The 72,089-nt window shown below is 37.0% G+C and overlaps 2 protein-coding genes across 7 annotated transcripts; one reads left to right on the top strand and one right to left on the bottom strand.

Annotated features, from left to right (window-relative positions):
* Window positions 1–31,011: 31,011 nt before the first annotated feature.
* LOC113287880 (homeobox-leucine zipper protein ROC2-like) lies at window positions 31,012–36,940 on the bottom strand. 6 transcript variants are annotated; one of them, XM_026536749.1, is made up of 12 exons: window positions 36,547–36,940; window positions 34,907–35,139; window positions 34,691–34,808; window positions 34,383–34,571; window positions 33,833–34,276; window positions 33,619–33,720; window positions 33,275–33,481; window positions 32,994–33,165; window positions 32,624–32,895; window positions 32,373–32,477; window positions 31,883–32,268; window positions 31,012–31,443 (listed from the first exon to the last, which is right to left on the bottom strand). In XM_026536749.1, the coding sequence occupies exons 2-11, from the start codon at window positions 35,137–35,139 to the stop codon at window positions 31,903–31,905; spliced, it is 2,208 nt and encodes a 735-aa protein (XP_026392534.1). In that variant the 5' UTR covers window positions 36,547–36,940; the 3' UTR covers window positions 31,012–31,443; window positions 31,883–31,902. The 6 variants fall into 6 exon arrangements, with proteins under 6 accessions (XP_026392534.1, XP_026392536.1, XP_026392537.1 ...); XM_026536751.1 differs by having other exon boundaries at window positions 34,907–35,124; XM_026536752.1 differs by having other exon boundaries at window positions 34,907–35,124; window positions 36,552–36,940.
* Window positions 36,941–67,449: 30,509 nt separating this feature from the next.
* Window positions 67,450–71,061, top strand: LOC113290893. Its single transcript, XM_026540481.1, has 2 exons — window positions 67,450–67,503; window positions 70,345–71,061. Exons 1-2 carry the CDS (start codon window positions 67,450–67,452, stop codon window positions 71,059–71,061), a joined length of 771 nt encoding a protein of 256 aa, XP_026396266.1.
* Window positions 71,062–72,089: the final 1,028 nt, after the last annotated feature.

Genomic DNA, 72,089 nt, shown 5'->3' with positions numbered 1-72,089 from the left:
CACAAGACAGTTTAAAGATCTTCTTTTGAAGAGAAGTAAACATATCATCGGAGATAAACCCAGGTCATCAGCCAAACCTCATGACTATGCCCCTCCGAAAAACAAGGACATTGTCGATACCGATGATGAGGATATGCCACAGTGCTTCAAGTGTAAAGGTTTTGGTCATTTTGCTAATGAGTGTCCAAATTGTAGAAAATACACTGGGAACAAAGGTCTTGCTGCAACTCTTGATGAAATGTCTGATCACTATGATTCAAACGATGATGAAAAGTAAAGTATTGCAATCCTTGGTGAAAATATTGATTTTGATAATTGTATCAATACGTACATCAATCCTGATATTCTTCCTGGAGAAACTTCGTCAACCACTATGGAGGATAAAATGGATTTTTCTCTGTCTATTGAAAATTTTATTTCACATGTTTCAGGTACCTCAATTTGTTTAGCAGCATTCTCAGCTGTGGTGTCTGAACCGTCCTCCACATTGACATGTTCTTATTGTACTTTTAAGGGTCGTGAACTCTCTAAATGTTACAAGTACAAGCATAAAATATAATATGTCAATAAAATTCAATGGAGAGCAAATCGATTAGCAAACAAGCTCAAACCTGTTCATAAGTATAATTCATTTGAGGTATGTAAACTCAATACTTCTCTGAAAAAGTTAATTTCTAAAGAAAAAATTAAACCCCTACTGAAAAGAACAAGGTCTAAAAATTCTGTGAAAAAAGGTATTAATAATTTTATACAAGAAGTGTATGGTGGAAAAATTATTGCTCACTCCAGCACAACTTAGTTGTGTTAAAGGTGCATCTTGTCTCATGTACCTGATTTAAAAAGAGACAAGAGATGAGCACAGATCAGGTTTTAGGAAAAGAACATTTTTTTTGTTTTCCGGAATTCTGTTGATCTTTTCATATCATTGAAAAGGTTTTCCCTTTTTTGTCATTGAAAGAGGGTTAAAATCGAAAATTCTACCTTCTTTAGGGTTATGGATTGGTCGTATGTGAATCATATTCTGTATATAGGTTTCGTAACCCTACATTCCTTTTTCCTTCCCTGAAAACTCTTTTTATCACAAGATTGCTTGTAGAGCTTTAATTGTGTATCTCTTTCACAATTCCATATTTGAATGGAGACTCCAAGCATCATATCTTCTAATGGAAAAGATGTTAATATGATTGTTAAGCCGTCAATCATGAAGGAAAAAGATAAATCTCATTCCTCTACAACTTTAAAGAGAAAAATGAAGAATATGAAGAAACCAAGGGTTATCCCCTCTAATCTTCAAAAGTTTTCTGGTGTTCTTGAAGAGTTGAAGGAAACAAGGAAGGAGATTCAGAAAATAAAATCTATTGTTTTAAGAACTAAATTCAGAAGGCCCCGGTTCGGCATCAGTCAAGAAGGTTTGTTGGAATTGACCCTTCATGAACCTTATGTTCCAATGGCTGTTGACAACAAGGAGTTCGAGGAAGATAAAGAATTTTTCAGAGGTCTTAATTTCTAGGAAACTTCTTATGAGAATTTATTCTTGTGTTTTAAGAAGGATGACTAGGGTTTGGAATATCCTATATTGTGATTACACATATCTATTTCCAACGATTTTCATCTTGCAATGTTTTTAGATTTATTTATTTAAATTCCATGTTATTTGGAAGATGATTTTGTAGTATTAATATTTATTGGTTTTATATATTGCAAATAATGTTATGGGATATGTGTGTTTACGTCCGTGAACTATGATTGTCCCATATATGTCAAAAGTTAAGTCTATTGTGTCATTATGCAAATATCGATGGAAAATAGAATGAACTTTTGAATTATATGTCAAAAATTAAGTCTATGATATCATTATGCAAATATTAATGAAAAATAAAATGAATATTTGAACATTCTACAGTATTGATCTTTCCCTGATCCACTTCTATGTGAAAGTGTTGTACGGCTCCGTAGGTTTTCTTATGTTGAGCATTTCCGATTAAATTAATCATTAAGGTACCTTTGTGGTTAATTTAATTGAGTTTACTGGATAAAATTCATGTTTCATGTGATTTGTTAATGTCCAAAGAAATCCTTCTTTTCTTGTTAAAGTAAGGTCGCTCTTGTTGTTCTTTCGGGAATGACATTTTATGCGGGAGAATTCTTAATTGAACTTGTGCTTAATTGCCAATCTTTGTGGGGAGTGTGGCTGTGGAATATTGTTGGAGTTATCTTGTATCTTTATAAACTCCTTGATGAATACACCAAGTTTCGACTATGTGAAATCATTGAAACAAAGTTGATATGTTCTCTTTTAGTCATGAAGAATCTCTTTGAGAATTTCATTACGATCCCACTAGTTTTCGTACATTTACCAATTTATATTGGCAAAAAGGGGGAGAATTATTTTGTAGTTCACAATACATATACATATGGTTTACGGATCATTATGTAAGGGGGAGTGGTTTTCATTGTGAGATGAAGTATTGACTAAGGGGGAGTAATACATATCACCGTAGTATTATTGTCAAAGTTGTGATATAATTGAACTTTGATGATGTGTAATAATACTATGACACAGTATAACAATATGAAAAAAATTTTGTTGATTATTGTTATGGATACAAATCTTTAACAACTATGATGCTGAGTTGAACACGTTCGGAATCACTTGAGTACTTGGAGTGAAGAAGAATTCAAGGAATGTTGAAGAACCAGGGAAATCAAGCATTTGGATGAGAAGCTACAAAGTTTATTTATTTTGTAATCTATATGCATTTATATTTTTGTCACTAAAATTGATAAAGGGGGAGATTCTTATAACACTGCTCGGTCGAACTCGCAAGTGTTGTTATCTCGGGCTTGTTTGTCAAGTTTAGTTGTCAAAACTATAAGTCTTGATTTCTAGTCTACTTATAGCTATGTCTCGGATTATGATAGAATGTGTAGTTGAGCTTTAGACTTCACAGCGTTCATCAATTGAAGGCGAAGAACTACTAAGGGGATCTTGTGGAACTTCATCAACAAAAGGTATGTGGAGACTTGAATTCATTTATCACTCAGTAGTCTATTCTTGAAGAAAGTCAAAAGATGATCATGTGAAAATCACCTGGTAACATCTTACATGATTTGTGTGAGACAGTCATTTGATATAGGCTCGGAATGTTTCGTATTCATCATTCGATCACTTGAAAATTGCTTATAAGCTAATAGTGAGACAGCTATTGTCGACTTCTAAGAATGTTTCAATGATTGAAATAGGAGTTAAGAGATAAAACCCATGTCTGGATAAATTACGGTTTGTGTACTTAGTGGACGAACTGTTTTGACGGAATTCAGGACCGGAAGTTTGCATACCCGTTCGCAAACTTATTCAACTGTTTAAGTCAGGGTACTTAAGTTTGCATACTCGTTGGCAAACTGATTTAACTGTTGAAGTCCGGGAACCAAGTTTGCATACCCGTTTGCAAACGGTTTCAACTGAGTTCGGTCTGGAGCTAAAGTTTGTGTACCCGTTTGCAAACTGTCGGCTTGTGACCAATGTCTGGAACTTAAGTTCGCGTACCCATTTGCAAACTTAAGCGGTTCAAGTTCTTAAATAGATTAAATATGATTTCATATTCATGAAAAAATACATTTATAAATTAAGGAATGCAATCTTTGAAATCGTGGCTAAAATGTTCATAAACTGATTCTTTTGAATCAATCCGATTTTGCTTCAACTGTGTCTTGTATACTTTTATGAGAGTATAAACAGTTGAACAAACTCTATGAATAACACAATTAGATGCATTTGATTATCAATTGATCTAGAAGTGTTAACATGAACAAGGTTAAGAGAAAAGTGTTCATATGGCTAACTTCGGTTAACTGTTACTGAGCCAACTCAATATACACGTTTAGGTACGGTTACTCATATCTAAATGAAGGTGTATTTCATTTGTGTGTAACAATATAAAGACCATGTAATGGTGGAAATATATTAGCTTGAATATTGAATCAGGTTTCATCTAACAGTGAATATTGATTGATTTGTTCAAAAGTTATCAAACCCTGATTTGAAGACTATTTAAGGGAGAACTCTAACAACTGGGAAACCTAATCCCTTCACCTCCTATATGATACTAGTTGAGACTAGAGTATATTTTCCTTTAACCTAGGTTTTTCCTAAAACCATTACAAGTTAACGACTTAAAGACTTCATTGGGATTCTGAAGCCAGACCCAACTATTTTCTCTATAATTGTGTGTTCTGATCTTATTTTGTTCTATCATATTGAGTACTATCTTGTCTAAGATTTGTTCGAGAATTATCTTCGATAGGTAAGATATAAAAAGTAATCACAAAGATCTTCATCTCATTTTTTGTGATTCCACAATAACTTGTTCTACTACCGTATAGTTAAGTTATTGTGAGGTGATTGATATTTCTAGGCTGTTCTTCGGGAATACAAGACCGGATTATCAATTTGTTCATGTTCACCTTGATTTGCCAAAAGAAGGAACAAAACTTCGTAGGTATTTCTGTGGGAGACAGATTTATCTATTCAAATAGACGATTTGTTTATCAAGTCTTCGACTTTGGGTCGTGGAAACTCTTAGTTGTGGGTGAGATTAGCTAAGGTAATCAAGTGCGTAGAGTCCTACTGGGATTCAGAGGCGTAAGGAACGCGACTGTACCTTAATCAATGTGAGATTAGTTAGGGCCAAACTATATTACAGTCCGAAGTTAACTTGATGTAGGCTAGAGTCTGTAGCGGCTTAATACAGTGTGGTATTCAAATCTGGATTACGTCCCGGGGTTTTTCTGCATTTGCGATTTCCTCGTTAACAAAACTTCTGGTGTCTGTGTTATTTCTTTTACGCATTATATTTTCTATATAATTGAAATATCACAGGTTGTGCATAGTTAAATCAATTGGTAAATCAAACCTTTGGTTGTTGATTGAAATTGATTGACACTTGAACACTGGTCTTTGGTAACGTTCAAGTTGTTTCTCATAATAATCAGGCTCGTGGACTTCTATCTGTTTGATTTGAGGATTAAATAGAGAAACAAAGATATAACTCTTGGATATATTTTCCTTTATTGAGTCTGACTATCTAGTTGACTCTCTTGGAATTATATTGGAGTTAGTCCATACAGATTGCTTAAACGAGATATTTGATGTGGTTGTTAGACCCCCGCTTTTTCAATTTGTATCAGAGCAGGAAAACACATTTAAGAACTCATAGGTCTGTGTTTATAGAAATTTGACTCTATGGACAGAAATGTTATCTCTATAAACGTACCACCAGTCTTCGATGGCTCGAATTACTTATGGTGGAAAATTTCTATGCGTGCCTTTATCCCAGCACGTAATTTTAAATCATGAATTCGTTTAGTTAATGGCTATGATCCTCCGGTTGTTACAGAAGGCGTTGTAACTGTTCCAAAGGATATTGGTTCATATGATCCTCCAATTGTGATCAGTCACACCAATTACCATGACTGGTTACCAATTACAAGGATCGATTAAAAAATACTCAGTGATCGGTCACACCAATTACTAGGATCAGTCACACCAATTACAGATATCGTTCATACCATCTCATGGTGATTACTTAGTATCGGTTACACCAATTAATGAAAACCAGTCATACCAAATAAGTCAGGCATTGTGATTAGTTATACCAAGATACACAATCAAGGTTAAGATAGGTTCTACCATCCCTCAAATATTGGTCATCCAAAGATTTGCAATGAATAGCCGAACCAATAAGCCAAATGATTTCCCTTTCGATTCACGAAACAAGTTCATGAATGTACTTACTTTAAACGAATGTAAAACATTATTTCCTAGGATGAAATCTTCACCATAAACCATTCACATAATCATAACAATATATATAAGATTATGTTGATGTCATATCTACGAAGTTCAAAATTAGATAAGAGTTATACTTCATAGTCTAATTCCCTAATACTATGATCATACAGTTATGACCATGTCACATTACTAGAGTATTATACAACAGGTACAGTGTATACTGCTTCGCAGTTATGCTTTCAGTATAGAACGACTTGAAAGATACATTGGGAATGAAACAGTTCAAGTCAATATTACGAACCTCAAGTGAAAGGATGATGTCGTCGTTGTAGTTCGCTACTTCTTCACATTCTTCAGGTCTTCGGAGTATTAATACTTATATGTCAATTCCAAGAATTTCTAGTCTAACATAAACGAAGTTGACTCTAGTATATAATCAAGAGACTTTATATGGGTTTTAACACACTAAAATATGACAACCAAACTTGACATACCAACGCTTAGTGAGTTCAACCGAGATATGCTCTAACAAATACAGAATAAGAATTTACAGGGTAAAGATGTCAATATACTTTGAAAACGCGCAGTAACTCTTATCATTTATTGTTCAAAGATATTCCTTGGTACTTAAGGTGATCATGTCCCGAAATAAATTAAGAATCTTTTAATTAAGGTTTTTGGTTCTATATGGTTTAATTACTAGCAATTAATGCATAGATCTAGAGAATTAAAATTAGTAATGTGCATTTACTAATTGGAGATTTTCTATGACATATTTCAGAAATATTGGACCAACATTTATTGGAATTAGGAAAACCGAATTTGGGCATTCATTGCATATCTTGAGAATATTTTCGGTTTTGGAAATTCCTTGATGTCCAAACATCCTTGGTCTATAAATACCTAAGTTTGCATTTCTAGTAAATTATCCTAAGTGCCAGGCAAACTTCATTTCTTGTTGTTTCTGGTGGAGCCGTCTATTCGAAGAGGAATGTATCCTAATTAGGTGAAATATCTTACGAACGCTCGTTTAAACACTTCCGTGAGATCAAGAAGTTCTACGAGTACCGTTGGTAGGAAACTAGATAATTGCAGTGTTAGTATTTTTCGATTTGATTTGATTGACTAACGGTTGTTGAAATTTTGATTGCACCGCTAGTTTGTTTATTCCTGAGAATCTTATTTTCTGATATAAGATCCACTCAGACTAGATCAAAATATTGACGGGATCTTTAAAACTGTTGTTAGGTCTAAAGACATCTTGTGATAATCCATTATTAACAGACTCCATTCTGTGTGCGATTGATCACATGAGGATTTAAGTGTTGTTGTGCAGGTATTTGAAGGAAATATAAGATTTAAAGACGAAGAAGAATTCTTATTAGTTTTCGTATCATGTGGATTCAGTTCACAAACCTTGATCGACTGGGATCCAACTAGAATCGGTTTATCTTTCATAGATGTGATTGATTAGTTGTGTGAGATCGACATTCTCTATAGTTTCTCTTTGAGATCTATAACAATTGAGTGTGAATCTAAACTTGACTATTTCGGTAGTTATTGAATAGATTGATCTAACTAGACAAAGGAGTTTATTAGATTAAACAGAAGAGCCTTTGTTAACGACTCATCTTATCTTTAGAAAGATTGATTAGAGTGGTTACCAAACATATTATTCCTTTTGCGCTGTTTGGAATAGGATCCAAAGAACTTGCTATTCACATGCGTGACTCTAGAATTCGAAGGCGTAGGGATACTGAGGGAACTAAGTATCTAGGGGTAGTCTTCTTGGCCTCAAATATACGAAGTTGGTATTTTATTTTGTATAGCGGGAGAGTATTCAAAATTGGACTAGTTCCCGGGGTTTTTCTGCATTTACGGTTTCCTCGTTAACAAAATCTTGCTGTGTCTTTTCCTTTGTTTTCCGCATTATAATTGTTATTATAATTAAGTAAAATACACAATTACGTTAACTCTGTAATACTTGATATTAATCCTATATAGTTTCGACTATTTATGAACCTATTATCAAGTACACACTTTGTTGTCGTATCGTCTCGATCTTGTATCCATAGTCAATCACACAAGTGATCTTGTTGTTGTATTGTCTCGATCTCGTATCCATAGACAATCACACAAAGTGTGAGACTAATTATCTTATTGTATAGACTCTGTCCATAGACGATCACATTCGGTAGAGGACTTACAGGTTGAAATAAAAAGATTGTGCTGTATTTGGGTACCCTCATCTTTTCATTCAAGATCAGTGGGTGCGAACCCGGCTTATTATCCAATATTATTAGTCATTGTTGTGACTATATTGATCTTAGTTTGAATAAAGAAATTGTCCATATTTTTTTTATAGAAAACATGATTTCTTTTGGACATTTATTTGCGTATTTTCTATGTTTTTGACTATTACCATCAAAATCCATGATGGATGTCTAATAAGTTTTGTATAATCAATATATGTGGTAAATAAAACCCAGAAATTATTATGAGTATATGTCTTCCAATTAATCGGATAATACTTTATGAAATTTGTTTTCTTTTATATGAAATGAAAATATTTTCTCCATAATCAGGGGGAGAGTATACATTATACCAACAAAATTTTGTGTTAATTAACTTCAATTTTATATCAGATTCTCTCCCATCATAATCAAATCGAAAAAGGTTGATATTGACTATGCGTGAACTGTCTCATTTGCTTTTATATAAGCATTTGCCTTTGTAAGAGGAAAATTCAGTCACATCTAGCAAAATAAGTAGCGTCCAAAATAGGATACTAGTAGTGCTCCAACTGAGTATACCAAAAACACGATTCACATTCTCAAAGTTATTATCTCCTCATTTGAAGAGGAGGAAATTATAATGCCGGTGGGTGCTGGTACAAGCAGTTATGTGATTTTTTCAAGATATGCATGCGCTTGAGAATTGTTTGGGATCGCGATAAGAAAATATGATTGTTCGAATATTCATTTATAGTAGCTACAGAAATAATAAATTATGATGGTTGTGAACCCCTTTGCAGGAAAATATCGACAAATGTGATTGGTTGGCATACAATCCAAATTAGGTTGGATTAATTTCTCGATTGACGCAATTTTGGATCCAAGACTTAACACCTTAAATTTTCCAAGCCTATATATTACATGTTGGTGTAGTTATTATAATGCGTTGTATGAGGAAAAAAATAATCGTTGGAGAAACGATTTAAGGGTTTTATTTTTGCTCAGACCCTAGGATTGGTTCAATAAATTTTGTTCTCCTTATTTGATGCATTTGGCGTGGTAGTCCTCTAAGGAATCATATTTCATTCACATGAGAAATGTGGCCGGAGAACATATTCGAATTTGTAATCCTTGGAGGATTCAAATTATAATCATAAAGCCACGTGACTCGAATACGTCATGTTTAACCATCCTTTATATGTTTTTTTTTTTTTTAAATTTGGTACAAAACCAAGAATCCGGATTAATTAGTTAATGATATCATCTTTATAGGTCTTTTGAGGTGTCCTTAGAAACACCAAAATCCACGCTTTAACAACATAGATTTTGTATTTTTTTTCTTTCTTAAATCTGCAGTTAGAATTATGCTAGCTTAAACTCGTCTTTGAGATAGAATGCCTAGAGTTTAATTTAACTCTTGTCTTATATAAAACTTATATAATTGGGTAAGCATCCATATTAACGTCAAAAGTTGTACTCCTTTTCCTTCGTTTCAGGTTTTGTCCCATGTGGTTTTCCTGACAAAGTTTAACGAGGCAACATTGATCTCACTGACGTTGAAAAAAAAATTCTTCAAAATGTTGATATTTGTGCACTTTTTCCTTCGTCCAAATTTTTCCCATCGGGTTTTATTGGAAAGGAGCCCCCTGCAGAGTGCGAGACAGCGTTTCGCTGGAAATTTTCCGTTCTAGGGTTTCTATTATCAGTTAGAAAAACTGAACAAAAATCTCGTTTCACCAATGGACGCATTGAAGGAAGAGACGCGCCTGTTCACTCTGAAAAGATGCCTGTAGAGATGAAGAGTCATCTCCAAAGGGTGTGATTTCCTCTTTAAATAGGAGACTTGTTTTCCATTCAAAAGAACATCTCAATTCTCTCTGTTTTCTTTCTTACAAGCATCATCAGAAACAAAATCAGTCTGTTCTTGGTTGGATCAAGGTCGTACAAGCTTTGGATCCAACACTGTTGTGGGGCTTCAAGTATCCTGACGGCGATATTCATTGACCTGTTTGTACTCGCCAATTCAATTGGAAAAGGATCGAATAATTGTCGAAAAGAATCTTTCTTTAGAGCCTTGAACCCTAATAGAACATTCTTTTCTTCACCTTGTTTTAGTGTAAATTTTCCAACACTAAAACCCAAAACCATCCGTGCATTCTTCTCCCATTATCCATGGCTATTCCCACCATGTTTGTTTTCCTAATTATCTGTTCATTTCTATCTTATCAATTTGATCTCACCATCGCCAAACACATTTCAGGTTTCAGCTTAAAACTCATCCACAAAGACTCACCAGCGTCTCCTTTGTACCCCGGTGAACTCAATGTGGTGGAACAAATCCATCGTCTCGTTGACTCCTCAGAATCTCGAGCCCAATATTTGGAACTTATGGCCATTGGCTACAAACTCTTTATCAATATCCAGAACTCTCGGTATTTATCCGTCCCTTGGTTACTAGGTATGGTTTCCAATATTTAGTCCCAGTAAAAATTGGAAGCCCTAGTACTAGAGAGCAATTTTTATGGCTTGACACGCGTAGCAATCTCATTTGGATCCAATGCCTACCTTGTGCACCGTGTTTTCAACAAATAAAACCAACTTTCGATCCATCTAAATCGTCTTTATACAAACCTTTTTCTTTTGATGACCCATATTGTAAGAAAATCAAAGGCAAATGTCAAGATAACAAATGCAAGTACGAAGTAAAATATGGTGGTCACAGTATACTTCGTGGTATATTTTCAAACGAAACGTTCACACTTCCAGATGGTGCATCTACGCAAACCCTAAACAATGTAATGATGGGTTGCTCCACTGAAAATCTCAACATCAGTGCATCTTATAAAGGTGAAACAGATGGCATTCTAGGCATGGATGCTTCACCGTTTTCTTTAGTATCTCAAACCTATAGTGCATCTAAGGGAAGATTCTCATATTGTTTAGTTAAAGACGGATTAACCCCACCGGTCCTGTCAAGTTATTTAAGGTTCGGAGATGATATCGTTCTGCGACCACCACCTTGGATCAAAGTTGAAACCTCTAATAAATTATGGGTATCGAGGGTTCATAGATCGGAAAACAGAAATCAAAGAAGAGAATATTTAAAGTGGTTCGGCACTAACGCCTACGTCCACTGATAGAACCCCGAAGGGTGAATTTGATTGATCTCCAGAGTTTGATAATTCTGGAATAACTTTACATTTACATTCACCCTCTTATTTATAGTGTGATATGACTAAACGTAAGAAAATAATACGTTAACTAAAATATCTTGACTAGGTAAATATGTAGGAAAATATAAAGATTACATTTAATAATTTTGATCTTGTAATCTGTAATTATCTTCTAATATCTTCTCTTCATGGACATTGCACGGACACCTCGGTATCTTCTCTTCACGTACGGTTACCTTGATATCTTCTATATGGGGAATATATTTCAACACCCCCCCCCCTCAAGTTAAACACGGAAATGTTTTGAAGTGTTTAACTTGAACCATCTCAATAAAATGTCTTGTAGCTTGAACTTTGATTGTTGACCATGGTATTTGATCTTCGATGACAGACCACGATAGTTGAATAAAGGAAAGCCGCGATAGCAGGAGCAACAAAATGATAACTGCAGAGTATATATGTAGGTCTTTTACGGAGAATTGGCTTGATTGGCCAATGGACTTGATTGTTAATTACTAACCATACGAGAAATTCATGTTGAGTCCATGTTGAGAAACATTAATGGACTTCGAAGAGACTCCTATAAAGTGAACACAAAATGGTAAAACAACCCATTTGGAAAGATTCGGAAGCTAAGATGAACGGATCTTGATTGGAGACACATAATAATTTTGGAAACATCCCAGCACAATAATTCTGGAGAGTAAATGAGTTTCTAAAAGACCAAAAAGAAAAAAAAAGTCTCGACAGTGAAACAGAAAGATAATTGATTTCGATATGCAAATAAAATCAATTGCCGAATATGCGACTTAATTGACTTGACAACAAGATAATTAACTTATCCATAGGGATATCCAATAGTGGAATTTGAATATCATTGGTTCTGAAAAAGTGTAAAGATGAACACAGTGATTGATATTTTGTTGATGTTAAAATAAGATCTTAGATAAATATCTAAAAGAGATATATTATATCATCGACCAGACGATAGCGATTTCGATCTTGGTGTTAGATCCATATAGTGATTAATGGATTCTAAATTGTGATAAATATATCCCAAACGATATTGGTGAATATTTTCATAAGAAATGAGATATTCTCGAAAATGGAATGATATTTCGGGATCGGATGAATATTTCTCAGAAAATATGGAAAGAGTTGAGACGTGATACATACATCTTTTATTTAAGGAATATTGGCTCATAAAATCAGAGCAAGCAGCGAATTGTAAGATCTTGGAGATCCTGGATAATGATCAAAATGTAGATACATTAGATGAGTTTTCGTGACTGAAAACTGATTTCGAAAGATTTTAAAGAAACCCATGATAAATGGATCGTGAGTTAATGAATCAACCCTTAATATATCCCAAAAAAAAATATGGGACAAGAGCATGATAGATGATAGAGTCGTGGTTGATAACAACCAGTAACAAAAGATTAAAAAAAATGGTTTTACAACCAGTAACAACCAAAAATACCAAAAATGATTCATTTGACTTAATGGATTCCCATTAGTCACGGTTATAGATGAGAGCCAGTATTAATGTGTGGTTGAATAATTTGTAACACCACAAATAGAAAGAATATTATCGAAAATAAATGAAGATTTCCGGCGTGATATTGACCAGAAGTATGAAAATAGGAGATGAATAATATAGAACCCACGAATCTTATATGCAAAAAAAGACGTGAACACTATACCATGTCTTTACTGTTTGATGATTTAAGAACACAAAGAGAATTGATTAGTTTAGATGTAAACAAACTGTGAATACTGAAACAAATCCTCTTCAAAAGTTTGATACCCAATTCTGATAACAGGGAAAATAAAGTTTTGAACTTCCCCGTGATTTAAGATGCTAACCCTAAGAAATCTGGGAAGCAGTGAAAATATCAAGCACCATGTAAACATCAAACTCAAAACAAAAAAGATGCTTAGATGCGAAAAACGAAGATTTTAATTTTGTAGCGGAAGCGATTCGAGCGGATCTCCCCGCTCTGATACCATAATAAATTATGGGTATCGAGGGTTCATAGATCGGAAAACAGAAATCAAAGAATACAATGTTTAAAGTGGTTCGGCACTAACGCCTACGTCCACTGATAGAACCCCGAAGGGTGAATTTGATTGATCTCCAGAGTTTGATAATTCTGGGATGACTTTACATTTATATTCACGCTCTTATTTATAGTGTGATATGACTAAACCTAAGAAGATAATACATTAACTAAAATATCTTGACTAGGTAAATATTTAGAAAAATATAAAGATTACATTTAATAATTTTGATCTTGTAATCTGTAATTATCTTCTAATATCTTCTCTTCATGGACATTGCACGGACACCTCGATATCTTCTCTTCACGTACGGTTACCTTGATATCTTGTATATGGGGAATATATTTCAACAACCTTTCCATTGGTTCAACACATAGCGTTCAGGTATGCGTTGCATTTATTAGATATCAGTGTTGGGAAGAATAAACTTGGTGGGTTCGAATTTAATGATAGTTTTCCCGTGAATACGAAAAATGGATTTGGAGCATGTGAGTTGGATACTGGAGCTCAAATCAGTTTCTTAGACACAATAGTTTATGGTAAAGTGAAAGGCGCCCTAATGAAGGGATTCCAGACTCTTAAATTAAAGATTTTAGACCCAAAATAGTATTACTTAGATCTTTGTTATGAGTTACCGAGTGATTTCAAGAGTTTCCCGAGCATTACTTATCACTTTCAAGGTGGGGATTTAAAAATACCATCAGACAACGCTTTCATCATCGATTATCCAAACAAGTTCTTCTGCCTGGCCATAAAACCTAAAAATGGGCAAAATGTCCTTGGAGCAAAACAACAAAGGAACATCAGATTTGTGTTTGATATAAACAGAGATGTCGTTTCATTTTATCCCGAGGATTGTTCTAAAGATTTGCAGAAGTAATGTTCATTTACCCTTTTTGGTTGAGTCCATCTCTAAAGATTTGCACAAGTATGTGTAACCCTTTCCTTCGGGTAAAGAAATCGATTATGTTCAAAATGCTGAGATTATATTGAGGTGGTTTTGCTTTTTTTTTTTTTTTTCTTTTTCCTTTTGAAGCATCAAATTGAGGTGCCCAACTGCCCATTGGTTTTGCTGTTTGAATTTGTGTCACATTCCCCTTAAATTTTATAATTTTTGGATTTTGAATTTTCTGTTCTTGTTAATGATACCAATGACAAGGACTCAGATAAGATTATTTCTGATACCAATGAGTTGAACAAAATTAATGACTACTGATTCATTTCACGCTAATATAAGTATTTTCGTAAAACAGGTATAGAGGAGATCAGGAAAGTAGACATACACGACTCACATAGAGATATAGCAAAGCAAACAATCACAACACTCATTAGTGAGTAAATAACAAAGACAAACCATGACACGAGGTTTATGGTGGTTCGGCAATGTGTCTACGTCCACTTTCAACGATGACTCTTCCATTATAATGAGAATCTTCAAGGAATAATTACAATAATATCTTTCTATGTTAGCCATCCTTGTTTCTCTAGTCTCACCATCAAAACTCTCACAAGATAACCACCCCAAGAGGTGGGATGTAATCCTTCACAACTTCATTGAGAATTCCATAGTCAAACTCATAGACTAGACATCCTTATATAGGTATATCACAAACTTGATTCCCAAGTATTAGTCTCCTTTCAATAGAAAACCACCTCAACTAGGAAATAAAGAACTTGTCTCTAGAATGTTCTAGAAACCATGACAGTAAGACGCACTAATTTTCGATACCTCCCCTTAGTGCATACTTAAGGTAAAGATTACCAACTTAGACACTTTCACAATATTCAAGTCGCATAGGCCTTCTAGTTGTCACCACACCATTAGAACTCCTCATTTGACTAAACTCATCATTTGACTTATTCCAGCAAACTCATCTAGTTATCACCAGTGGACATTTAAGTCCCATCATTTTAAATCACTTCTCCAGTTACACCATCTCGTGACTTATCCTCAACAAATCTGCTTCACAATCATACCTATGTCTTGATAGCCATTTATTACTCATGTTACCCCCCCCCCCAAACACATTTCTTTCCCGGGTTTAAGAGAACTCATGTTACCTCCTAAACCACTACTAGTTATTCCTCAAGAATTTCAAAAGCACTACCAGGTGCATCCATCAAAGAATTTCAAAAGCACTACTAGGTGCATCCCTCAAAAAAATTCAAAAGTACTACTAGGTGCATCCCTCAAAATATTTCAAAAGCACTACTAGGTGCATCCTCAAAAACACTCCCATACATCTCCGGCAGTTCAATAGCACCCAGTGCGTCTCTCGAAACTGCTCACATCTCAACTTCTTTTCACATGTTACTTCAGGAAGAGTCACACCTCACAAAACTTTATTTTTTTCTCAAGTAAACATGTCTCGACTGCATCTAACTTCAGTTACTCCTGTCACAATTGTTCATTAGCTACGCTACTGTCAGAACTGTAACTATAGTTATGCCTTTATAGCATTTGCCATGCTTTTGACACAATTGCTACTCTACTGTCAAAGTCACCATCAGTGTGATTACCTAAAAGGCTTCCTCTACTTTGACAAGGCTTTCTGCCAAAGTTATCATCATTGTGGTTACCTAAAAAAGGCTAGCTCTACTTTGAAAGCACATTACTCATAACTTACGCATCTCTTCAACTCCTACTAAGATCATCGTTCCATACCGACCCCACAAATCAACAAGAAATTCAATGGAAAATAACACCTTTGGCTGATTAGTTCCTTAAAAAATCAAATCCACATCCAAATACTAAAAATCTCATAGTTCAGCCAATCATTGCCATACACAGCAACACAAATTCTCCAAGCTATCAAATCTTGGTCGTTCAACACCCTAAAACTTCTGCGAAGTAAGCACCTTGTGACTATTTTTCCGGCATAAACATCACCAATCCACGTTCCTTCTAAGTCTCCAATGCATGTCTCAATTCTATACGATAACTAACCATTGGCAGCAATTTCTTTTTCATTCAGTTCTATGCGGCTAGAAATCTTTACCCCAAAACACCATAAGATTGAGTCACTTCTCTCCCAAACCCCGTCTTCATCTCGTGTTGACCTGCGACAAGAACCCTCTTTTCTCGATTGTAGTTTCTATGGCAGACCCAACACAAACTCCGAGCTTCATAACAATTTCAAACTACTAATTCCTCCACCATCTCAGCTCAAGAGCTCCTAATAATTATTGCATTCAATGTATTCTTCGAACCCATATGCCAAGCATGTGCCATGAATAATTAAATTCAAAAAATAACACGATACTAAACACTCTTCAGGCTAAGTCATATTTCCAAAAAACAACAACTGCAACAACGCCACTTGCAAGCTGTTTTTGTGGTCAGAAACAATAGCTTAAAAATGACTTGAACTGGTGCAAAACTTCCCTTGGAAAACAACTCTTGATAACGCCGAGAACTTCTCCTAGCCACTGTCAAACAATCCTCCTTAACAGCCATTAAACCATGGCAAGCAGCTGCTCTTTCTTTCGCGAACTCCGAACCCAAAACAGTATCTTTATCCTTGTGCTCGCTCACAACAGTAGACTCATTTTGTCTTGGACAACCTGTCATAATTATCTTCCTTCATCTCGGATCAAGAAACGAGTTCCTAACTCTCTTCTTCATCTTCAGATCAAGTTCCAATTTAGAACAAAACTCCACGAACTTCAAGCTCGAAACTAAACAGATTCAAACCTAAACTTTTTGACAATCTTGGCTTCGAATTATTTTTATATCAGCAATCACCACTTTCCATCAAAGGAATTCAATGACGTCAAGCTATTTCTAGTACCTGTTTCTCGAAACTTATCTAAACCTTCTTTGAAATTGTGTTTGAGACTAACCCGGAACGTACGCAACTCATCACTTCCAATCAACGACACAAGGACAGTTTTTCAACTGATTTTTCTCCTCGGGTAAAACCATGTCCTTTATCGATCTTTACCAGTAACCTTGAGCAACAAAATCAATGTGGTACTCAACTTCACAACCTTCTTCATCACCTCCGAATTTTCTTTGCCGAGCTGCCTGCTTCTTGCTGCTAGTTTTCTTCTGCAACCGACTTCTGGTTCGCTGGGATCTCCACTTATCTTCGCGTAGAAACTGGTGTCATCCATCTTATTTAACTAATTTTTCGCTGGGATCTCCACTTAGTAGCATATGCTGGGTGAGATGTCTTCGCCTTTATTTTTATTTTTACGACCTTCTCCCAGTCACATGAATGGTTTCAAATGAAACCTAGTTTTACACGTGCATTACTTAGGTGGTGAAATCCACTAACACCTTAAACCCACAAAGTCACAGCAATACTCTCAACCATTCACGGCAACAATTTCCTGGTTTCTCGTCTTGAAACTCGTACTAATCCCATGTGCTTCTCGACCACACAATGGCTCACACAGACCTTCGGAAACATCCTCCCTGTTAGCCGTTTTCACGGCCATAACTTCAGCTTCAGAGAAAGTCCTTGTATACCGGAACTTCTTTGTCACGTCTTCGACCACAGCAAAACCTAACTCAAAACAAGCAACATAAGAGCCAAATAAAACTTCCCATATGATGACTCGTACCACCAGCTCGTTGAAATAAATTCCTTCTTCAATATTGACAGCAGTAACAACTTTTCTTGACAACCCCAACAAATAAAAATCTTTAACACTTCCTCCTTCTCCTCTCCCTTCCTCTAACCTTGCTATGATACCATGTCGTAAAACAGGTATAGAGGAGATCAGGAAAGTAGACATACACGACTCACATAGAGATATAGCAAAGCAAACAATCACAAAACTGATCAATGACTAAATAACAAAGGCAGACCATGACACGAGGTTTATAGTGGTTCGGCAATGTGCCTACGTCCACTTTCAACGATGACTCTTCCATTATAATGAGAACCTTCAAGGAACAATTACAATAATATATTTCTATGTTAGCCATCCTTGTTTCTCTAGTCTCACCATCAAAACTCTCACAAGATAACCACCCCAAGAGGTGGGATGGAATTGATGTGTTTTTCAATGATGGTGTAGTAATAAGTTCGTTGAGACTTGTGAAAGCAAAAGATTTTAGACTTCAAGATATTGATTTCAAGATATTAAAAGTAACCAAGACATTAAAAGTAATCAAAATTAAAAATAGAAAACTTATTGCAAAATTGATTTCAAGATATTAAAAGTAACCAAGACACTAGATTCCACTATTACACATGAATGAACGATACCAAATATGTTTCAAAACTCTAACTATCCTTTAAGTCCTTTATTTCTTAATTCACACATAATCAAATATATTCCAAATATTAATTGTATTCCCTAAGAATAGACTATCAATCAATTATACAAAGTATAATCTATCAAATTGAATCACAAGTAATTAAGAAAATTATGTGAACATTTAGAATTGAATGAATTATAAATTGTAAATTAGAGAAAATAAAATTGTTACCAATCATTCATGCATAGATAGATTCATCCATTGCCTTGGTTGCGCGAGAATTAGCTCATCATCATGGAAACACGCTCAAAATTCATTTTTATTGCTCAAAGGGTGTTTACAAAGATGAAATGGGAGAAACAATGATAAAACAATGATTTTCTTTTCTCTCCCAAAAACTCTCCCCAAATGTGCTCTCTAGCTCTCTATTTATACACACAAATACACATCACTCAAATATATTCTTCCATAACTCCAAAATCTTCTTCTTTTTAATTAAAAATATCTTCAGAATTTTTCCTTCTCTTTATTCTATATATTTCTTTACTAAACCTATATCTTCTTTAATTCGCAGAATAAAATCCAAGATAAAATCTTCTAAGGATATCTTTCTTGTTTAATACAAGATAACTTCCTTTTTCTTCAAAAGATCATGTTTGTAAGGCAAGAAGATATTCTTATCTTAAAGATAATAAATCCTTTACCGTTGAAACAAATTTCCTGCCAAATTTTTCTTTTCAAATCAAGGAAGAAGATGGAGCCCCCTTAACCAGTAATGGGGTGCGATTAGCAGTTGGTTCCCTGGGGTGCCCCTTATCAGTTGGTGCCCCTTGTCCAAAACTGAGAGTCCGAATAACATGTGTCCTCCGGTAGTCCAAATAGCACTTTTTGAGTAACTTTTTCCACACAAGTGTATTTCTCCAAAAACACCTACACAAACATAAAAACACCATAATAAGTACAAAATCAAGCACTAGCAATAGAGACACTGAGGACAATTCAGACACAAAAATGTGTCTATCAAATACCCCCAAACTTATTATTTGCTAGTCCTCGAGCAAATCTAATATAAAATGTCTACACTTAGCACGTGCAACAAGCCGTTAAACCTTTACCAAATCTAATATAAAATGTCTAGAGGCAGAGTGCTGTCTCCGGAGGGTTTACCAGAAGTGTATCCACAAAACCTTTACTCCAGACCCTAGCTATCTACGCTGAACCTTGTAAGGAACTAAAGAATATCCTTGGTTGGCATACAATCATTGACTATAGGAGGAAGTACCCTGATGCGAAATTCCAATTGATGTACACGAGTTTGCACTCAGCATACTAAAATTCATATATAAGTGATAGAGCTCTACTCAGATAGTTTCTAGACATCATAACCGGAGTCAACCAATCATATGGAAAGATTAAGAAGATGGATAAAGAGAAAATAGATGGTAAAAGTGAATGGTGTTTCCCATATCTGTCTGAAGGCCTCTGCCAAGATGAACCTATCCTAATGGGATGAGATGTCGGTCTATGTTTTAACTCAACAGGTAAATGACATGCCTTGCCATACACAAGCCGATAAGGCGACATTCCAATGAAGGTCTTAAACGCAGTACGGTAAGCCCATAAGGCATCAGTAAGCCTAGACGACCAGTCTTTCCGATTAGGATTAACTGTTTTCTCTAATATACGCTTTATCTCCCTATTGGAAACCTCTACCTGACCACTAGTCTGTGGATGATATGGGGTAGCTATCTTATGTGTAATACCATATTTCTTCATCAAAATCCTAAAAGGTCCATTACAAAATTGCGACCCTTCATCACTAATTATAGCTCGCGGTGTACCAAAACGTGTAAGTATATTATTTTTCAAGAACTCAATCACAACCCTATGGTCATTAATCTTACACGCAATCGCCTCAATCCACTTAGAGACATAGTCTACAGTGACAAGGATGTATAAGTTACCAAAAGAATTAGGAAACGGACCCATAAAGTCAATACCCCACACATCAAAGACCTCAACAACTAAAATAGGGTTCAAGGGCATCATGTTCCTACGGGAAATTCTTCCTAATTTATGGCAACGCTCAAAAGTAACACAATGACTATGGGAGTCTTTAAACAACGAAGGCCAATAGAATCCACACTGCAATATCTTAGCAGCAGTCTTCTTAGCACTAAAGTGACTCCCACAAGCATGATCATGAAAAAAGGAAATAATACTGGACTGGTCACTCTCAGGTATACATCTCCTAATAATCTGGTCTGGACAATACTTAAACAAATAAGGATCATCCCAAAAGAAGTGCTTCACCTCGGCTAAAAACCTAGAACGATCTTGTTTACCCCAATGTTGGGGCATTCGACCAGTAACAAGATAATTCACTATATTCGCATACCAAGGTGCTTGGGTAACAAAGAACAGTTGTTCATCAGGAAAACTATCCCTAACAGGAGGAGAATCATTAAGGGTATCCACAACAAGCCTAGACAAGTGGTCTGCTACTACATTTTCTGCACCTTTTTTATCTCTAATGTCTAAGAAAAATTCCTGCAACAATAGGATCCATATAATCAATCTAGGTTTAGTATCCTTTTTGGACAGAAGATACTTCAAAGCAGCATGATCAGTAAAGATTATGACCTTAGAACCTAACAGGTAGGATCTAAACTTGTCTAAGGAAAACACAATAGCTAATAGTTCCTTCTCCGTAGTGGTATAGTTCAACTGGGCATCATTCAGAGTTTTTCTAGAATAGTAAATCACATGAAGTAACTTATTTTCTCGCTGACCTAGCACAACACCAATAGCATAATCTTAAGCATCACATATCATCTCAAAGGGTAGGTTCCAGTTGGGTGCCTGGACTATGGGGGCGGTAGTGAGTAAATTCTTAAGCTTATCAAAAGCCTCTAAACAAGCATCATCAAAGACAAACTTAACGTCTTTTGCAAGAAAATTTCAAAGAGGTCTATAAATTAAGCTAAAATCCTTAATGAATCGAGGATAAAAACCTGCATGCCCTAAGAATGACCTAATATCTCTTACGGTTTTTGGGACCTGTAAAATTTTAATGAGGTCAACTTTGGATCTATCTACCTCTATACCCTTCGAAGATACGGTATGCCCTAGAACAATTCCTGAATGAACCATGAAGTGACATTTCTCCCAATCAAGCACTAAATTCTTTTCCTTACACCTAGTCAAAACTAATGACAAATGATTCAAGCACTCATCGAAAGACGAACCAAACACTGAAAAATCATCCATAAAGACCTCTAAGAACCGTTCTACCATGTCAGAAAATATGCTCAACATACAACGCTGAAAGGTCGCAGGGGCATTACATAGCCCAAAAGGCATGCGTCTATACGCAAAGGTACCAAAGGGACAGGTAAAAGTGGTTTTATCTTGGTATTCTGGGGCCATGACAATCTGATTATAACCACAGTATCCATCTAAAAAGCAATAATGGCGACTTCCAGCTAATTTCTCTAGCATTTGGTCGATGAAGGGAAGGGGAAAGTGGTCCTTCCTAGTGACCTTATTCAATTTCCTATAGTCAATACAGACACGCCAACCCGGGTTGGGATTAACTTATTGTTATCATTCTGGACTACAGTATTTTTTGGGAACAACCTGAACGAGGCTGACCCACTTATTGTCTGAAATGGGGTAGATAATGCCTGCATCTAACAGCTTAAGAACCTCGGTTCGAACTACTTCTTTCATATTAGGGTTCAGTCGACGTTGCATCTCCCTAGAAGGTTTGGTGTCACTCTATAAATAGATATGATGCATACAATCAGTAGGACTTATTCCCTTAATGTCTGTTATGGTCCACCCTAAAGCTTCCTTGTGCAGGTAAAGTTTCAGATGGGCTTAAAATCACATACTTCAGGGAATATGGTAATGGTTTAAGGTCCAACTTAGGAGGCTTTTCTAACGAAGGAACTAGGGTAGACTCAGAAACGGGTAGAGGTTCGAACTTAGGTTTCCAGCCATTACTAGTGTCTATCAAAGGGGTTGAATCTAACAAAGCATTCACCTCATTAATCACATCGTCATCATCAAAATCAATCCCAAAGTGGGCTAGGAATTTCTCTAATGTATCTACTAACAAAGTGTTTGGTAATGACTCCTCGACTAATGTTCCTATCATGTTCACCTCTTCTATGTTCGAGTCATCTAGTTCAGAGGGTAGCTTACTAATATTAAAAATATTCAGCTCAATAGTCATATTACCAAAAGACAAACTCATAATACCATTTCGACAATTAATGATCGCATTGGATGTAGCTAAAAACGGCGACCTAAAATCACTGGTATTTGGTTCTCTGGGTCAGGGACAGGTTGGGTATCTAGGATAAAAAATCCACTGGATAAATAAACTTGTTGACTTCAATAAGAACGTCCTCGATCACACCACAAGGAATTTTAACGGACCTATCAGCTAACTGAAGTGTCATCTGGGTAGGTTTCATCTCACCAAGTCCTAGCTTAAGATACACATGGTATGACAGTAAATTCACACTGGATCCTAAGTCAAGCAAAGCTTTCTCGACATGGTATTTACCTATTGTGCAAGAAATAGTAGGGGAACCTGGGTCTTTATACTTAGGAGTAGTGGTATTCTGAATAATAGAACTCACATGACTAGCTAGGAAGGCTTTCTTCTGGACACTGAGTTTTCGATTTCGCGTACACATATCCTTAAGAAACTTGGCATAAGCGGGAATCTGCTTAATTGCATCTAACAATGGGAGGTTGATAGTAACCTGCTTAAAAACCTCCAATATATCATTAAAGTTGGACTCCCTCTTAGTTGGAACTAGCAGCTGGGGGAACGGGGCTCTGGGAACAAATCCGGGCTCAGCAAGACCCTCATTGGTCTCTTTAGAGACTCTATCAGTCTCCTCATTTTCTGGATCAGAAGGGTGAACTAAAACATGTTCACTATCAGGCATTGCAACCTTATTGTCAACTTTCTTTCCACTCCTAAGGGTTGTTATAGAATTCACATGATTGTACGATTTCTCTCCTTTAGGGTTAGGATCAGTTTGACTAGGAAATCTTCCATCTTCTCTTTCACTAAGAAACTTAGCTATTTAGCCGATTTGAAGTTCTAGGTTAGCAAGAGACTGGGAATTATTCTTAAAATTCTTCCTGGTTTCTTCTTGAAACCCATAGTGGTTCTTTGATAACATCTCATGGTTCTTTGCTAACATAATAAGGGTTTCTTCTAAGGTGGAGATCTTTTTCTCATTCTGAAACTGGGTTGACCTGAAGAGTTCTTAGCATAACCAAAACCTGGGGGGAGGCTGAGAATTACTAGACTGTCCTTGATTCTGACCCTTAGACCAAGAAAAATCAGGATAGTTTCTCCAACCAGGGTTGTAAGTCTCTGAGTATGGGTCAAACTTCTGACGGTTCTCAAACCTAGCATTGTTATAGACAGCATGGGATTTCTCTTCACTAACCTGACCTTCCCAAAACGAGTTACTGGGTTCTACTCCACAATTAGACACTTGAGAGGCTCTAAACCCATCATCAGGTTCAATAAGAGACCTATGTTTAGGATGATTCAATTCCGAAGCCTCTAACCTTCTAGACAAAGCAACAAACTTAGCATCAGACCGGAAGCTTGTATCTACCACATTGGTGCTACTTCTATTGACCAAGAGTCTTTTGGGGGGTTCAACACAAGACTCATACTGTTGGGATTTTTCAGCAACAGCTCCTAAGAAGGTGAAATCATCATCAGTACTTTTACTAGTGAACTCACCAGCGCACATAGACTAAACCATGGCTTTGGTTGAATAGTCTAAACCATCATAAATAATCTCTATGAGTTTCATCTTATCAAATCCATGGTGAGGACACTGGGATAAGAGATCATTGATCTCTCTAAGAACCTATAAAGAGACCCCCCCTCTTGTTGCACACTAGCACTAATTTTCTGCCTAACAGACGCAGTTTTATGCTTAAGGTAGAATTTCATATAGAAAGCAGCAATAAGTTCCTGCCATGTTTCAATGGATTCATATGGTAGGTTGTTCATCCAGGTCTTAGCTTTATCTCTCAAGGAAAATGGAAACATCTTAAGTTTCAAGACTTCATCAGTAAGGTCTTTTATTCTAATTGTCCCACAAATTTCCTCAAAGTCCCTAATATGAAAATAAGGGTTCTCATCATCTTTTCCTAAGAATATAGGGATCATCTGCAGAATACTAGGTTTTATCTCGAAATTAGCCGTAGTGGCTGGCAATTTAATGCACGAAGCTCGGGTGGACCTAGTTGGGAACATGTAATCTTTCAAAGTTACCATTGCTGGCACAGCTGAAGTACTAGGAGTATTTTCCTCACGAAGAGACAGATTCTCAAAACTGAAGTTTTCAAAAACAGGGCTCTCAAAAGAAGAGTCTTCGAGCTCCCCGCCTTCACAAGAAGAACTACTAGGTTTATCACTAATCAAACTACCTAGAGTGTTTCTTTTCCAAGACCGCTCTTTAATAAACTTGGGCATACACTAGAAAAAGATAAAGAAATAAATCCTAAAAGGAAGGGAAGTTCTATGCAAACACAAAGCAGGATGACTCCACCAAAGCAAACCTAAAGATTTCTAGCAAAAAAAAAGCATGATGGCTCCACTTAGATTGTTTCTAGAACAACTTCTAATCCTTCGAAAGGGAATTCGTTACAATTTAAGCAAACCCCTCTGGAATCAATCTGAGTTTAAGTAAGTTGAATCGAGACGAGGGAAGCTCAATGGAGCTTTGATACCCAAGGCCTCACCGGCGTTACCAGGCGGCGTATTCAACTCGCAGAAACCATCATGAACTTTGAAGCATGCTTAAAAGAGTAACCAATATTTTTCGAATGACTTTCCTATTAAGCTCGTTACCCTATAGGTCTCGTTCTAGTCAAATTTTAGGCTTAGGTTCGCGTTTGGTTTCGTTTTCCTAAAGAGGGCAAGAAGGGAACGGTGATGAAATCCGAACCCTTATCTTGTATGGCATGTCCTTTCCCTTTACTAGGAAATTAAAGCAGCCGTTTTCAAATCCTCAGCATATATGCAAACGAAGGAATACAGTAACTCGCTGACAGGAGATTCGCGAGTGTTTCAGCAAACTTACCTCTCGTACCAGACGGGGGATGAACCGTTGAAGTCGACTCGGGCCACGACTCCTATGTCATGTACGAACCCGAGGGGCCGAGGCGATATCGTATTCGCCGTCCTTCTCTGCAAACAGTTTATATTTAAACTACCCTTCCGTAGGGTTTAAAAAAATAAAGTCCCAAAGTCCACAGTCCAAAGTCCAAAAATAAAGTGCAAAAGAAAAAGATAATCTAAAAAAAATTCTAGAAAAAATAAATAAATTGTCTCTCTCTCTCTTTTTTTAATTAATTTTTATTCTCCTTTTCTTTCGCTCCTTTCGCTTTGCTTTTACTCCAAATCTTTAAGTATTCACTAAAAGCTTTGGCAAATTTTTCTTTCGCTCCAAATTCCAAAATCTGTAAGGAAAAGAAAAAAACCCAGAAATGTAAAGAAGCACAAATAAAATAAAAATTAAAAAAACAAATAAAAGCCTAAAGACAAGTCAGCGTCGGCGGCGCCAAAAATTGATGTGTTTTTCAATGATGTTGTAGTAATAAGTTCGTTGAGACTTGTGAAAGCAAAAGATTTTAGACTTACAAAACTTAAAAATAGAAAACTTATTGAAAAATTGATTTCAAGATTTTCAAAGTAACCAAGACACTAGATTCCACTATTACACATGAATGAACGATACCAAATATGTTTCAAAACTCTAACTATCCTTTAAGTCCTTTATTTCTTAATTCACACATAATCAAATATATTCCAAATATTAATTGTATTCCCTAAGAATAGACTATCAATCAATTATACAAAGTATAATCTATCAAATTGAATCACAAGTAATTAAGAAAATTATGTGAACATTTAGAACTCCGCAAAAGCGGTGATTGAATGAACTATAAATTGTAAATTAGAGAAAATAAAATTTTTACCAATCATTCATGCATAGATAGCTTCATCCATTGCCTTGGTTGCGCGAGAATTAGCTCATCATCATGGAAACACGCTCAAAATTCATTTTTATTGCTCAAAGGGTGTTTACAAAGATGAAATGGGAGAAACAATGATAAAACATGATTTTATTTTCTCTCCCAAAAACTCTCCCCAAATGTGCTCTCTAGCTCTCTATTTATACACACAAATACACATCACTCAAATATATTCTTCCATAACTCCAAAATCTTCTTCTTTTTAATTAAAAATATCTTCAGAATTTTTCCTTCTCTTTATTCTATATATTTCTTTACTAAACCCATATCTTCTTTAATTCGCAGAATAAAATCCAAGATAAAATCTTCTAAGGATATCTTTCTTGTTTAATACAAGATAACTTCCTTTTTCTTCAAAAGATCATGTTTGTAAGGCAAGAAGATATTCTTATCTTAAAGATAATAAATCCTTTACCGTTGAAACAAATTTCCTGCCAAATTTTTCTTTTCAAATCAAGGAAGAAGATGGAGCCACCTTAACCAGTAATGGGGTGTGATTAGCAGTTGGTTCCCTGGGGTGCCCCTTATCAGTTAGGTGCCCCTTGTCCAAAACTGAGAGTCCGAATAACATGTGTCCTCCGGTAGTCCAAATAGCACTTTTTGAGTAACTTTTTCCACACAAGTGTATTTCTCCAAAAACACCTACACAAACATAAAAACACCATAATAAGTACAAAATCAAGCACTAGCAATAGAGACACTCAGGACAATTCAGACACAAAAATGTGTCTATCAGGAATCCCTCACAACTTCGTTGAGAATTCCATAGTTAAACTCATAGACTAGACATCCTTATATAGGTATATCACAAACTTGATTCCCAAGTATTAGTCTCCTTTGAATAGGAAACCACATCAACTAGGAAATAAAGAACTTGTCTCTAGAATGTTCTAAAAACCATGACAGTAAGATGCACTAATTTTCGACACCTCCCCTTAGTGCATACTTAAGGTAAAGATTACCAACTTAGTCGCTTTCACAATATTCAAGTCGCATAGGCCTTCTAGTTGTCACCACACCATTAAAACTCCTCATTTGACTGAACTCGTCATTTGACTTATTCCAACAAACTCATCTAGTTATCACCTGTGGACATTTAAGTCCTATCATTTTAAATCACTTCTCCAGTTACACCATCTCGTGACTTATCCTCAACAAATCTGCTTCACAAGCATACCTATGTCTTGATAGCCATTTCTTACTCATGTTACCCCCCAAACACATTTCTTTCACCGGTTTAAGAGAACTCATGTTACCTCCTAAACCACTACTAGTTATTCCTCAAGGAATTTCAAAAGCACTACTAGGTGCATCCCTCAAATAATTTCAAAATCACTACTAGGTGCATCCTTCAAAAAAATTAAAAAGCACTACTAGGTGCATCCCTCAAAATATTTCAAAAGCACTACTAGGTGCATCCTCAAAAACACTCCCATACATCTCCGGCAGTTCAATAGCACCTAGTGCGTCTCTTGAAACTGCTCACATCTCAACTTCTTTTCACATGTTACTTCAGGAAGAGTCACACCTCACAAAACTTTCTTCTTTTCTCAAGTAAACATGTATCGACTGCATCTAACTTTAGTTACTCCTGTCACACTTGTTCATTAGCTACGCTACTGTCAGAACTGTAACTATAGTTACGCCTTTACAGCATTTGCCACGCTTTTGACTCAATTGTTACTCTACTGTCAAAGTCACCATCAGTGTGATTACCTAAAAGGCTTCCTCTACTTTGACAAGGCTTTCTGCCAAAGTTATCATCACTGTGGTTACCTAAAAAAGGCTTGCTCTACTTTGACAGCACAATACTCGTAACTTACGCATCTCTTCAACTCTTACTAAGATCATCGTTCCATACAGACCCCACAAATCAACCGGAAATTCAATGGCAAATAACACCTTTGGCTGGTTAGTTCCTTACAGACTCAAATCCACATCAAAATACTAAAAATCTCATAGTTCATCCAATCATTGTCATACACAGCAACACAAATTCTCCAAGCTATCAAATCTTGGTCGTTCAACACCCTAAAACTTCTGCGAAGTAAGCACCTTGTGACTGTTTTTCCGGCATAAAAAATCACCACAATCAGTCCTAAATCAGGTTCCTTCTAAGTCTCCAATTCATGTCTCAATTCTATGAACACGATAACTAACCATTGGCAGCAATTCCTTTTTCATTCAGCTCTATGCGGCTAGAAATATTTACCCCAATACACCACAAGATTGAGTCACTTCTCTCCAAAAATCACCCGTCTTCATCTCGTGTTCACCTGCGACAAGAACCCTCTTTTCTCGATTGTAGTTTCTATGGAAGACCCAACACAAACCCCGAGCTTCATAACAATTTCAAACCACTAATTCCTCCACCATCTCAGCTCAAGAGCTCCTAATACTTATTGCATTCAATGTCTTCTTCGAACCCATATGCCAAGCATGTCCCATGAATTATTAAATTCAAAAAACAACACGATACTAAACACTCTTCAGGCTAAGTCATATTTCCAAAAAACAACAACTGCAACAACGCCACTTGCAAGCTGTTTTTGTGGTCAGAAACAATAGCTTAAAAATGACTTGAACTGGTGCAAAACTTCCCTTGGCAAACAAATCTTGATGATGCCGAGAACTCCTCCTAGACACTGTCAAACAATCCTCATTAACAGCCATTAAACCATGGCAACAGATGCTCTTTCTTTCGCAAACTCCGAACCCAAAACAGTATCTTTATCCTTGTGCTCGCTCACAACAGCAGACTCATTTTGTCTTGGACAACCTGTCTTAATTATCTTCCTTCATCTCGGCTCAAGAAACGAGTTCCTAACTCTCTTCTTCATCTTCAGATCAAGTTACAATTTAGAACAAAACTCCACGAACTTCAAGCTCGAAACTAAACAGATTCGAACCTAAACTTTGTGACAATCTTGGCTTCGAATTCTTTTTATATCAGCAATCACCACTTTCCATCAAAGGAATTCAATGACGTAAAGCTATTTCTAGTACCTGTTTCTCGAAACTTATCTAAACCTTCTTTGAACTTGTGTTTGAGACTAACCCGGAACGTGCGCAACTCATCACTTCCAATCAACGACACAAGGACAGTTTTTCAACTGATTTTTCTCCTCGGTAAAACCATGTCTTCATCGATCTTTACCAGTAACCTTGAGCAATAAAATCAATCTGGTACTCAATTCACAACCTTCTTCATCACCTCCGAATTTCCTTTGTCGAGTTGTTTGCTTTTTGCTGCTGGTTTTCTTCTGCAACCGACTTCTGGTTCGCTGGGATCTCCACTTATCTTCGCGTAGAAACTGGTGTCATCCATCTTATTTAACTAATTCTTCGCTGGGATCTCCACTTAGTAGCATATGCTGGGGTAAGATGTCTTCACCTTTATTTTTATTTTTACGACCTTCTCCCAGTCCCATGAATGGTTTCAAATGAAACTTAGTTTTACACGTGCATTACTTAGGTGGTGAAATCCACTAACACCTTAAACCCACAAAGTCGCAGCAATACTCTCAACCATTCACGGCAACAATTTCCTGGTTTGTCGTCTTGAAACTCGTACTAATCCCATGTGCTTCTCGACCACACAATGGCTCACACAGACCTTCGGAAACAGCCTCTCTGTTAGCTGTTTTCACGGCCATAACTTCAGCTTCATAGAAAATCCTTGAATACCGGAACTTCTTTGTCATGTCTTCGACCACAGCAAAACCTAACTCAAAACAATCAACATAAGAGCCAAATAAAACATCCCATACGTTAACTCGTACCACCAGCTCGTTGAAATAAATTCATTCTTCAATATTGACAGCAGCAACAACATTTCTCGACAACCCCAACAAAGAAAAATCTTTAACACTTCCTCTTTCTCCTCTCCCTTCCTCTAACCTTGCTCTGATACCATGTCGTAAAACAGGTATAGAGGAGATCAGGAAAGTAGACATACACGACTCACATAGAGATATAGCAAAGCAAACCATCACAAAACTGATCAATGAGTAAATAACAAAGGCAAACCATGACACGAGGTTTATAGTGGTTCGGCAATGTGCCTACGTCCACTTTCAACGATGACTCTTCCATTACAATGAGAACCTTCAAGGAACAATTACAATAATATCTTTCTATGTTAGCCATCCTTGTTTCTCTAGTCTCACCATCAAAACTCTCACAAGATAACCACCCCAAGAGGTGGGATGGAATCCCTCACAACTTCATTGAGAATTCCGTAGTTAAACTCATAGACTAGACATTCTTATATAGGTATATCACAAACTTGATTCCCAAGTATTAGTCTCCTTTGAATAGGAAACCACCTCAACTAGGAAATAAAGAACTTGTCTCTAGAATGTTCTAGAAACCATGACAGTTAGATGCACTAATTTTCGACAATTGGTAACTCAGCAACAGAAATGAGGAAAAAAAGAAGTGAACACGAAGACAAACACCCAAAGTTTAATAAGTCGAATCATTACGAGTATTTAATTCGAACCCCAAGAGACAGAGAGAGATTAAATAAAAACGAGTTATTTATACTCTCATGGAAACTACGACAAAATCTTGAGATGTCATTTTAACTCTATTGGTCTTACATAGTCATGTTCTTTCTTTCTTTTTTTTCTTTTTTTTTAATATAAAAAGGGAAGTCAATGCCCGAACCAATAACCCTTGCATGGTGGTGAAGTGCACACCATTGTCACGTCTTCTCTTCACTTTTCTTCTCACAGCAACAACAACTAAAGCAAACACCAAAAGGCAAGGATCATGTAAGGTGCGTTCTTGACTTCTTCATTCTTCTCTTTTACAAACCCTAATATCTTACTTTTCTCCTTTGTCATCGTTTACTTCTTCTTCTTTTTTCCTTTGTTACTATCAACACAAAGAAACAAAGAAATGTGAGAAAAGGACTACAATGAAAATTACACACAACATTTCAGATACAACTTAATCATCTCCATGCATCAGATGATTAAGACTGTTTACTCTTTTGGAAACAAATCAGTTAAGGGTAACCTCATTCTTATGCACATAATAGTGCATAAAACACATGAAACAAACCCATTTTTGAGCACTAGCTAATACACAAAGCAAGCATCTTTATGTATATACGCATTTGTTTTTTGCTTCATAATCTCACCCAAAACTCCCCCACTATGCTAAAACTTAAAACCTCTAAAGGTACTTTGTGAAACCGGTTTTATATAAACATCAAGGGATATCCAGATATCAAATCAGATTACTAATAGTGGAATTCTCAATTAAACCAAATGTCATAACTAGCAAGAACAAAAGAATTCAACGTGCATACCAACAAGTTAGGACTTCCATTTATGCGCTGTCACTATTAACTGCAGCCTTGATCCTCTCCACAGTGCAAGAAATGAGGCTATTGACAGTAGCCACTGATCCCAGAGAAAGTTTTGCTGTTGGAATCGAATCAACCAGGATTTGAAATGCAACAGTTAGGAGTGATCCGCCAGACTCAACAGCTGCAGTTCCACCTCCATGAACTGTGGGTCCATCAGGAAGTATAGCAAAACCTGAAGGCAATAGTGCTACGTAATCTGGGTCTTCACCATTTAGAACTGCATTCATCGCAGCAATATCAACTGGAGCGTAAATTACGAATGACCCCGTTGCATTGGTACAACTCTCTTGCAGTATCAACATGTTGTTTGGGCTTGAGTTTGCACTCTGCAATATACATAAAGTTTTAGGACATCATTAATCAAGTGTTTAAGTTATTCGTTTAGATTCATTTATAAATTGATTAAGTATGCAACAAATATGAAACTTACATGGACACCATGAACACGGAGTAGAGAAACACAGTTTCCAGGATCACGACCATTAGCAATATGTGCCATTTCTTGAACATCACCACCATTTGAAAGGATATCCCACTGGTGATTAGGACACATAGAAGGAAAAGTTATATTGAGTCACGCACATATGTGCAACTTAGGATATGAAATTTGAAAACCTGAACCTCCATGAATTTAATACAATAAGAAAATCTGCCATGAATACAAAATTGAGCATTCCGTACCTCCTTTCGAGAGTTTTCATCTCGAAGAAAATCAAAAATCCTCTTTGGTGGTACAGGAAGCCAGAAGGAAGTAGCTGCATTGAGCACAATACCAGGAGGCCTTCCTGGATCATCAACGCTCTTTCTTGTCATCACCCTCACATCCTCAGCACCACTTCCGGATAATGTTGTCCACGTGTGAGTGGTAGAAGCACTTACACCAGAACAGAAACTCATAACCATTCTTTCAGAGAGCTTCAGCATACTCTTTCTCCCCTCTTGATTATTTATTACTGTGTGTATAGTAAAAAGTGAAAACACAATATTCGTTAGCCACCATTGGAAAAATAACGGGAGCTTAGTTGCAGGTAGCAAAGGAGGTATATATTACCAGGATCGGCCAAAAATGTAGTACTCGCCATAACACTAGCAAGGCGTTCACACTGCCGATCTAAGGTTGCGATCCAACGCTTGGCACCAAATCCAAGAGCTGAGTTAACCAGTGATCTGTATATACTGTGAACTGCTCTGTCATCTACTTCTACATGCTCCACCCAAACAACCTAAAAGCTTACAACTCATCACTGTTAGGTGAATAACGGTATGAAATAAAAAGGATCTAACTACTCTTTCAAAAAAACAAAAAACCAGTACTTGTACAGTTTAGATTACCTTCGAGCAACCATTTGGCATCTCTTGGATCAAACAGCCTGATGGCCTTCTTCGACATCTCGATACAGGTGGGCTACTAGGATGTAAATGCTCCAAGGAAACATCCACAACCGCCCATGTATTATCAGAATGTTGTTTACAGTACCTCACAAACAAACTCTCACGGGTTGGTACAAGAGGGGAAGGAACTTGGAATTCAGCTGTCATCTAAAGAAAATCATAACATGAAGCCATTTACAACCATAACTGTAAATATTTTTTATTTGTTTTGAATTAGTAACCTGAAACTTAATACTGTTTAAAGTTCAAACCAAACACGATGGTAAAAGTTAAGAATGCAATACCACTTGCAGTGCTCCATTAAAATTTCCAGCTACACCAGTTGACAGGACTTCTACAGTCACGGCCCTTGAAACTATACTGGAAAATAAACTGGACCATCGACCCTGATAAAGAAAAGACATTGAAAATTGTTGTCAAACAAAGCTGTAACGAGTAGTCTGTTATACATTGAAAAGCATCAAAGTGCAAGTGTATTAACAATTAACTAAAACATACCGCATCCATAAGAATCTCGACTAAGTTCATATGGTTCATAATAACATCAGCGCTTTGGCGAGAAGCTTCAGTTTTTAACCCAAATGGTTTAGGTCCAATTCCCCTTGGGAATGTTCTCATGTACTCATCTTCGCTTAGAATCTCAGTAGCACCATCAGGGCCAGCAACCCATAGTGGTTCCCCTAATTGAACCATTCGAATCAACTCTTCCATTGCACCTACAGCTAACTCAATGATAACTGGCTTGTCAGCCTCTGTAAGGGCTCCAGAAAGGGATCTAAGCAGATCACCTCCTCCACCGACAATGTCTCCTCGAATTCCTCCTTGAATTCCAACTCCAAGGTCAAGTGATGACCGGGAAGGAATTGGGGGAGGAAGAAGAGGGAATGATGAACCCATTGGTTTCCCAACATACTTTGCAGCTATAGCTAAAATTCTGTCAATCTGTAATAACCAAAAAACAGAAACCAGTATGCATTATGATTACATATAAATAACAAGAGAAGATTTCCAAACCCCATAAGGGAGAAAAGGCGGATGGTAAGTATACCTCTTCTCTTAGTCGAGCATTTTCGATTCTCAAGTGGTGCTCATCAAATGACATTTCACCCAAAGAAGTGGGACCACCACAGTTAGGGCACGAGGCGTTGCTAAGTGCTTCTTTATACCTCATGTTTTCTGCTCTAAGCTTATCGTTTTCCATTCTCAATTGCGTGTTCTCATGGCGTTCATGTTGAGTCTGTGGCAGTAGTAGAGCAAGTAATCTTAGTGGCGAACTCTTCTAATTAGAATAATACTTACGCTTAAAGTATACAAAGAAGAAAAACTTACTAGAACCCTATTACTATTAAATATTACCTTCATTTGGGTACGTTTGTTTTGGAACCAAAATTTGACTTGCAGAGGTTCTAAACCTAATTCTCGCCCAAGTTCTTTCCTTTGCTTATCATCTGGATGTGGACACTCCTTGAAGAAACTGTAAGAACGAAGAAAGCATATACCAAATCATGAAAACGTAATTTTAAAGTCAAAACATGTTAAAGAAAGCAAGAGTGAGAGAGAGAGAGAGCTTACGCTTCCATTTCCTGAATTTGATGTTGGGTATGACGATGATAACGTTTCTTTTTGGCACGTTGAGTTGTTGGATCAGCTTGGTCATCACCTGAGCCACCTTCCAGGTACTCACTTCCAGATTTACTATCGAATTCATCGACGGTATTACTAATCCTCGCCAGATCGTTGTCCGACATCATATCCAGGGGATTGTGTTGAGTATGATCAAACATATTTGGCTGAAACATATTCATCTATAGATCTTTCAGATTCTTGTAGCTTATTGTATTTATTTAGTAATAAAATGCATGTTAAGAAAACGAAAATGAAAAGTAGAAACAGCTGCTAGCAGACTGATGATTTTTGGAAAAACCGAAGGAACTAAAAAACTTCAAGAAAACTGATGGGAAAAAATGGTAGAAAGTTGACCGATCAAAAGCACAAACACAGTCTCTCTCTCTCTTCTGCGAGATGAGACATGAGTCATATATGTTTTAATAACGCGCTTTCACGAGCACCGAGACGGATTTGGTCAAATGCTTAATACATGTTTTAAGTCTAAACTCAATCTATTAGCATACTAATAAAAATCTGGGAACAAAATGAAAAACACACAAGTCAAAGTGGAAAGATGAAGATGTAATAAAATGAAGAATACCCATGAAGAAGAAGAAGATACAGAGAGAGAGATGGTCTAACCTGATGAGTAAGCCTATGTCTAGAAGAAGTAAATGACCCAAATCCTTCAAGTTTTCCATTCCTTATCATCATATTGATGAGGAAGGAAGTATAGTTTATACAAACAATGCTAATTCTTTACTCTCAGGGTCAAAACTGACGAAAGAAACCCTAACCCTGATGAAACAATGCTAATTTTTTACTCTCAGGGTCACTACAAACCAGTAGTAGTGTACTACAGAGGGAAGACTTTTGCACAAAGTCTAAATATATTAGTATTGTAAGTTTGTCTGTTTCTTTGGTTTACTACTTTATTTGTCAAAGTCTAACCCTGAGGGTTGGTGTTTATATAGTGAGAATATACAAAGAGAGATAGGATGTAGAGCAGAGAGAGATGAAGAGGGAGAGAGCTGTTGGATAGTGGTTTAATTAGATTCTCTTCTGGTACGGTCTGAGCATAGCTAATTAGTTTATTACAAGTAATATACTGGCAGACCATGGCTCTACGTCTCTCTCTTTTCGAAGGGGTTAAATTTCAACTCTCGTCCTATACGTGCCAATCCACAAGAGAAATAATCAGAGAGAGAAAAATGGTGATGATGGGGGTTGAAGAAATTTAAGTGAGACAGCAGAGAGCAGGGAGAGATCAAGGCTGACGCGCTAAAATGGTTCATCTCTTCTTTTCTCTCCTCTGCTCTCCTCAGAAATTAACGCCCACGAAGATCTCGGAGCATTCAACTTCAACTCTCACTTTCTTACTATACACTAAACAGTGTATATCAGTGAAATGAGGAAAATGATTAATGAAAAAAAAACGTACAGATTTTAAAAGTCAAGAGAGAGAGAGAGAGAGAGATGGACATTAAGTGCAGGGAAAAATGTAACATTGATGGTGTAGTATTAAAGTTTTAAATAGATCAAACAGAAAAATGGAGGGATTTTTTCAAACAAAATTGCTGAGAGCAATATTACTGCGTTCATACCTTGCCTGTATTCAGTGTCTGATAAGAGGGACGAACTTTGATTAGCAAAACAGCAAACAAATTAAAAATTCTAACTACAGCTTTTAAAGCTGTTGTTGTTGAGGATGAATCGGCTTAGGATTGTGAACCAAACCTTTTGGAATTTTGCTTATGATACTTTCACTCTCTCTCTCTCTTTCTCTGTGAGGAGAAGAGATCTAATATGACCGATGAAGATGATGATGAGAGAGATAGAGGAAAGAAGGGGAACAGGTATGAGGAAAGAAGATGTGGCAGCGAGAAGTAATTGCAGAGAGCGTAGAGATGGTGCAATTGCAATAAATGATCCTCCAGCGAAGAGAGAGAGACAGGGGAGATAGAAACGTAAATGCTCCCTCTATCACTCTACGGAGAGAAAGAGAGCGAGTAGTAAGAGCATCTAATGTGGTTTGAGTGATTTAAAACGAAAAAGGGTTACAAGGTCGTTAGGTGGAAATCGAATGACGGCTACCAAATACACTGTCAAATTCGAATTCCTTTGTTTTATCGCATAAAAAGCTTGATTAAATTAAAGCATATATATTTAAACACAATTTTTAGCATTATTAATTCATTTTATCAATAATATATTATTGTTCTTCTATGTAACTAGGGTGAATAATAGGTAGAGTATTAAAATTGAAATAGTTATACATATATATATATATTTATAAGTTAAAATGTATTCAAATAAACTAACTTAGGGTGTTAGGAACCCTTACATCTTTAATAGCGGAGCTTTCTAATATAGAGATACGATGCTTGTCCTTTGCATTAGATTTATCTACTTTTAAGTTTTGCAAAATACAATTAGGTGGACTATTGTCTCAATTTACGAAATTAACAAAGATTTTTGCTTCCTTAGCAAGTGTATCAGCCACTTGATTTGCAAGTCTAGGAATATAAAAGAAACCCAAATTTTTTTTGCATTTGTTGAAATCACATTTTACTTCATCCATAAGTGCTTGATTCTGCCATTCAATTTGAGAGGATTCCCCATTCAAGTAGTCATATAGATTTTTGCAATCTCCTTCAACACTGAAATTAGACCATCCTTTTTCCAATGCCCATTTTTGCAATCTCCTTCAACCTGCTCTTCCTTGTTCAAAGTCTCCTGCATCATTCCTAAAAATTAAAGAAAAACTTGAAGGCAAAACACTAGAAATCCAGGCAGCATCGATGTTAAGTTTCAATTGATTTCTCTTAGGTGGGATCCATTTAGGGATTCCAACTGTATTTGTTTCTGCCTGACTAAGAGAATGGTTATATTTGTTCCAATAATCTAGATATCTCTGTATTTCTAATCCTAGTTGAGCACTTGTTTGCTGTTTTTTTTCAAAGACTTTGTTACATCTTTCTTTCCATATGAGCCAAGCTTTTGTCAGAATTGTTTCTAAAGGTATAGTTGGGTCCTTCTTTCCCATCCATTCCTTGCAGATATTCAAGAAATTTATAGAAATATCAAATTGCAGAGTGACAGGAGATGGTTTCTTGCCAAACAGACTTAGCAGAGGGACAAAATAGTAATAAATGTTCTAGAGACTTCGTTTCATTACAACCAAAGGAGCAATTAGGATGAACATCATGCATGAATTTGGAAAGTTTCAGATTTGTGTAAATTGCATTATGCAGATATTTCCAAGCAAAGATTTTTATTCTTTGTGATACCTTGAGGTTCCATAAATGTTTCCAAAAGGAATCCGGTTGCCCTAAGTTGTATTGGTTTCAGTTCTTTCATTAAGTTTGTTATACATGGATTTAACAGAAAAGGAGCCAGAGCTTGTAAGAAGCCACCTTAGAGTATATGGATTATCTCTGACTAATCTGATATTGCAAATTTTCCTAGCTATGTGTGCAGGGAACATTTCAAAAATTATAGTATAATTCCACTTCAAAGTGAAAGGATCAATTAAATCCTTCACAAATGTTAAGTTAGAGTTAGTAGTTGTTCTATAGTTACTTATATTGGCTATCAAATGTGGTACCCATTTATCTTCCCAAATATTTACACTGTAACCATCTCCTATTTCCCAAATACTGTTATGTTCCACTAGTTGAATGTCTTTACTGATGCATTTCCAGATCCAAGAACTAGTTGGAGTTTTTTCTTTAAACACTGATGAGTTTCTGAAATATCTAGGTTTTAGTTGAGACACCCACAGAGCCTTAGGTTCTGTTGATAATCTCCATGCTAGTTTAGTAATCATAGCTAAGTTGAATTTATGAGCACTTCTAAGTCATAACCCTCCTTTTTTCAAAGGTTTACAGAGACAAGAGTATGATTTTGGATAATTCCCTTTGTAATTAGTTTATTTCCCCCACCAGAAATATCTTTGTAATGCATCAATTTTTTTTTGTGATTTTCTTTCGTAAAATAAAGCAACTCATTTGGTAGCTAGCCATACTAGCTAGAGTTGCTTTACTGAGTACCATTTTACTAGCTTGAGCTAGAGTTTTGGTACCATTTTTTCCACTATTCCCTCAAATAACTGTATCTTTGCTTTACTAATGAAAAGAGGAGTTCCTAGACAAGAGTCTTTTGGGTCAATTTTTTTATTTTCAGTATTTTACTAATCATCCTCTGATGTTTAGGTTGAACTTTTTTGCTAAAGAACACACCAGATTTATCAAAATTTATTAATTGACCTGATGCTTTACTAAAAGATTATATCAAGGAAAGGATATTGTGACACTCTTTAAGGTCAGCTCTAGTGAATAGCAGTCAGTCATCCGCAAAAAAAGAGATGTGAGATGGGACTGTTTTTTGGAGTGATTTTCACTCCATGAATTAATTTCTCCTCTTTTTCAAAAATGAGCAGTCTAGAGAAGATCTCCATACAGATTATAAATAGGTAAGGGGAAAGAGGATCCCTCTGCCTAAGACCTCTATTAGGTTTGAAGTAGTTCCATGGGCAACCATTGAGCAAGACAGCGATAGAAGAGGTAGAAATGCATTGGTGTATCAAATTGCAAAATTTATTGTCAAAGCCAAAAACTTTCATTGCATTGATCAGAAAATCCCAATCTACCCTATCAAATGCCTTAGACATATCGATTTTGATTCTCATTCCAGCATGCTTCACTTTCTTCTTTAAAGGAATGAATTATCTCTTGAGCAATAATTATATTGTCTGAGATTTTCCTTTTAGAAAGGAATGCAGCTTGGAAAGGGGAAATGAATGTATTTAGCAATGGTTTCATTATATTAGCTAGAATTTTGGCTATAACTTTATACATAATGTTGCAAAGTCCTATTAGTCTAAATCCACTAGGATCTTTTGGATGCCTACTTTTTGGTATAAGAAACATAAATGTTTTATTGAATTCTGGATGTAGATTCCCAGAGATAAAGAAGTGCTGAATTGCAGAGATGACTTGTTCTCCTACTGTTTCCCAGTTTAGTTTGAAGAAACTAGCTGGGAAACCATATGGTCATGGTATTTATTTGGTTTAAGTTTTTTAATAACTAACCATATTTCTTCACCAGAGGGAACACAGTTTAGATGAGCATTTTCATCATAAGAGATACAAGAGGAAATGTTCTGAAAAAGAACAGGGTTAGGTAAGGGGGGGGGAGAAGGAGCTGAAAATAGATTCAAGAAGTATTCTGACAGGGTGTCCTGTATTTCAGTTCTTTTGAATTTTATTTCATTATTACTCCTTCTAAGTAATTCTATGTTGTTCCACTTTCTTCTTTCATAGTTTTAGTATGGAAGAATTTAGTATTTTTTTTTCACCTAATTGAATCGTATTATCCCTAGACTGTTTTTTAGCTATTGCTTCTCGAGTAGCATAGAGCTTTTCAAGTTGAGAAAGCTTTTCCTTAATATTCTCTTCTTTTTTGAAAAAATGTGTTGAGGTATTTAAGTTATCAATTTGAGTTAGAACTCTTTTAATCTGCTTTGAAGGTAATCCAAAAATATTTTTCCTCTAATAATTAAGATTGGTTTGAAGAGATTGAAGGTTCAAAATTAAGGAATCTGTTGGTGTATCTCTAATAATATGGTTCCAGGACTCTTTTATAGTTTGAATACAAGAGCTTTCCTTTTACCAAGTATCACAGAACTTGAAAGTGAATTCAAGTTTAGAAAACTTAGTATCTAAGTTTAAAGCGATTGGGCAATGATCAGAACCAACTTCCACAAGGTGAGAAAATTCAGCATTAGGAAATTGTGTGTTCCTATTAGCTACTCCTCTATCTAGTCTTTCTTGGATATTTTTATCATCCTGTCTATGATTATTCCAAGTAAACTCATACCCTTTAAAACCTAAATCTAGAAGACATGCATTACTTAAGATATTATGATAATAACTACAATCAGATTTTTTAAAGGGCAATCCTCCACTTTTATCCTCTTGACAGAAGATCATGTTGAGGTCTCCTATTAGAACCCATGGCATTGAGCATTGATCTACTTGTTCAGAGATTTATGTAAGGAAATCCCAGGCTACATTTCTAATATTAGGATAGGGGCTTCCATAGAAACATGTGAGTAACCACTTCTTAGATTCAGAATTAGTTTGAACTAAAATGTTAATCATATTGATATTACAATGAACTATTTCAAAGGAGAATCCGTCCATCCAAGCTAAGGCTAGACCACCTGCTAATCCTATAGGATTCACAATGTGTGTATTAGGATAATCTTCAAGAAGATTATTGACAAGTTGTTTCTTGGATTTAGTTTCAGAGAGAAATAAAATTTCTGGTTTGTCTTTTGAAATTAACTGGTTTAGATGATTTTGAGTGAAAGTGTTACCACATCCTTGCACATTCCAAGCAATAATTTTCATAGTTGTTACTAGGATACCAAAGTATCAGATTTCTAATAACATGCAATGAACTAAGTTCAACAGAGGAAACTAAGAAATTAACAAAAAAAAATTATCTAAACAATATAGGGTAAGCAATTGAGACAAATTAGCAAGAGAGATTACGAGAAATTATCTAATTAGGGTTACCTGGTGTTGATGGTGGTTTTTAGATTAGGGTTAAAATCGTAAAACCGTACAACTGACATGATGTCACTATGACCATTAGCATATTTATTGAATCGATTAGCATGCCTACGTAAGAATTACCAGGGTACCCTTTTTTTTATGTGTCATGTTCCACGACAGAACCCTTAACATTGACCGACATCATCTATGACAAACCCTAATTCTCATGCTACCGCACCAAGGCATGCCAACCATGCCAGCCACATATTCGTGCCAAGGTATGCCAACCATGCCAGCCGCACCACTGTGCCAATGGCAAACCATGCCATCCACATCTCCGCGCCAAGGCATGCCAACCATGCCAGCCGCACCAATGTGCCAATGACAAACCATGCCAGCCGCATCTCTGCGCAAAGGCATGCCAACCATGCCAGCCGCACCACTGTGCAAATGGCAAACCATGCCAGCCACTTCTACCCGCCAAGGCATGCCAACCATACTAGCCGCACCATGCGCCAATGGCATGCCAAACCGTAAGCCCCACCATGCCAAGCCAACCGCACCTTGCCTTGGCCCCAACCATGCTAGCCGCACCATGCGCCAATGGCATGCCAAACCCTTGTCCCCACCATGCCAAGCCAACCACACCTTGCCTTGGCCCCACCATGCCAAGCCGTCTGTACCAAACCCTAGGACCCACTATGCCAAGCCATCCGCGCCATTGGCCTTCGCCCCACCACGCGGCTACAAAAACGAAGGCGTGCGACGATCAACGGACACCCTTCCATCCTAGATGCAAATCTTAGCCGTCCAAGGTCGCCAAATAACGCATGGTAACCTTTGTCCCAAAACCCTAGTTTTGGCCACGCGAAACAGCGCCAAGGCATGCCATGTCACATGTGCCAATGGCATGCCAACCACCTTGACGCGACATACCATGCCGGCCTTCCCCATGCGGCTACCAAAACAATGGCGTGCGACGATCAACGGCCACTTTTACATCCTAGATGCAAATCCTAGCCGTCCAAGGTCGCCAAACAACGCATGGTAACCTTTGACCCAAAACCCTAGTTTTGGCCACGCCAAACCGCGCCAAGGCATGCCATGCCACATGTGCCAATGGCATGCCAACCACCTTTCCGCGCCATACCATGCCGGCCTTCCCCATGCGTCTACCAAAACGAAGGCGTGCGACGATCAACAGCCACCCTTCCATCCTGGATGCAAATCCTAGATGTCCAAGGTCGCCAAACAACACATGGTAACCTTTGGCCCAAAACCCTAGTTTTGGACACGCCAAACCGCGCCAAGGCATGCCATGCCACATGTGCCAATGGCATGCCAACCACCTTGTCGCGCTATACCATGCCTTCCTTCCCCATGAGGCTACCAAAACGAAGGCGTGCGACAATCAACGGCCACCCTTCCATCCTAGATGCAAATCCTAGCCATCCAAGGTCTCCAAACAACGCATGGTAACCGTTGTCCCAAAAACTTAGTTTTTGCCACACCAAACCGCGTCAAGGCATGCCATACAGAGAGTAATGGTGAAACACTTTCTTTTATGGAACACCAATTCCAAGCGTTACCGGTTACCACCACCTCCCATTTACTCACCCGTTTTCCATTTCTTAATGAGACCAAAGTACGTTTCACTTCGACTTGTATAAATAGGCATTACCTATTTCCACCGAACAACAAGTTCAGGGTCAGGAGGATACAAGACTCAGAAAACATTTGTTAGCTTTCCATCTGTTAGCTTCCCACTTTCTGATACAAGTCATGAAACAACTACTCTTCCAGAATCAACTATTCTGGTCTCAACACTTTCTTCGCTTCCCTCCCCAAAACCAGACCTTCTCCTTCACCGAAGCAAGTCTGGAATGGCCATTTCTTGGTTTAGGCCGGATTTGTATAGATTGATTTCTCGAATCTAAAGTACTCCATTGCAGTACATTGTTTAGGGTTTAAATTTGTTTCTCACTCACACACTCGAAATTACCAAAATTAGCAGAACCGTTTTCATCCTCAAACAATTGGAGACCACAGTGGGAGATTGATCTTTCGGTTACAATGTCATTTTTCGACCATCGATCTCATGCTTCGACCCAGACGTCAAGGCGGTAGAAGCAGGCGATCCGCTCAGGGATTGACGACTTAGTTACTAGACGACCGATTATCAGTCTTGACACAGCAAGGGATGACTGGGGACTGCCTAGAGGTTAAAATCTCTATTAACCTCCACAATCACGGTGGTGCCTCCCGTAAAATGCGGTCTTACACCCGGAAGATTCCCTTTTCATCAGGAGACCTGAAAAACCGAGTAAGTCTTATGTAGACAAAATACATGGTTTTCTATTTCAAGTTTTCACGGTAATGATAAAACCGATAGCCATGTTATGTTTCACCCCATGTCATCTACCGACATACAACGCTCACGGTTCCATGGTTTTCCTGGGATGTTTGCGTCACTTGCAATCGTAACCAAGACAACATCATTCCCAAAACAATCCATTCCAAAACAATCCATTCCAAAACAATTCATTCCAAAAGAATAATCCAAAACCTTCAAGGTAACATTGTCTATCAACCCAAAAATCCAGGAAATCAAAACCATAAACTAGGCGTTTCATTTGCCTTTCAAAAAAAAAACCTAAAAATAAGAAGTTCAGAAGACAGAAATACATTCAAGGAAAGTTTTTCAACAATGGATCGCTCTTCTTAGCAAGAGCCTCCTTCGTGCTTTGGAAAGCCGCCCTCTTCAACTTCAGCTTCCTGGACAATTTTTCGACTTCCGCTTCCTGCTTCTTCACCTTATCCGCAGAAGGACCTTCGACTGTTTCGACCAGCAACTTCTCAACCTCAGAGAAACCTTCAACGAACCAAGGAACATTAAGCTTGAAGTTTACACACATGTCACGATGGAACCTCCAGCTCGAGATTACATCCTCAGAAACAGTATTACCGGTCACGTTGCACATGTCATCAATCGAAGACAAAGATTCCTCCACATGCTTAACGAATGCAAATCGACTAGTAACCTTCTTGGTCGTGGCGATATGTCCGTAGATTTCCCATATCTTGGTGTATAGCGCCGCATGTTTTGCTGGCACGCTAAATCCCCCGATCAACACATGATCCTGATAAGGAACCAGGTATGGAGGGTTGAAAGTGGCGCCCGCGTCTACATCAGCAACCGGCAAGGGGTTCCTAACGACAATTGCACCTGCGGCCACTAGAGTACTGTCCATTGTCTGATTCACAACGACGTTTTCATCTCGATCAACATCCATTCCAAGGTCGCCCGGTGCGGCTGCCACAATTGGAGACAAATCTGTATCACCACCAGTCTCCGTCTCAGGGCCATCTTCAGAAACGGCTGGCTAGAAGAAGATTCAGCACTGATGTCGAAAGAACTACTCTCGCCATCACTGAACTCTGAGATTTGATCCTTCTCGGGTTCCCCATCGCCATGGATAGACTCAGCACCGCCACCCTCCTTCTCGAGAAGCATTGTTTTCTGATTACTTGTAAGTTTGGTAAAGGCGTTCACGCTGCTGAGACCCTAGGAAAGATACAAAGACGGATACTCAGGAAGGAAACAAGGATATACACGATCCAACTAAAGTCAAGAGGAAAATCACACTCCATATTGGACGAACTGAAAGTCGGTAGGGCTGTCGAAACTGACTAGTCTGCACGGCTTTTAGATATTCGCTCCTTTACTTGGGGACTATCTGCATTCGGGCTAACGGATTTTCCCTTGGGCGAAGAAGGATCCCTCAGCAGTGGATGCTCCGCTAAAACCACAGGAGAAGGCTTACCGCGACAGTTTTCTACCACATCATTCATGAATCCATGGAAAACGAGAAACTCATCCTGCCAAAATATGTTATATTTGGAGGTTGTTGATGGATTTCCTTCCGCAAGAAGGAAAGGGAGACTTTTACCCGACACAAGAACAGTAGCATCAAGAACAGTTGGTAACGAGATTTCTGGAACAACCGGCTGACGAACAAGTGGGACCCCTTGGTCAAAACCCATATGCCGAGCCACCCTATCGATATTGTAAGAGACTGCTTTGCAATATCCTAGAAAGAAAGACGGCACATAACCGGGCGTGCAGCTTCGCATGAACACCATCTCTCCAACACTCATATCCTCTTTATCAGAAGACAAAGACATGCTCGGAGCAGGAGCAAAGGTACTGATCTGAGTTACGGACGCATGCACCGGAGCCCACGGACGAAAATTGACCGTGTGCGAGTTGTCAAGGAATCCAACCAGGTTCGAACCAATCTTTGGGCGCCTATTCGACCATCGCAGTATCCCAAAGCCACACCAAGACTCGGGAAGTACGGCCAACGGTTTTGGAGCATACCTTTCGAAGTGCTCCCACAGCCACGCTTGGATAAAGGCGGCATGAATATACGAATCCACTTTCATGTAACCATTTGAAGCGCACATGTCCGCGACCAGCTGATCCAAGTGTGTGTACAGAGAACCAAGAAACAAGCCGCCAATAGGGAGAACGACACCTTTTGCCAATTTTATAGCAAACTTGATAAGTTCTTGTCTTATCTCCTTCTTACCCTAGCCGTCATCGAAAATATCTCTGGATAACCAAAGAGCCAAGAACGCCGCGACATGAAGCATACTATTCTTCTAATTCGGCTCCAACTCGTCGGGAAACTACTGAGACACCCACCATCCATAGAATCACCTCGTTTCGTTTTCTTTCTGAACGAATCCTTTTGATTTCGCACCAGAGCGGCGCGCATTTCTTCTTCATCTGCAGAAAATTTTACATCAAGGTTTCCTATTACAGGAAGGTTCAGCAACACGGCCACGCTCTCTAAGGAGATAGTCATTTCATCCCACCTGCATATGGCTGTGTGAGTGTCTGGACACCATCTGGAAATAAAAGCAACCAAGCCTGGAATATCTTTCCTAATTTGAAGCACTGCGGAAGCCGCGACAGCATCAATGATCTGCGCCTTGGTCAAACTGGCTTTTACACATTCCTGGCTCATCATGAATCGCATCCATTTCTCAAAGGGACGCAACGGACTCACAAAGATTTTAAAGTCGATAGGAGAAGCATGATACTCTTTCCTCTGAAGACAAAACCTCATTACACCTCCTGGCCGAACCGACCGGGCCTCTCCTTCACTTTCCGGACCAGTCAGAAGAATCGACACACACTTGGGATGATTTCTCCTAATCGTGGCGGATGTTGTAAAGAACTCATCATCTATGTTTGTCTTGGAATTGCCAACATCTTTTGGTACGGCAAAACTTTTCTCAAATGACATCCTAACGAAAATTCTCGCATGCTACTTCTACCTTCGAAATAACTATAATGGAACAATACGAAGAGAAATTATTATGGAAAGTGCATGGAAATTATTTTATCAGACACGGGAGATCCATCCTGGACGCAAGCCAATTTGTTTCAAAGTCATAATGCGCATAGGAAAAGAAATGGGGACTGACAGACCCTGCATCACCACCTCATGCCAAGACCGTACCCCGTAACGGGAAATTTGCGCCCGGCCTAGGAGGCGCGCCCCACCACGGGAACCATACACACAGTCACACCAGGAAAAAGGAGTAAACCCTAGAATCTAGGTTTTCGCGGGAAGGGAATGACAATTACCATCTCATGCATGCCTACTTTACACGGTAATTGAGGCGTCCAACATCACTACGCTATTCACGCCTAAATGTTACTACAAGTTCGTTCAAAGCATACCTATGGCTAGGATTCATACCAACGCAGAAGGACAACATTTCTACAAGTTCATGAAAAGGTACGCCTACAGCTACGGTTTGCACTAACACAAAAAAAAAGCAAGTTAAAGAGGAAGTGTTTGAAGACATACTTGGGTTCGCTCGTCTGCTTTATTGTTACCACACGGCCAGAATAAAAAAAAATATAGGTGTGAAGTAAAAGAAGAGGTCGGCCCTCCTTTTATAGGCGTGATACTTGGGAGTTTGAATAAGGAAGGGACTTCCTATTTGAGTCAAGTAAGGAAAAGAGGCAACCGGGCCCCCGAAGACCAATCACCATGCCAAGACCGTCCGTGCCATTGCCTTGGCCACACCACGCCAAGCCGTCCGCCATGCTTGCCTCGCCACGCCTTGGACCCACATGCCAAGCCGTCCGCGCATGCTTTGCCTCACGAAACTGCATCATTGCTTTGGCCCCACCATGCGAAGCCGTCCGTGCCATGACTTGCCGCACCAACACCGACAACTCGCCAAGCCAGCATCATGATGTTCCCTAGACCATCCAAGGTGATGCATAGCCAGACTAAGCCGACGATCTTCATCTCACCACTTCACGGTCTACACCACGAATAGAATCTACGAAAGGCCGCCAAACACGAGGATCATGGACTCTCCTTACCTCTCGAAAAAGGTTAGTCGGACCTTCCTGACCATCTTTCCACGACTTGTCGTTTCGATTTTTGTCCTTGCCCGTCATCATTTTATGCTTACCTCGCAACAATGCTCCTGTTCCGAACTAACCAGGGTACTTAATGTTGATGGTGGTTTTTAGCTTAGGGTTAAAATCGTAAAACCGTACAACTGACATGACGTCACTATGACCATTAGCACATTTATTGAATCAATCAGCATGCCTACGTAAGAATTACCAGGGTACCTTTTTTTTATGTGTCATGTTCCACGGCAGAACCCTTAACATTGACCGACATCATTTATGCCAAACCCTAATTCTCATGCTACCGCGCCAAGGCATGCCAACCATGCCTTCCGCACCACTGTGCCAATGGAAAACCATGCCAGCCACATCTCCGCGCCAAGTCATTCCAACCATGCCAGCCACATCTCTGCGCCAAGGCATCCCAGCCACATCTCCGCGCCAAGGCATGCCAACCATGCCAGCCGCTCCACTGTGCCAATGGAAAACCATGCCAGCCACGTCTACCGCGCCAAGGAATCCCAACCATTCTAGCCGCTCCACTGTGCCAATGGCATGCCAAACCCTTGGCCCCACCATGCCAAGCAAACCGCACCTTGCCCTGGCCCCAACCATGCTAGCCGCACCATGCGCCAATGGCATGCCAAACCCTTGGCCCCACCATGCCAAGCAAACCGCATCTTGCACTGGCTCCAACCATGCCAGCCGCACCATGCGCCAATGGCATGCCAAACCTTGGCCCCACCATCCCAAGCCAACCGCGCCTTTCCTTGGCCCCAACCATGCTAGCCACACCATGCGCCAATGGCATGCCAAACCCTTGGCCCCACCATTCCAATCCAACCGCACCTTGCCTTGGCCCCACCATGCCAAGCCGTCTGTACCAAACCCTAGGCCCCACTATGCCAAGCCATCCGCGCCATTGGCCTTGGCCCCACCATGCCGTCCTTCCCTATGCCGCTATCAAAACGAAGGCGTGCGACGATCAACGACCACCCTTCCATCCTAGATGCAAATCCTAGCCGTCCAAGGTCGCCAAACATCGCATGGTAACCTTTGGCCCAAAATCCTAGTTTTGGCCACGCCAAGGCATGCCATGCCACATGTGCCAATGGCATGCCAAGCACCTTGCCGAGACATACCATGCCGGCCTTCCCCATGCGGCTATGATGAGCACGAATGTGTGACGCATTTTCACCCATAACTACATTTGCTATGACTAATTTAATCACTAATAATCTTGTTTTAAGTCTTTTCAAGGAAATAAGCTCTTTTGGAAAAATAGCTCGAAAAAGTGTTAAAGGCAACCAGAGGAACTGATAAAGGCACCCATCATTTCAGATACGGGAACCCAATAAATGGATAGAGGCATCCTCTTCTTCTTCATTTGAAACAGATTCACATAATTTATGGGAGATCTCAAAGATTTAAGGAAAAGATATCTTCTTGCCTATTATACAGGAAGTTTTCATATCTTGAAGTTAAAAGAGATAATACATTGATGAGTTTGTTTTTATTGAAAAGGAGAAAGAAAATGTGCGGTTTTATTTATAAATAAAAAAAGATAATATCCCCAGGATTTTATTCTAGCAAATAGAGGAAGATGTGTGTTAAATGGAGAAAGAAATTATTCCTGAGACATCTTTCATTAAAGAGAAGATCTGGTGGAGTTATGGAAGAATATTTTGAAAAGATGTTTGAGTAATGGGTTGTTGTGTATAAATAGGGTGCTAATAGGACCAAACAGGCATCCGGAGAGGGGGAGTTTTGTAAGAGAAAAATAGTTGCGTTTAATTTTTCTTCATTTTCACCATTGTAAACACTTTTCGAGCAATAAAATAATCTTTTAAGAGTGTCTACAACATGATGAGCTAGACCCCTACACTGGGTCGACGGAGGAATCCGAATTTCATGCATGGGTAAATTTATTTTATTTTTCTATTTGACTTTTGCACTAACTAAAATAGAATTATGATTTGAATTAATTAGTTATCATTTTATTTGATGGGTCATGCTTGCTTAGATGTTTGATTTCCCATGCATACAATTTATAACTAATATTTTGAGAATCTACCTTGGCAAAAATAAGAGTCCATGTTATTTTATTTATTAAGCGATAATTGTTGAGAATAAATAATCGAGCCTTATGATATGAATTCGGTGGAATCCTAGTCCCAGTAACTCTCTCCTTTGTTTATTATTTTCATTAAATATTTAAATTTAATCTTCACAAGTCTTAGAGTTCGAATCCTTATTTACAACAACGATTAAAAATCACACCATTTTGCTAGTCCTCGAGCAAAACATAAAATTGACCTGCTACACAGTTGGTCATATAATAAGATAGAGAGAAAGAGACCCGCTACACAGCTGGTCATATATTTTTTAGACCCGCTACACAGCTGGTCATATAATGCAAGAAAAAATAAAAGACCCGCTACACAGCTGGTCGTAACCCTAACAATCAAATTCTTCTTATTATTTATTTTTTTCATTTTATATTTTTTTAATTTTTTTTCATTTTTTTTAGACCCGCTACACAGCTGGTCATAACATGCAAGAAAAAGGAACAGACCCGCTACACAGCTGGTCATGATTTGCAAAGAATTTCCTGGAAAAAAAATAAAATTAAAAATTAAACTCTCCCCCACACTTAAACATTACATTGTCCTCAATGTAATTGAGTCATCTAACGCAAATATTAAGATGGGAAATGTAAAAAGTAAACCAAAATAAAAATAAAATAAACATACCTACTGGAATGTACAGAAATGGGTCCCCAAAAATTAACAGCCTGAAAATTTGGGGATCAACCCAAAATATAGTACTTACAAACGACAGCTTCACAATTATGCTATGAAAAAAATGGTGACATTGAAACTGTCTGAAATAGAGGATTACCCCCAAACCTAGTTTTTACTTCACATGGAAGTAAGTATAAAACAAAATATGGGGATACTATTGGGACTGGGGAAATATCAATTGGTTCATGCACGATATCAGGAATAGGCAAGTCCTCTGGGTACTTAGATGCAAAGTAATCAACAACACTTTAGAAGCACGCAATTCTAACCCTAAATTAGGCAACTTTTGGAAGTCTAGGGGTCTAGAAACAACCTCTAAGTTGGGTGAATTATCTTGTGGGATGGATTCATCTATGTAATTATAAAATCATCCACACAATCATCCACAGGGTCATTTATATGTTCTGTTTGGAACAGAGAGTCACTACAAGATTCATCAGCATATAATCTTTGACATTCAAGAACTCTCAATCTTTGTTCCAAACTAGGCGGTGTGTGTTTGTAATACTTCTCATATATTGTTAAAGGTGATTCTTCACTTACCACATGTGGAGTAGAAACTCCATACTGTTGCCTACGCTTATATTCAGCAAGCGTCATCTCAGATGAGGTTTCCTGATAATTTAACTTTCTATGCTTATATTCCGCCAGCGTCATCTTAGGTGATGTCTCCTCGGAAGAAGTCATCATCCTCAAAAAGTCCCTGAAAAGAAGTACAAAAAGAAACGCATAAAAAGGAAAAAAGAAAATCTAAAATGAAATGAAAATACTGTACAATATAAAAATAAACCTAAAAATTAATCAAAAAACAAATCCGCGTCGGCGGCGCCAAAATGGTGTGATTTTTAATCGTTGTTGTAAATAAGGATTCGAACTCTAAGACTTGTGAAGATTAAATTTAAATATTTAATGAAAATAATAAACAAAGGCAAGAGTTACTGGGACTAGGATTCCAACGAATTCATATCATAAGTCTCAATTATTTATTCTCAACAATTATCGCTTAATAAATAAAATAACATGGACTCTTATTTTTACCAAGGTAGATTCTCAAAATATTAGTTATAAATTGTAAGCATGGGACATCAAACATCTAAGCAAGCATGACCCATCAAATAAAATGATAACTAATTAATTCAAATCATAATTCTATTTTAGTTAGTACAAAAGTAAAATAGAAAAATAAAATAAATTTACCCATGCATGAAATTCGGATTCCTCCGTCGACCCAGTGTAGGGGTCTAGCTCATCATGTTGTAGACACTCTTAAAAGATTATTTTATTGCTCGAAAAGTGTTTACAATGGTGAAAATGAAGAAAAATTAAACGCAAGTATTTTGCTCTTCCAAAACTCCTCCCTCTCCGGATGCCTGTTTGGTCCTATTAGCACCCTATTTATACACAACAACCCATTACTCAAACATCTTTTCAAAATATTCTTCCATAACTCCACCAGATCTTCTCTTTAATGAAAGATGTCTCAGGAATAATTTCTTTCTCCATTTATCACACATCTTCCTCTATTTGCTAGAATAAAATCCTGGGGATATTATCTTTTTTTATTTATAAATAAAACCACAGATATTCTTTCTCTTTTTCAATAAAAACAAACTCATCAATATATTATCTCTTTTAACTTCAAGATATGAAAACTTCCTGTATAATAGGCAAGAAGATATCTTTCCTTAAATCTTTGAGATCTCCCATAAATTATGTGAATCTGTTTCAAATGAAGAAGAAGAAGAAGAAGAGGGTGCCTCTATCCATTTGTTGGGTGCTCGTATCTGAAATGATGGTACCTTTATCAGTTCCTCTGGTTGTCTTTAATACTTTTTCGAGCTATTTTTCCAAAAGAGCTTATTTCCTTGAAAAGACTTAAAACAAGATTATTAGTGATGAAATTAGTCATAGCGAATGTAGTTATGACTGAAAATGCGTCACACTTGCGTGCTCATCAGGCTACCAAAACGAAGGCGTGCGACGATCAACAGCCACCCTTCCATCCTAGATGCAAATCCTAGCCGTCCAAGGTCTCCAAACAACACATGGTAACCTTCGGCCCAAAACCCTAGTTTTGTCCACGCCAAACCGCGCCAAGGCATGCCATGCCACATGTTCCAATAGCATGCCAACCACCTTACTGCGCCGTACCATGCCGGCCTTCCCCATGTAGCTACCAAAACGAAGGCGTACGACGATCAACGGCCACCCTTCCATTCTAGATGCAAATCCTAGTCGTTCAAGGTCGCCAAACAACGCATGGTAACCTTTGGCCCAAAACCCTAGTTTTGGCCACGCCAAACTGCGCCAAGGCATGCCATGCCACATGTGCCAATGGCATGCCAACCACCTTGCCGCACCATACCATGTCGGCCTTCCCCATGCAGCTACCAAAACGAAGGCATGCGACGATCAACGGCCACCCTTCTATCCTAGATGAAAATCCTAGCCGTCCAAGGTCTCCAAACAACGCATGGTAACCTTTGGACCAAAACCCTAGTTTTGGCCACGCCAAACCGCGCCAAGGCATGCCATGCCACATGTTCCAATGGCATGCCAACCACCTTTCCGCGCCATACCATGCCGGCCTTCCTCATGCGGCTACCAAAACGAAGGCGTGCGACGATCAACGGCCACCCTTCCATCCTGGATGCGAATCCTAGCCGTCCAAGGTCGCCAAAAAACCATAGTAACCTTTGGCACAAAACCCTAGTTTTTTCCATGCCAAACCGCGCCAAGGAATGCCATGCCACATGTGCCAATGGCATTCCAACCACCTTGCCGCGCCATACCATGCTGGCCTTCCTCATGCGGCTACCAAAACGAAGGCGTGCGACGATCAACGGCCACCCTTCCATCCTAAATGAAAATCCTAGCCGTCCAAGGTCGCTAAACAACACATGGTAATCTTTGGCCCAAACCCTAGTTTTGGCCACACCAAACCGCGCCAAGGCATGCAATGCCACATGTGCCAATGGCATGCCAACCATCTTGCCGCGCCATACCATTTCGTCCTTCACTATGCGGCTACCAAAACGAAGGCCTGCAACAATCAACGGCCACTTTTTCATCTATGATGCAGATCTTAGCCGTCCAAGGTTACCATCTAACATATGGCAACCTTTGGCCCTAGTTTGGTCGCGCCTAAATAAAGAAAAAACCCTAACTTTTTGTCGCGCCTAAACTGGGCCATATTAGAGCGATACTGATCATACTTTCATACCACTGGCTACCAAACAAAAGGTTGCAATAATCAACGGCTACCTTCCTCTTAAGATGCAAGATCTCGATCGTTGAAGGTCACCAGCGAGCCGGAAAGTCTCCCAATCTCAACTTACCAGACAACAACAACATGCTACATGTTTTCCACGAAAACACTGGAGACATCAACACATGTCACAAACTGGGGGATGCTCATTGGGTATTGGTTTCGCGGTTTACAGCGTGCGGCGTACACTACGCTCGTTATAAGAAAGTTTCATAAGGATGAGGCGGTTAGTTAATATAGGGAGTAATGGTGAAACGCTTTCTTTTATGGAACATCAATTCCAAGAGCTATCGGTTACCACCTCCTCCCATTTACTCACCCTTTTTCCATTTCTTAATGAGACCAGAGTACGTTTCACTTCGACTTGTATAAATAGGCATTACCTATTTCCACCGAACAACAAGTTCAGGGTCAGGAGGATACAACACTCAGAAAACATATGCTAGCTTTCCATCTGTTAGCTTCCCACTTTCTGATAAAAGTCGTGAAACAACTACTCTTCCAGTTTTCAACTATTCTGGTCTCAACACTTTCTTCGCTTCCCTCCTCCAAACCAACCCTTATCCTTCACTTTGTGATCGAAGCAAGTCTGGAATGGCCATTTCTTTGTTTAGGCCGGATTTGTACAGATTGATCTCTCGAATCTAAAGTACTCCCTTGAAGTGCATTGTTTAGGGTTTAAATTCGTTTCTCATCCACACACCCGAAATTACCAAAATCAGCAGAAACCGTTTTCACCCTCAAACACCTGGATTTCGTCCAATTGCACACAGATGGGGAGTCCAAAATGAAAGGTACTGGTAAGAGATCATCATTTGCCCGTTTCTTCTCCTTAAGATTGGAGCCATATTGATAGATTTGAAGCAAGTTATCCGAATCCGAAACCAAAATGCGCAATCCCTCAGATGAGGAAGAGGAGGGAAAGTCTGGAATTGCAAGTTTAAATGCAGACTTGGGCTGAGTTTTACGAGATGCAATTGATGAATGTATTGGGTCCAAATTATGATTAATAGAGCTATTATGCGATGCAATGATAGAAGCAGAACTAGAACCAACAGAAACTGGAGAAGATAAGTTTTCCTGCGCGTCTTCAAAGGAAGAAGAGGAGAGTGACAATCTTCTATTAACCACATTTGGAATCGGAACAAGGATATGGATATTCAAGTTAGTCGGAGCACGAATTGGATCTGATTCAGTAACCGGGTTATCTTCAGTTGGTTCCATTGAGTTGATTACCCGATAAGTCTCCGAGTTACCCGATCTAACCGATTCAAAATTCGACCCATGCAATGGAATGAAATTTTCAGGGATATTAAAAGGGAAAGTTCGCTTTCCTAAAACTGTAGTAGAGGCTAAAGGAATATCTTCGTCGTATGTATCCGTCCCTAAGACTTCATAAGGACGGTCTTGAATTGGAATAGTAGTTTCTTGATTCACAGTCACTGGATGCTCTTCTCTGAATAATTCGTATAATGTTTCTCTGTTACCAGGGATATTCAAGTATTTTTCAACAGACTCCATGTTACCATGCGCATCAGTATTATCTTGGGGATTCCAGATTTGAATAGGAGTGTCGTTTAGCCAAAACATATCATCTCCTGGTTCAGGTGAATGCATAGAGATATCATAGATATCTTCCAAAGGTCTATGATGTAGAATGGCACATTGATTGATCTTGTGACCAAATCGAGCACAGTGAGAACAAAATTTGGAAGTTAGGTTATGGTAAGTAAAAACTAGTTCTCTAACAGGGTATTGTTCAACCTTAACCAATAATTTCAAAATAAGAGGTTTTTCTATGTTTACCCACACTAAGACCCTTGGTTCACAATAAAAATTCCCATTTCCATTACAGACTTGACTAAGAGCTCCTATCCTGCTAGCAATTAATCCTAGTCTTTACCCTAATCTGTGCTTACGTCTGCAGTTTGAAATACTATCCCAAAGAGGGATTTCTTTGACCGCCTAAGTAGTAATTTGCATTCATAGAAAAGATGTAGCAGAGAGAACATTACCGTAAGGAAACCAAGGCCCACTCAATGCGATCAATTTCAAGTCTTCTGCCGTACAGAATGTAATGATGAACAAGTTTGGATCGGTTTCTCTGATTTGGAAGCCAATATTAAGACCCAAGAAATGATGTAGTACTCCTCTGATATCTTCAACCGAATAGAACTCTGTCAAAAAAATTCTAGCTAGAATACTATTCTCTTTGATACCATAGTCTGTCATTAATGCAGGAGTTATTGGGAGAATGCCTACATTAGTATAATTTACATTTACTTGTGCCACAGACAGACCACTAAGATGTTTGTATAAATTGTAACTGCTCATATTGAATAGGAACAAAGATTCAAATATTGATCAGAACATAAGAAAATTGAATGGAATAGAGGGAAGCTCCAGGAAAGAGAAAATACTAAGAGAAGACATAAGAGCAGACGTAAATACCAATTAATTAAACTGCGTATAAATTGAAATAAACTCGGATTCTCGAAAAAATAACCTTAAAAAACCAAAAAGGATCTACTTTAGTTTAAATCTCGTCTAATAAGAGATCGACAACAAAAATAGCTAAAGGATAGGTCAAAAAGGAACATTTGAAATCAATAAATGCTAGAGATTGGATAATAGAGAGACACTCCAACAGTATCAGAGGCAAAACTTAAAAGGACGCAATCAGCTACAGAGATTTAATGCATACTGCATTATACTAGATTTCTATGACCACTCGATCAAAAATAAAAGAGAAGCTATAAGGCTAGCCAGCAAGAGAATTAAATGATGATGGAACAAGACTGGAATATTAACCATATAGGTTTCTAAACCTAGTGAAATATATTCAAATACTATAGATGCATGCATCGAAACAATGTTATATAGCCACTAAGCAAAAAAAATTCTGCTCAAACGACTATCCCAAGAAGATTAGACATCTGAAACCCAATAAACCAAACGTAAAGAAACCGATAAATCTTAAATGCTAAGAGAAACCCAAGAGATAATTTAGATTATAAAAAGCCTTAATCCGGTACCATCATATATACAACAATCCAGAAAAATAAGAAGTACTTAGAAAAAATATTTTAAAAGTTAAGAATGGCTTGCAATCACTTCATAATTCCAATTGGTGCTCTTGTTTCATCCACTAAGGTTATTCGTTGCAAGGAAGGGCAACTACATCGAATTCAATATTATCGATATACAGTATGTCATCGAGAAACTTTCTTGTACCCTGCACAGGCACAAAGATTATCTATGTGTAACCTAAGCCAATAAGAGAAGAATAGGTTGGGAACTCAGGATATCAAGTATCTTCACACAAGGTTAGCCACTGGAGTTCCGGTAACTGCTAATTACTTTCTATCCGAGTATCCACCCGGAATGGACTATGCTTATGTCCATGAGGAAACGACCATTTATCAACAAGAACGAGCCGGCGGGATCATTATGGTTGATGATTCCGATGAAGAAGAATGAAGGGTCAAAACAGCAGAGCAGAGCCTTAAGATAAGAATAAGGAAATATCAACTATCTATTTGAAGTTCTATTAGAAGTATGAAGGATAATAGGTTTCCTGTTGTTTTATAAGAAATCGATGTTTCACTGTCTTTAATCTCGTTTGTGTTATGTTTCTTTATCATGAATTATGTTGTTGTTGTGAGCCTAATTTAATGGGTATTATCTTTATAAACATCAAAGGATTCCTTTCTTTAAGCAGACTTGAAATGAGACTTAACTAGATTCATGGAACAACAAGAAATAGTAAAAATAAAAAACCTGTAAGAATCCCATATGAGCACTCATACAAAGGATGGAACTAATAGGTATAATTATAAAGAGTTAAAGGAGAATGAAAGGCTTAAAGAAATAATCGATGCAGTGGCTGAAAAGTAAGGATGAATATGTCATGTGATGAATGCAAAATGAAAGTTGTTATATGTGTGTAATGCAAAGTCATGCACTATAATGAATGCAGTATGGAAGTTGCTACGCATATACTGCAAAACTAGTAAAATGCGATGAAAGAAAATTGGATTCGGATTTCCTTGCTAACAAAATGGATCAATTGACACGATACTAGGAGAAGATTGATTATTTTATCCCTTTCTTAGATCCCCATCTGGTTCAGGGTCGAATTCCAGACAGGGAAATCTACTCAGAAATCATGGAAGAAAAGAGAAGAAGAAAAGAGGTTGAAGAACATGATGAAGAATTATAGCACTTCGAATAGGAGAGAGGGCAGAGCGTTTTTCAATTTTGCAGAAAGATTGATATTAAGTTCATTAATGATGATTATTAAAATCATATGTATGTATAATAAGTTAACTCAAGGCATGCAAAATGAACTAGTCATATTCCTTCAATTTTCCTATCATATTAAATCCTTATTAGTAATCATTTCAACAACTCAAATGCCAATTTTAGAATATCATATTTATTTTTTGATGGAAATTTTAACATATCATAGTTTTATCATTTAAAATTTCGGCTTATATCATGATCAATTACATCAGTAAATAGATAAAAGCAAACTTATATTAAATCTTCCGATTTTGATACTTAAAAGAAGCGAAAAATGAGATTATGCTAAAATCATATGGTCGATACAAGATATTGATATCCTTTTAGAGGTTTTATTCCATTTTTCTTATTGTTATTGTTATATATATATAAACCCTAATTATGGCTAGCTTTGTCAGATCGTTTTCAAAGAAAAATATTTTGAAAAATAAAATAACTCTTAATTCAGAATAGGTCATAATGCATGACATTGAAAAACAATTACAAAATTGGAATATTCCTAAAGTTCCATTTAATGAAGTATATAAGAAAGGATTTTTCAATTCAGAGCGATTACGCAATTAAAACTGTAGAAAAGACCATATCTATAATTGATTCGAATGATAATTTTGACTTTTCTCTCCTAGAATGATAGAAGATCAAAAAAAAAAGTTTAATTATCTTCATATAGGCTTAATCCAAATAGCCGTAAAACCATTGACAAGGACAGGATTAAATAATTTGTACTCTATGTGTCAGGGATTGTAGACAAATAAATTCACTGATTCATTATTAGGAATTATTGAGTCCACCTTATGTGAAGGTCCAATTTATTTTAATTTTTCCCAAATTTTTCGGTGTCTCTGTCTGATCCAGGACTCCTTAAACTCTAACTTTAAATGTTAGAACTCAGGGGTTTGATATGGTCGCAGGGTCGCAAACTTAGCCGTTGTGTATAGAATATATTATAAGGTTATGAATACCTTATGTCCTAATGCTCAAGTTTATGACACAAAAGGTCAGACTACTCTTTTTCATACCAATATTGGTAAAGCCCATACAGTTATTCCCAGAACCATAAAGTGGGATCAGGTTACCCTCCCTGAAAAGTGGACTTTACAGGTAGAAGTTCCAGCAAAGCCTTGCCAAAACCAAAATCTAAAAATAATTGAATATGAAGATGGAGATGTGGAAATACATTTACATCTTTCAGGAAAACTAGGCTTAAGATATCAGAAGCGAGGGAAGTGCACCAAGGCCATCTGTAGCATCTTCTTCTTATACAGATCTATCATAATTTATAAATGACCCAAATGATATTATTATAGAAGGAGTTAAACAAACCGCATCAGGTTAATAAACCTTATTATAAAGTAGAAACGCCAAAATCTACGGTTAGAAATATTCCTGAACAAGTAGAACCGACATTCTCCGATCTAGAATTTGAGATAAATGTGATCCAAAAACCATCATTGGATTTACAAGAACTTCGAAAAGAGTATCATAGTTTAGAAAATACAAATAAAAGGGCTTGGTTTGAATCCAACTTTAGTTCTAATAGAAGAACAAAATATATAAAACTTATGCTCTATACTTAAGTCATAATAAAATCCAAACCCATTTTCACCTGGTTTGAAGATTTTACCAAAACTTACAATTTAAATAAATATAAGAGATCGCTTAATATGTTGGAAACCCAGTTTCAATCTTATACGACAAAAGATGGAAATGTTATTCAGTCAATCCACCAGAAGTAGTCCTTGATATCAAAGGTGCTATAGCACCCCATACAAATTAGAACAAGGGAACTGATTCAGTAGCTAACCAAAGATATTGGTCAGTTAATACAACAAAATAACTACACCAATTTATATTTACATTCAATAGGAAAAACAACGAGAATTGAAGGTTGTTAAACAAGGATAAAATCCAACATATACAACCTAATGAGCTTAAACTTAATCCGGCACCATCTAGTGGATTATTATTTAAACCAAACCCAATAATAGATCCAAATGTCTTCAGGTTGTCCAACCCAATAGCTTTGTAGATGCACTAGTAGAAAAGCTAGGAAAATTAAGCTTATCTTCAGGCCCATCTAAAGCATCCAATCAAAAGAAGGAATAAATGTTCTGTCCAAAACGAAGAATACAGATATAGATATAGAAGAACTGGAAGAAATTTTTCATTCATCAAATTCTGGTAATATTAAAACAATTCTGATGACATTAATAAAATATCTTTTGGAAAAAATAAATATACACCGACAGTTCCTACTAGAAATTATTACCCTAGACCAACACGGTAGATTTACAACTGGAAGGGATTATAATTGGAATCAGACTTCGTTTGATGGAAGATCCATAGTTGAGTGGAACATAGATGGTATGACGAATACCAAATAGTAAATATCATAAGACAAATGTCGATGTATGCTTCTCTAGGCTAGCTACAAAAAGAAAAACAAATTGTTGAATCCATAGTTACGGATTTACTGGCCAACTTAAAGGATGGTGGGATTTCCATATGTCGACCAGGCAAAATATAGCATTTATATGGCAAAGAAACCAATCAAGCTAGAAGATGGTACTGAATACCTCAGGAAGATATTGTTAGTACCCTACTTTATACCATTGGCCTGCACTTTGTAGGAAGTAATAGCCAACAAATGGAAAGATCTAGGGAATTACTTATTAATCTTAAATGTCCTACCCTCCTCATTATAGATGGTACAAGGATGTATTCTCAAAATTATTTAGTAGGAAGATTGTTCCTCTAATTCTGATTTTTGGAAAAGAAATTCGTCTCAGGATTACCCCCTTGTTTGCTGAAAGGGTTAGAAATAACTAAAATCAAAAAATATTCAACAATCTTTTGGCCAATATCTTCGAAATTGTATGTGAAGGTTTAGCTTTATGCTCAGACATAAAGCTACATAGACAAATACAAAAGAATAAATTATCTAACAAGCAAGAGTTAGGTGATTTTTGTGAGCAATTTGGATACACTAATACATCCGCATCTAGGGAAAGGTACCGACCACCTTATAACAATCCTAAGACTACTAGATCCTAATAGGTATCCATTGAAATCTAAACGACCCAATTTTAGGAAAAACAACAATAAGACACAACAATTATAAAAAGACTAATAAGTCACTTCCGGTTGTTACAAGTGGGAAAAATTGGGCATTATAGAAAGTGTCGTACAAAAAAAAAATGAGCTTAATCTAGAAAGGTCTCAAACGTCAATTAGAACAAGTCCTCTTAATGGACTGATCTATCTGAAGAGGATGAATCATCTCTCAGAAATGATTCAGGACAATTTCAGGATTGGAGGATGATGATGTACAGAGGTTGTTCTTGTAAAAATTTTTCATAAACAAATATCTAGTCTAGGAATTAATGTCCTCACCAATGAAGAAAATTTATATTAGATTAATTGATAAAATTGAAAATCCAGAATCAAAGCGAATGGCTTTAGAAAAATATATTGAAGTAGCTAAAGAGCACCAAAACAAGAGAAAATCGAAACTTCTACAAACCTTATAGTTTTAAGGAATAATGGCAAGAGTAGAAAATCATCACATTAAAAAAGAACCATCAGTCAATGATCTGGAGCAAGTTAATCAGGTTAAAGAGAATTAAGAAGTCTTAAAAAGAGTCCAGATATTGGAACTTCATAAACCAGTAGACTGTGAGTATGACTCACAAGAAGAAACTCTTTGATGAAATTTTACAAAACTACCAGGCTCATATTACTACACATATAGATAAACCAGAATCACCTACTAATCAGGATATCGAAAACATGCAATTCATTAATATAATAGATAAAGTCACTCAAAAGTGGTACACCTTAGTCACCCTAATCATAGGAAAAGAATACCGTTTTGAAACTATGGCACTCATAGATTCGGGTGCAGATCTAAACTGCTTAAATGAAGATTAGTTCCCAAAAGTATTTTAGCAAACAACCCAAGTTCTTAATACTGCAATGGAAACAAATTGATAATTAATTACAAATTATCTGATGCTGCGGTGTGTAATAATGGTTTTGTCTAGCGACACCATTTATCATGGTAAAGAATTTATCTCAATCCTGCATATTAGGGACTCCATTTTGAATATTATACCCGTTAAGTATTAACAATACGGGCATTGAAGCCCTCATTCAGGACATAAAATAATTTGAATTTGTCTCTTAACCTAGGCAAAAATTTATTAACCAGGTTCAAGAAAAATCAAGCACAAAGAAAATTTTTGTTCTTCTTAAAGAGGAGATCAATATAAGCAAATAGAGAAAAAACTAAATTCCCAAAACTCAAAAACAAATCAATGATTTTAATGATCTTCTAGTGAAAGAAGTTTGTGCTGAAATCCCAAATGCATTCTGGGAAAGAAAACAACATATAGTAGAATTACCTTATGAACCAGATTTTTCTGAAAAAATGATTCCAACAAAAGCCAGACCAATTCAAATGAAAATAGATTATTAGAAATATGTAAATCTGAAATTCAAGATTTACTAGATAAGGGCTTGATAAGAAAAAGCTACTCTCCTTGGAGTTTTTCTGCCTTATGTAGAAAAAGCAGCTGAATTAGAAAGGGGAGTTCCGAGATTAATCATCAACTATAAGCCTTTGAATAAAGCATTAAGATGGATTAGATATCCAATTCCTAATAAAAAAGATCTTTTAGATAGATTGCATAATGCTGTCATATTTTCAAAATTTGACTTAAAGTCAGGATATTGGCAAATTCAAATCACCGAAAAAGACAAGTATAAACTTCATTTACAGTTCCCTTTGGACATTATGAATGGAATGCTATGCCATTTGGTTTAAAAAATGCTCCATCAGAATTCCAACATATTATGAATAACATATTTAATTCTTATTCAACTTTTACAATTGTATACATTGATGATATATTAATATATTCTGAATCAATTGAGCAACATTTTAATCACTTATCAATTTTCCTATAAATAGTAAAACAGGCTGGATTAATGGTATCTGCAAAAAAGATGAAAATATTTCAAACCCAGGTTAGATTCCTTGGTCACAATATTAATAAAGGTACTATAATACCTATAGAACGGGCTATATCTTTTGCTAATAAATTTCCAGATGAAATCAAGGATAAAAAACAATTACAGAGATTTAGGAAGCCTAAATTATATAAAAGACTTTTACAAGGATTTATCTAAGGATAGCAAACCTCTATATGCAAGATTAAGGAAGAACCCTATTAGCTGGAACAACGAACATACGAGTGTTGTTATAAAAATCAAAGCTAAAGCCAAAGAACTGCCATGTATGACTATAGAAAATCCAACACCCTACAAAATAGTTGAGACCGATGCTTCAGATGTCGGATATCGAGGAATCGTTAAACAAAGGATCCATAATAAGAGCACTTAGTTATATATACCTCAGGTGTATGGAAATCGGCACAACAAAACTACTCAACCATTAAAAAAGAAATATTGGAAATAATTCATTGTGTTACTAAATTTGAAAGTGATTTGTTTAACCAGGAATTTTTTATTAGAGTGAATTTCCAGGCATCTAAGGAAGTATTGGTAAAGAATGTTAAAAATTTAGCCTCTCGACAAATTTTTGCAAGATGGCAAGCCATTTTATCAGCATTTGATTTCAAAATTGAATATGTGTAAGGTGAAACTAATTCTCTACCTGATTTCCTGACTCGTGAATTTTTACAGAGGAAGCATGGATTGCCAGATAACTAGGGGAAAGGCTCCTCAAGTTTCTTAACCATTTCCTAATAAAAGTAATAAAAATAATCCTATTCCGATTAAAGGAAACCCACATAAGGGAAAACAATATTTTGCATCATAAGAAAAGTCATCATATATAATGCCCACATCACTACCTCTTTTGGCGGTAGAAACAGAACATGCTATCAGAGATCCTGCAGAAGTTGCAAGCATGTACTTAAAAGATCATATTTTACCACATTATGGTAAAACTAGAGAGTTTTATGAAACAATACTCATAGAGACAGGATATTTCCTTCTAACACATAATACATCAAATGGCAATGGTACTGGTCCCCTTCAACTCCAAGCTTGTTATTCTTAAGGTACTATCATACCGAGAATGGGGAATGAACCCTCATGGGTTGAGAAAATTCAATGATCACCCCCATATCAAATCGCGATCATATAATTATACTGATTATATTAAAGCATGGACACATATATGTTTCTATCAAAATCAGAGATTCTCTCATTCCTGGTATATTGGTTTTAAACTGAATACAATCAAAGAGCTACCAAATTCGTTCAGAGCATGGCTGAGTATCTGGGGACCGTGCCCGATGATTTTACCTGCATATATTGTAGATATGTTAAATAAGTTTATCAAGGCTAGTAGCCAATGATATAATATAAGAAGATTAATGCAGTGGTTTTTTATACTGTATGAAATCCCATGGATTCTAAGATGGAATTATTCGATTCCACAAGATAATGATCCTGAATGGGATTATATCCCTTACTTATAAAGGCAATTATATATCAAATGGTGGGATAGATATAATGCTGCACATTTACAACATTTAACATGCAGTTTGTTGCAGCCCAGCTTATGGTATCATCATCGACCTCCTTAATGCCGATGGAATTCTCAACCCACATACTCGCACTAAAGCATAGGCACGGGGACTTGTCAAGGAAGAATTTAAGAAGCAGATTTTGGAGGAACTTGATAACCAAGATTTGGGTTCCCAACCGTCCTCGTCAAAAACCTTTGAGGAAGAAGAAATAAAATCGGAAAGTACAGAAGACCTAAATGCAAATGGTGATGATTGCTTTGGAATAATTTAGGGTTAAATGGTTCAAAGAAGATAGGAAAATTATAATTATTTTCCGGCATAATAGCAAAATTATTGGTCAACTTTTCATCAAAAGGAAGCAGGGTCGAGTCCACTATTCATCAAGGACACGTATTTGCTTCAAAAAAAGTAAAAGTGAAAAGGTTTAATATTTTCCAAAAAGGAAAAAAGGTAAATCTTATCTAACATTTCCATCTTGGAATATGTCTGTCACTTTTCTACCACTTATAGGTTGTTGTAATTATAATAAGATTCTCAAAAAAGAAAATCTTATCTCTTTTGTTTTTTGCAAACTTTCCCCTATATAAATACCCATTAAGTGAAAGGGAAAGGGCAAGTTTTTTAGTTTTCAATAGTCATTGTCTAAGAGTTTCAGAGTGAAAGCTTGTGAGTATTTTCCTTCTTTGAGAGTGATTGTTTGTGAGTGTTTTCATGTTCTGAGTGTGAGTTTGAAGTTGTTTGGTGTGCTATCTATTAAGGAATAAAATACTACTTTGTAAGTATCTCTACTCGTTATTTATGTTTTAAGTTTCTTTTAATTATGAATTTTCCTTTTGAGTTTTTATTTGTTACTTTGATATGTATATAATTAATCTTAAACATAGATATATTATTTTTATTAAACATATATATCTTGGGAACGTGTTGGTATCAGAGCCATTTAAAAGGGGAGATAGAGAGTTAAATATTAGTCGCAGTGAGCTCACAAACCTATTATATTTAAGAACTCTTTAAATAGGTAGAGCATTGATTTCTGTTGACCGTTTAGATCTTTATAAATGACAAGTAGAGCAACATATATATATGACAAGTAGGGTCACTTGGTTTTTTCCTTTTTTAAAAATAAAACTTCATATTTCCTTGGATTGATAAATATATTTCCCAGTACTTATTAATTTTGAATTTCTTTCTTTTTATGGAAAATGTATAGGTTGACTATATCGACAAAACTAATATATAAAATCGCCATGAAGTTTCTGGATTTAAAATTCTTCACAACTGATTTCAGAAATAGTTGAAATTTTTGGATATGTCCGAGTATTATGCAAAAATCTACCGTCTTATCTATTCCAGAAACCAAATTAAAGCCCCGATTGATTTTCTGGAGCTAAGGAAATAAGTTGGTAATATACTTATTTCAAGAATAACACTATTAGTTGCGGAAAAATTTGGTAGATACGACTTATGGAATGAGAGATTTAGTGGAATTTATAATTTTCTTTGCGTTTTTGGTTGCTCAAATTCTCTAGTCACGTTACGCCCATGATTTAGGAAAACCATCGATTAGGAGTTACCAATTCTAGAAGGGGTGATTAAAACAAAGTAAAATCAATAGCCCATTATGCATACATCTTATATAATCGCTAGATTACCCCTTATTCAATTAGGCTAATCATTTTAATCAGCAAAGATAATAGAATGTTAGTGGTTAAATTAGACTCGTGAGGCGGATGCCACTGTGTTACGGTGTTAAATTTGTTGAATCATGATACCATAGTTTGAAACTCGTCAGAATCTAGGTGGCGATTTTTCTTTCTTTTCTTATAAACTTGGGCTTACAAATAATGGACCTTTATGAGGTTTAAAATTTAATACTACCTTTGGGCTTTAACCAAATTAGAAAAAAAAAATCATAAGTGAGATTAAACTTATGGAATAAAGTTATTTTATTTAGACTATAGAAATTGTCTAAAAAGATGAAGAATTAGTTCGGGAATGAATAATTACAATATGGTTATAAAATAACAGACATTTGTGTAACTTGGCGATAAAGTCATTAAGTGATGATACCAACGACCTTGGTTCGAATTTTTTTTTCCCGTGGTCTACCTACGCATAAATTAAGAGGTTTAATCTTTAAAATTATCTTTGGGAAGCCTTTTTAAAAAATAAATAAAAATAACATTGGATCAAGGCGTATTCTCATCTTCCCCACGTAGGCGGTGTTTATGCAAATTTGATAATAATTTTTTAAAACTTATCCCAAAATTAGCATAGAGTTCTCCAATTACTAATGTCGTATCTAGATAGCCGGTATCGAATCCATTGTCGACCATGCCGACCGTCAGTAAGCTCCCACAATATTCGACTATAATAGACATCAAAATGATGAATACTATGCCGATTTTATTGATTATTTTTATTAAAAATATGTCCCTAATCTTGGCATTACAAACGACATGGTAGCATACAATACCATGCTGACTCTAGTACCTTTAGACCTTGAAATTTGAAGTACCAGAGTTGGCACGATCTATAATTTTCGGCCATGCGTTAGTCATGTCGACTGTTATGGATTTTAACATGATAAGGTTAGCAGCTTTGACACTAAAGGTGAGATCACTAAAACTTATTTATATAATTTCGATTATTCGATCAGATTATTATTATTATTATTTAAAAAAAATAGTCACCTATGAGGGCCTTTATTAAAAATAAACATGAAATTATTCATACAGAATTTGTCGGTAGGCGAGCTACCGACTGAGCACCAACACTCTTTTGAATTACCATGCCTACCCTATGAAAGTTGCTAGCATCATTGTTAGCAAGGCAGTTCTTCAGTCTCTTTAGGAATGTGGTAGTATCCTCGTCTAGTTCACCTAGGGTATTATTATTATTATTATTATTTTCTTTCTAAATATTATTGGATAATGATTATTACATGAAACTAGTTAGAAACCTAACAAGCTAAGTTCCAACGACATACTACTACATTAATTGAACAGGTTGTTGTGCTAGTCTACCAGCGAGCCTCATGAGTAACCTAGCCAAAGGAGTTGAAGCGGATGGGGGATGAGATTGTGTCACAAGGAGGGCAAACTAACTCTACCTTCCATGTTAATTTCTGCAATATTACGCCATCGGGGGTTTGAACCTGGGACCTCCTGGAACGCATGAAACATTGGGGAACGAGGATGACCAGCTGAACTAGGTGCCCGTTGTTGTTGTTGTTGTTATTATTATTATATCTTTTTTGGTAATTCAACTTTCATTAATGGAAACCATGGGTAAAAGGGAGCAATTTTTGATCCAAATTATATTGGAGCTAACTTATAGTCTGGCATTGTAAAATTTATGAATGTCATATCTACTGTTGACTAATTATTCGAATCAGGGACGGAGCCACATATTCTTTCCAAGGAGGACTATTTCATAATAAAAATAATTCAGGGAGCGCTTATTAAGGTATTTTTCATATAAATATTAAAAACTTCAAGGGGTTTATAATGAATTAACAAAAAGTAGGGGGACAGGGCCACCGTTGAGGTCCACACTTCCACTTAGCTCTGTCCCTGGTCCGAACGAAGAAAATCATTAACCGTTGACATAGAACTTATCATAGTCATGCCCCGAATGTTCATAATTAACTTTCATTTTCTAAAACAACAATTAAGGACAGCAAGGCATTCGAAATTCTAACCATGACTACTGTTAAGGTGGGGACAATATTTTCTCGTTTCCGTGGTGCTGATTGTTGATCTAAAACCGAGCGTTCATGTTTTGTTTGGTATTTCTAACCTGTTAATTGATCAAAATATACTTTGATTGGAAAACTAGATGAAGATTTATGTTTTATTTGAAGAAGTATTAAGATTGGGTTCCGGATCGCATGTATCCAAGTTCCTGTCTCTCGGTGTCCTTCCAACCAAATCACTCCACGTGGCATATACTTTCACTTGGTGTCCTTCCAATCAAATCACCCCATGTGGCATATACTTTCACTTGGTTAACACAGTTAGTGATCATAGTTAACGCTATTAACAGTTGAACTTCTCCATGAAAACGTTCTTATGTGAAACCCTAACCCAAGAACATAAAAAAGAAAATAGGGATCCGTATAAGATTATCTTAAATCCGCATCAGATATTTTATTTTGAAAGATGATGGATTTTTTTTCTTCTTTAATAAGAAAAGATAATCAAGTAGGAGTTAATGAACAAGAGAGGACTTGAATCTGACAATTTTTTGTGATCGATATATATCTTGATATAACAACCGTAAAATAAGCTTCTTCATTTGTGCAACAACCGTAAGGTTGATAATTAGTACTACAAATAAATTCTCTAAGATTGGGACACTATTATTCATATTTGAACAATCCGTTTAAAATCGTCAGAATTGCGAAAAATTATTTTGGGTTTCGATTTGCTATTGTTCTAAAATCAACGGGTTTCCTATGTAATTAGTTAAACCAATTGTCAATCAACGTTCTTAAGATTTTATGGGGGAAGTTCTACAAGCTTCGTTACAACTTATATATATTCAACGGCAGAATTTAAAGGATGGTAGAATTAAATTATCTAAGTTAAGCTATTTTATTAGAGAAGAAAAAATGGAAGATGAAGATATGTTTCCTTTGATTTTAATTTTTACTTTATTTATTTTGATTTTTACTTTATTGAATTATTTAACGGACTGAGTCCTGCTATGATGAGGTCATCCTCGTAACAACTTCTGTAAGGGTGTAACTTTAAACCCTTGGATGTTACAACTTAGATGCAACGCATCTTGAGGTTTTTAAGAAATGAAAATAGTTATTTTATTTTACTTTTATTTTTAAAATCTTTATATTAACTTTTGTATGCTTCTTAGTTCCTCGGCCAAAGTCCACTTAAAATTGGTCATTTTATTAATTTCTGCATTATTATTTACAAAACCTAGAACCCTAGTTAGGGTTTTCCTTCGGACAATGGAAGAAGACCACTTGTTAGCAAAGGCCAGGGAAAGCTTTCTTAATATACCATTAAATTCGTATTGTTTTCAATTTATAAGTTTTCATCCGATTATATTTTAGTTTGCGGTAGTTTGTTGTGATTGTAATTGAACCCCATTTTTGCATTTGAGTACTTCGTTCAAATGAAAGTTCAATAAATAAGCTGCCTATAGTTTTCATTTGTGAGGGATTCGTATAGTTATTGGTATGATCAGCGCAGGAGGAAAAGTAAGCTATTGATATCATTAATTATTGGATTAAAACTTGTGCTCTTGATATTTTTAGCAAGCACGGAATCAGGACCCTTTTGGCAGAGAAGAGGAAATCTAGTAACTACCTGTGTAGTTACTGGATTTCACCATGTATGTCTTTGTAGTTGAAGCTTATACTGAATCAACTACCTAAAAACCAAAAATGAACATTTTCACCATCACTCTAAAGGCCTTAATGATTTTAAGGCTAAAGTAAGTGATATCATTTTTGATGGTGCTTGGGTTATTCGTGAAAAAACAAGAGATTTGATGATTCGTTGTAATGTTGATGTGGAAAACTTGCCAGTTATTGCTGGTGGTGAGGATTATAAAATTTGGGATTTAGATAGCAAAGGAGTTTTTTCAGTTAAGTCGGCTAAGGCCGCTCTTAAGATGCCGGCAGAAGTTGTGCCTTGTGCAAATCTGTTTACTAGACAGGTTGTGCACCCTACCTTGAGTGTGCAATACTGGAAGATTTGGGCCAAGCAATGTTGTGCTAGTGAAGACAATATTATTAAGAAGACAGGTAGGAGCATGCCTACTATGTGCCGCTTATGCAGGAAAAGTTGCGAAACTCTTAGCCACATCACTTGGCATTACAGAGTTGCTAGGAGGATTTGGGCTTGGGTGGCTGGAATTTTCAAGTTGGATCCAAATGAAGACCTGGTGGACTCGTATAAGGCTGCTAAGGGTAGAAGTAGAATGATAAAGGACCTGTGGTTGGTTGCAAATCTTGCAATTGTCACGGAGTTATGGAAGTTATGTAATAAGTCTTATTTTGATAATATGGTTGTTCAATGGCTGGGCTTTAAAGGGAGAGTTTATCAGGTTATTCGTGATAATTCAATTATAATGAAAGGCCACATGCATAATACTTTAGAGGAGTTACGCATTCTGAATTATTTCAAAGTGCGGCATAGATGATGCAAAACGTCTACTCCAATTGAGATTAGTTGGACTCCTCCTAATCAAGATGAAATCATGATCTGTTGTGATGGTGCTTCTTTCGGAAACCCAGGCCAAGCTGGTTCAGGTGTTGTTTTCCATGATGCAAGTTCGGAGGTGCTTGGTGTTCTCTGTGTTGGTCTTGGTTGGCAAACAAATTTCTACGCGGAAGTATGTGCGATTATTTATGGTGCGATTATGGCTAAGAGATGGAATCTGCGGAGTATTTGCATTTGTGCTGATTCGAAGAGTTGCATTCAAGCTTTTCAAGAGGACGCGCTGCCGTGGAAAATTGCGAAGTCTTTCTACACCAATGTTCATTATATTCATAGCTATAGGGAGGTTAATTTTTCAGCTGATGCCTCGGCCAAGCAAGCATGTTTGCTGGTTGAGGATATTTTTGAGTTTTTTGAGGGTGGGCCAGATTTTATTCCATCTGTAGAATGACTTGGAAGGGTTTATTATCGTTTCAAATTGGTTTTCCAGTGAGTGGCCTAGCGGCTAGTCATTAGGAAGTCCTAGTCCTTGTACAGTTTTTCGCTTTTTTAATTTTATTTGACCGGGAAAAAAAAGAACATTTTCACCATCAATTTCTTATTTGCTATTATAGAAGGACTAAGATGAAAATAAAAATTTAATTCAGGATGTAAAAAATAAGACATATAAATCAAAACGCTAGAAAATATTTTTATGTAATTTTATTTCTTAAATCTTACCTTGGGATGTGTGCCTATCTATCATGTAACATCCAAGGGTTAAAAGTTTTACCCTTACAAAGGCTGTCACGAGGAAGACCTCGTCACATCACGACTTTTAACGGGTTTCCCTTACGGGAATCAACGACGTTAATTTCTTAGCTGTCAAATTACACGTGTCAATTTGTTATTGAATGGTACAGGAAGAGACAAAGAACTTGGGTACAGGAGGATCCGGAGCTTTGGGATTAGGATTTGTATCAAGGAAAAGGGTATCTTTAAGGGTACATTAATTAAATACCTCTATAATAG

The sequence above is a fragment of the Papaver somniferum genome, chromosome 6, assembly GCF_003573695.1.
Source record: "Papaver somniferum cultivar HN1 chromosome 6, ASM357369v1, whole genome shotgun sequence".
In the NCBI taxonomy this organism is placed as follows: domain Eukaryota; kingdom Viridiplantae; phylum Streptophyta; class Magnoliopsida; order Ranunculales; family Papaveraceae; genus Papaver; species Papaver somniferum.
This window is presented reverse-complemented; position numbering and strand designations above follow the sequence as displayed.

Excerpts from the sequence above, each read along its gene's own strand:
- LOC113287880 (XM_026536747.1), bottom strand. The coding sequence starts at position 35,656 with ATGATGATAAGGAATGGAAAACTTGAAGGATTTGGGTCATTTACTTCT. Across the intron at positions 35,140-35,584 it reads GACATAGGCTTACTCATCAG|ATGAATATGTTTCAGCCAAA; the intron begins GTTAGACCATCT and ends AAAGATCTATAG. Across the intron at positions 34,277-34,382 it reads ATGCTCGACTAAGAGAAGAG|ATTGACAGAATTTTAGCTAT; the intron begins GTATACTTACCA and ends TGGTTATTACAG.
- LOC113290893 (XM_026540481.1), top strand. The coding sequence starts at position 67,450 with ATGTCGACTGTTATGGATTTTAACATGATAAGGTTAGCAGCTTTGACA. Across the intron at positions 67,504-70,344 it reads TAGCAGCTTTGACACTAAAG|GCTAAAGTAAGTGATATCAT; the intron begins GTGAGATCACTA and ends AATGATTTTAAG.